This window comes from Caloenas nicobarica, chromosome 18, assembly GCF_036013445.1.
Source record: "Caloenas nicobarica isolate bCalNic1 chromosome 18, bCalNic1.hap1, whole genome shotgun sequence".
In the NCBI taxonomy this organism is placed as follows: domain Eukaryota; kingdom Metazoa; phylum Chordata; class Aves; order Columbiformes; family Columbidae; genus Caloenas; species Caloenas nicobarica.
Genome location: NC_088262.1, coordinates 4378784 through 4450872, shown reverse-complemented (window position 1 = coordinate 4450872; position 72089 = coordinate 4378784). Strand labels below are relative to the sequence as shown.

General features: G+C 39.0%; 1 protein-coding gene across 1 annotated transcript; it reads left to right on the top strand.

Annotated features, from left to right (window-relative positions):
* Positions 1–12309: 12309 nt before the first annotated feature.
* Positions 12310–68977, top strand: ANKFN1 (ankyrin repeat and fibronectin type III domain containing 1). The gene is made up of 19 exons (XM_065648015.1): positions 12310–12416; positions 14586–14591; positions 15579–15770; positions 20941–21151; positions 23783–23977; positions 25459–25572; positions 37388–37485; positions 38505–38595; positions 42283–42390; positions 48882–48981; positions 50140–50272; positions 50876–50992; positions 54684–54899; positions 57034–57200; positions 58622–58772; positions 60513–60681; positions 64106–64272; positions 67610–67829; positions 68184–68977. The coding sequence occupies exons 3-19, from the start codon at positions 15585–15587 to the stop codon at positions 68975–68977; spliced, it is 3237 nt and encodes a 1078-aa protein (XP_065504087.1). The 5' UTR covers positions 12310–12416; positions 14586–14591; positions 15579–15584.
* Positions 68978–72089: the final 3112 nt, after the last annotated feature.

Here is a 72089-nt window from a genome sequence, read left to right as displayed (position 1 = left end):
TACTTCAGCCATACGACTGAGATTTTGGAGGTTTTCCAGAAGACAAAACGCTTGAGATATATATTTACATAGTCTAGCAGAGATCCTATGTTGTTTGTTTATACTGTCAAGATCCAACAATTTAGAGTTGTTTTGCTTGTTACATAAAGTCTGTGTAATTGTGTTTCATTTAGCTTCAGGAAAAGCCAATTCCTCTTTCTATCTTTCTGTCGCAAAACATACCTAATGGGGAGGGTGTCCTATTTTTTCAGCTGTTTACGAACTACTGTTCTAATTGAAGAACCATAATCAGAAATTGCTCTTAGTCCCACGTATGTGTTCCTTTGCCAGAACCCGTCACAAATCCATTCTATAAAGATAAGCGTTAACTCCTCCTGGACCATTTCTTCTTTTAAAGTTTTCACATTGGCTGATTCAGATACACATCAATTGGGACTTTCAAAATGATCTACCAAAAATAGTGTCTTGCTTTCTTCTACTGACTGAAATTGTATCAGTTTAAACTGGTGAGAATTCTTTACCTATGAGTATAGCTACTCATAAAACAAGGGATTATTCTGTCACTGAAGTTACAGTTTTGTCTCTTTTAGTTTCACTATAATTATTCTTTTTCTATCTTTTAGTGCTGAATTAATTTTCAGCAGGTTTTCCTGCCTTGGTCTTTATCATGGAAGAATGCTGTGGATGCAATAGTAATTTCCTATGAGACTTCTAAGCATCTGCAATTTTTAAAGAAAATGTGTTTCAGGATTAAAAAAAAAAAAATCCATCTCCAAAACAGTAATAAGTGGGTGCTGCACATTTTCATTCCCTGACAACTGCTTATTGTTGCTACTATGATATCAGTGGAAGTTAAGCTTTCAGCTTGGGTTTTCAGATTCCATAAAAGGTGCTAATAAAAGAACACAGGCAGGTGAGTTGTGGGCAATAGGAACAGGTCACAAAATGTTCAACCTGTATCTAAGAAAAGCCTTGCACATCTTCTGTGCTGTCCAGCAAAAGAATTAAACCAACCAAAACTGACTCTTGGAGCAACTCATTGGACCAAATCCTGTTGCAGTTCATATTGGTCTCGGGGGTTTTGGATGATAAATTCTGATCAATGATTCGTTGTCTTCATTTGTAATTTGTTGAGGTTTTTTGAAGATATGTTTTGCATAAATCATTCTTAATATAGTAGTATTTTCAGAGCAGCACAGATAATGCAAGTGCCACTTTTTGACCTTTTTTAATCAGAACCTGTTACTTGTAAAGAAAGGCGATTTTTCTTTTTTTCCTTTTCCATTTGTTCGTGGATTAATAACAGTGTAAAATCTGGTGTTATTGGAAAAAGGTGAAATTGTATCTCAGTGTGCTGCCTTATCTTATTAGAGACAGAGGTGAAAATGAGTTAATACCTCTTTGAATAGAACTCATGGAATAAAATTCCACTGAACTACTTTCAGACTTGACTGACTTGCATATTTCACTCACAAGCTTAATTTTCTCACCCACCTGTGTATGCTCTTCAGTGGTATTAATTATTCTGTATTGAAAGACATTACTTGATAATTAGTTGGTTGTGTAATTCGAAGCAAATGCTGAAGTGAATTTTGCCTTTCTTTTAATTCAGAAATCATTTGCAAGCAGTGTTCTCAAAAGTACTATTTACAGAAAAATCATTTACCTGGTAGTTATACTTGAGGAACTACAGCTGCTCTTGAATCATGTCTAAAAAGCTCATTGTGTGTATCTATTTTTTTTTTTAATATATACTAACTCTCTTGGTTGCTTTTCATTAGAGGGACACATATGATATACCATTTTTCAGTACAGTAATTTCTTCACCTGGACAGAATGTATGGATCTAAAGATCAATTGCTTTCTGCATTGCTTTCCAAGGAAAGGAAAAGTTCTTGAGTTATCTCTGAGAAGTTATCTAGTTTTATTGTTCACTTGGAAATACAGTTCAGATGCTTCTTTAGATGGACAAAATACGTCAAAAGGAGTTGACTCTCTGCCTTGGAGCGTGTCTTCTCCAAACCACATCTTGCAGGCAGACACCTCTTACTGCAAACTCAAAACTGACTCCTGCAATCCTAACTAGTTTATTTTCTTGTGTATTTCTGATCACTCATTTATTTCCTACTTCACATTTCAAACATATCTCTGGTATGCAAGTGGCATTTCATTCGTACCCTGTAAGCACCATGTGCACAATTGGAAATATTGTCTGAACTTAGAAACAACTTTGTACATTTTGACATCATCGAACAGCAGTAGCTCAGTACTGCCAAAGTTTGTTAGGATCGGTGCTTCTGTTGTGATTATCTGGTTTAAATAGTTGAATCTAGGGCTAAAGAAAGTAGATATTTCTCATACGCAGTGAGGTTTCATCTCTATAAGCTATTGAGAGATTCTGCCAACCTAAACCTAAGATGAGGGGGCTACAAAATCGTACAAACCATCAGATCTTCAGCAGATATATGAAAGGCGGTAACTTAGAGGGTACTTCTTATTTGCTAACAAAACAGGAGCCTCCATTTTAGAATAAAAATCATATTGCACAAAGCTGTGGAACTGCACTTAAAATTAGAGAAGATTCGTTTCACTTTGAAGCCTGAAGCCCCTGTTTTTCATGAAGGCTGTATAAATGATTCTGGCTATTCTGTATTATTCTCCTTACTGTTCTTAAAAGCCTACTGAACAAGATGCTGCACACTGAAATCCCATTCAGTTGTTCAGAGAGAACTTGTTGGAAAAATGCACCCACATTTCTATTTTTAATGTTGTGTAACTGCGACTGCATTATTTATTTAAACACATACTAGAAATATTTGGAATTCTATGAATCATATTTTTTTTCTATTACTTCCTTATGTTAAAAAGTTAAGTTCTGGTGTAAAAAGAGGAAAATCTCAGCAGTGAGTCAGATGAGCCAAGCTCGGGCAAAATTCCAGCATTTCTGTTAAGCTGTATGCTGAGGTATGAATAGGCATAGGAGCAAGATTAACGTCCAGTTCTAGCTCTGCCACAGGTACGCCGAGTAACCATTGCCCAAATCGCTATCCCTACACCCCTTTCCTGTCCTGTCTATCTGCAATCCATTGAAATTTCAAGTATTGGTACTTAAAACGATAATTCCAGTACAAAACGTACATTTCTGTACTGCAGTCAGTGTCAAAGTGTACCTGAGCTTTCTGCTAGAATATTGTAAAAAGGATTACTGCATCATTGAATGCTCCTTTTTTAATTAATAAAATGGAATTTTTAGATGTTTTTTTCATGGTTGCCCTTTACCTATGATTCAAGGTTGAAGTAGTTCTTATCAGCTTGTTGTGTTTTTTGGATTTTTTTTTTCCCGCTCTGTAGTTCAATATTTTTCCCAAGAATATTCTCTTTATTTATACTGAACAGTAGGCAACAGAGCCATCTGCACCAGCAATTCTAAGAAAGAATCTAATACGATTCATGTTTAACACTGCTGCTTACAAAGTGCAGCTGGAATAATCGATTTGACCTTCTGTTTTCAGTACAGTTTTATTCTGGTTTTTTGTTTGGTTAGGGTTTGGGGGTTTTTTGTTTGGTTGCTTTGGGGTTTTTTAGAGAAGGCAGCAAATTCATCCTGCTTACTGATAGTGGGTAATTCTCAAGTTCTTTTTAATTGAGGCCATTAATTAAAACCAAAATACATAGTTTTATTGTGAAGTGCAGGCAACAGAAAAGATCAGATGCTTCCAGAGTATTAGAGCACATTATTTTCTGGCAGAGGGCTGCATCTAATAAAATGTTGTCCATCTGAGAATCTCTAAATATTTGACAAATATTGGTGATTTAAGCTTCTCAATTACCTACCAGCTGTATATTTAATGTATCAGAAGCTGAGGAAAGGTAATCATGATGTACCTGGGACACAGTGATGTGTCTATATTCAGATTGCTTTGAGCAACTTGCTCTAGTGGAAGGTGCCCATGGCAGGGGGTTGGAACTACATGATCTTTAAGGTCTCTTCCAACCCTAACCATTCAACAACTATGATCTGCCCTGAGTGAAACAGTGCAGAATACAATCTAAAGCATATTATTTACCAATAAAAAAAAATTACCAAAAAAAATTACCAAAAAAAATTACCAAAAAAAAATCATTGGTGTGATGGAAGTGCATGTTTTGGGGTTTTTGTGAGTGTTTTTTAACGTTACAGTCAAGAAGAGCACCTGAATTAAAACCTGTGGGCATTTTTCTGTACAAGGGCTCAGGTGTCATATTGGTCAGTGATATTCAAAGAGTAATTCTCTTGTCTAGCACTTAATATCTGTAAGATTTCAGTTGGGCTCCATGTTGCCTACAGGAGAGACTGACTGCATTACCATATAAAATACTTCTGTGCAGGTTTGTAGGTTACTTGAATGAAAGTTATCTATGAAATACATGTGTACAGATCATATCCTCTTAAAAAAAAAAAAAAAAAAGAGGCAGAGAAAATGTACTCAAGAGTTTTCACATTGTGTGAATTCAGTTAATTTTTTCTTATAGCACCTCATAATTTTTCTGAACAGAGATCATTAATCATTCCAAATTGTGTGCAAGTTTGTGCGATAGCTGTAAGACCACCAAACTCTGACCCTGGAGGAAATGAATTCCTAAAGGTGAAAAACAAGTGTTTTCTTAATTAAGCCACATAAGCTGCCTGGTTTTGCAAATATTTATTAACTCAATTCAGATGAAGCCAGATTAGCACTTCTAGCTGCAGAGAATGTTGTTTCACTGGACCATGAGTCCTTGTTTTCAAATCCATATTCAATCTTTTAACACAACAGCAAATTATTTTCCCCATCTGTCTCTTGTGACAACTCTAATGAACATTAATATCTGGGTGGTGATGGACAAACACTTTCTAAGCACTTCATTTATAAAAATACAGGTAGTAGTTATTTATAATAGGCTCTTGGGCATTCATTTTTTTACATTTTTTGAAGTTAGTTTCTAATATTCTTTTCCATTTGTTGCACGCAACTGAAACGTAAGTGAATATGTAGGTAACAAAATATTCTGGATATAGTAAACCTGTCGGGTATGCGAGGTTGGTATCACACAGGCTTTCCCAGCCAGTGTCTCTGTACTTTAGGACTAACAAGTGTTTTAGGATGAGCTGGAGAACTAAAGGTCCAAGTGAAACTTGGCCCAGCTGGAGACTGAGCCAGCTCAGAGCTTGACTTGGAGCTGGCGATGCCGGTGGTACCACTCGTGTGGATCTGGGAACTTGCCACAGCGCTGTCATGTGTTGGAAGCACCTTCTGCCCCAAGATTAACCAGGACTGTTCTCTCTGATTTAAGGATGAGTAAAGTATGTCACAGATGGCCTGTCAACAAAATGGAAGTTCAGAGACTTTTGCTAACATATCAGGATTTGGCTATACCACAATCCCTCATGAATGGGGACTGGGGTTTTTTTGAGTCCTGAAAGGAATAAGTGGCTTGAAGGCTGCGTGCCAAGTCCTTGCTAAGTCAGAATTTGAATGGGGGAAATAAAACCGAGAATCTCATGGTCTGAATCAGATTCTCTTTGACCTGCTGGAAAACTAATGCTTGCTGCAATCTACCATGAAAAGTAGGAATTTATTTCACATCCATTTCTCATCTTTGGTTTTCATTGATGCATTAGTTCAGACATGAGGAGGATGGAGGGATCGAAAGGGAAGCTGTGAACTAAATCCATCCAAAAAGTACATGCTCATCAGAGAGCGATGATCGCTTTCTATTCTGTTGTCATTTGTGGTGATGGAGATGGGACTCGTGGCAACAAAGTGAGGACTAGTAATAATGTTTATTGCTTACCCAAGGGGCTGGCGTAACCCATTGAAACAGATTCATCAGTTTTAGGGCTTAAGGAAAGTGATGAGAGGATGTTTTTGTGAACTGCTGTTCTAACTGCCATATATTTTAAAAGCCTCTACTGCAATAAAAAAGTAATGATTTTTGGCAAAGTACGTTACAGATCTCCCATACTCTAGACAGGAAAGATTTGGTTGCATTTCCTGCATTTTAATTTTGCTTTTATTGAAATGTTGGACTTCAGGAAAGAACAATCACATATTTTGAGTTTTGCCACTGATTTTGCTGTGCCTTGTACCTCTTGTAAAGTATTCATAATCATACATCCTTGTCTGTGTAAATTATAAAAAGGCTTTAACAGAAACTCTTCTATGTCCATGTACATTTATTTCCTCTGTAGTAAACCTTGGATCTTCATGATTTGAAAGCTATCATAAGTGCTCAGTAAAAATGGATACTTAAATGTGCTTTTAACTCAATGTGAAATAGAATGGCACTCGCAAGCGGGGAGTTACTTCATGGCAATCACTTCTATTCTGTTTAGGTTTCTGGTTTTGTATTGCTCCTGTGAGACACTGGTTTGGAACCCCTCAGAGTTATTTTCGTTTTAACTAAAATGTAAGTGAAGAGTCACATCAGACCTAATAATTGCAGTATGAATTCCAGCCTGGATAGAACTATCACAGCCAGGAAATGTGATGTTTCTCTGTTACAGACATGACCCCTGGGGCTATTCACAAAAGCCGGTCTATTGAGACAGATCTCCTTGTGCTTCGTTATCTGATAATGCAGACAAATAGGCTCTTGGTTTTAATTGCTGTGATCTAGAATAGTCTATCTCTATCAGGATCTGGAAAAATTCTTCTCCTCAGGTAAATGTTGGCCTTTGAAAATAGTCTCTCTCCTCCTACCCCTTGTCCTCAGTGACAAAGTTTTTCTGAAATCATACTGTATTCTTGTTTTTAATAACTATAAAATATTTTTAAAGAGAAATCATTGCCATTAAAGATATTTCTGCTTTTATCAGGGTAAACAAGCTGATTTTTAAGGAATATCTGTTTAGTGAAGTAAACACTGCTTGGGATTTGCAGACTAGTAGGAAGTTGTTCTTCCGTTATCTAAGTCGTTTCATTACTCGGTATGAAAAATGACACTTATTTAGTGCTTTATAATAGATGCTTTTATGCGTCGAGTTTTGAAGAAAAAGGAGATTCACCTTAGAAATAGGCATTGTATTAGTAAGTACATTGCTAATTACTGTAATCATACAAAAGTTGCAATGACACCTATCTGTATACTTATCGGTTCCTTTTGGTCTTTTTAATTACCATGTCACAACCCTAAAAAATGTTCTAATCTGTGAAGACAGCATCACTTTCTAGCTATAGTTTAATTGAGCTTTGTTCCATGCTCAGTTTTGGTAAATCCTATTTTTTCTTTATTCTTTCCTAATCTAGAAATTGCCAGCTATGAAAAGCCTGTTAATTTCTGTTTGTAAAATGTTCTGCTGAAGCTTGGACTAAATGCAGTGCAGCTGGGACTAGTCATGGCCAAACAATACACGGCATAAATTATCTCTATATGGAGTGGCTGACTAGATAGCATAATCAACAGGAGACTGACAAAACAACACAGTTGCACTGTTGTTGCTGACAACTTCATTATTTCTATGATGTTCAGCTGCATAATTTGTTTCTGAGGAACAGCAATATCTTCAGATATGTCTAATGCCCTGTATGTACTTTTATAAGCTTTCTGAAGATGGATGTGTTTGCACAAGTTTAGGTTTTTTCCTAATATGGAGAACAGTTGCAGGAACCATTAGCAAAGAGCATCTGCTCTACGTCCTTTTTGCAATAGGGCAGTTATTTAGTCAAGCAGCGCTGGTGAGCACTTCTTGATATGTATGTGGATGACTTGGGTTAACCGCAGGTGCTCTTTGATTCCTTGTTTCAAACGGAATGGCTTCAAGGATCTGACAAACTTCTTACACTAAGGTATTTCTGTTTACCTTGATTTGCACTCCAGGTGAACCCAAATGACTAAGTAAGTGTTCTGCAGCTTAGACACTCCAGCTCTGATTCTATTCCACTGCAGCCAGGGATTATTATTCTCAAGAAATTTCTGATTTAAAAGACTATGGGGGGAAAAAAAAGCCATTTTGTCAAAAGCAAACTGCAAAAAACATGTCTAAAGAATTCTGATCAAACAGTTCTAGTTTCACTGCCACGTCCTCCGGCTTCAGCCCTGCAACAGAGCCGGGTGTGGAGAAACCCAGGCTGGGCTGAGAGACCTGTAGAACCAGGCCTAAGGCAGGAAGCCTGGAGGGGCCGGGGCTGCCAAGCTCGGTTTCTTTTAGTCGCTTACATCACGGTCGTCTCAACTATTTCCAAACACTCGGGAAAATTATTTCATTGGGAAATTTTCTAAACTTAATCCAAACGCAATTATTTTTTCTTCACTCACAATTTCAGAATTTCTTGAGTTTGATCACGTCCATGACTGATGAACTGGGAAATATTTGTCTTTTTTATGAAAATACTGAATACTTCTGTGTGTCTGTGGATAATAGGTTATTTGCTATGGATTTGGATCAAGAACACTGGCTAAAGAAACTAGTGAAACAGTAAGACTCAGATCAATGTCCTTGAGGAAACACAAGAAACCAAGGAATAGGACAGAGAATTAACAAATTGGCAAACGGGTATGTGTGAAAGATGATAGGTAAACAAGGAGCCAGAGAGGCAGAAATTGCCAAAACCAGAGCTAGAATTTACTACAGTAGCTTATATGTATAAAAGTTTGGAAGAAAGAAGTGTGGAGACAAAGATACACTTTTATAAGCCTCTTTTGGGTTTTTTGGTTTTGGGGTTCCCACTGTGTACATTTGGCTGTATGAAAAAACCACCCTAATATCTTGTTTCAAGGAGCAGAGTCACCTTAACCACCTCTCTAGTCATGTATTTCCAAACTGAGAGAGCGCGCAGACACCAGGCAGAGCTGACCTGATCATGCCACTCTGGGAGAGAGGCTGGAGATCCCATTCCCAGGTATCCGATCAACCTGGCTACGTTGCCCGACCCCGGCCACGACAGTGTCCGGGACATTGGATCTGATGTTTGAGCAGCATTTGTCACTTTATGGGGATTATGAACAGTCTAAAATACAGCTTCAATGGTGACAGTTTTGCCATTGACTCATTAGGAAGTAAAGTCAGGGTCCACATGAGGTTTTCAAATTTCAAATATTTGAGTGAGTTTCTTTGCTCCAAACTTGCCATCCGGTTTCCAGATTACTGGTCTACTGAGTGTTTTTCACAAACTCAGTGCATGCTAAAATACAAGGCGATCTAAACCACAGGAAGGTTGGTTTCTGCACACAGAGGACGTGCTCGTTGCTGAAATACCATCTGCAATCCAGCGTTGGACATTGTGGAACAGTGAGCGTGGCTTGTGCAGCGCTGGGTGAGCAGTGCCACCTATTGATTGACGGGATGAAGGGGAGCGAGTGGTTTCTTGCTACCCCAGATCTGCAGAACAGCTTTGTCAGCTCCATCCTTCTCATCCCAGAAATGTTACCGGTGTCCAGAAGAAACAAAGACAATTTGCTAAATGGAATTAACGGCCAATCCAGTGTGCTGCTTGGCTGCTAAAAATATCTGCTGTATAAATCTGAGAACAATACAGGGTAAACATTTTGGTAAATGTATCAGTCAGGCAACCTGGGTGGCCAGTTTAAAAGAAATGTATTGCTAAATGTGCATCCTCATAAAAATGTGCAGTTATTAGCAGCAGTAACAATAACAGCAGCTTGTGGAATCAGCTCAGGTACCGTGGGTTGGGAAACTTGTAGAGTGATCAAACATGGAATGAAAATCTGCTGCAATAGGTTGAGTAAGTAGTGTAAGTACACCAAACAAAATATTCTGTTTAATAAGTATAAACTATAGGCAAGTGAAATAATACATGGCTGACATCTCTGAGCCTCCTAATGGAATTATCAAAGGCTCAGAACATGCAGGTTGCGGGACAAGGTCATACTAATGGATTTGCTTGCATGTGTTTTATCATAAACCTGGGGGGTTGTTTTCTGTAGGCTTTTTAGTCTTCTCCATTTATAGAACTTGATGCAGGTGCCTCTAGCACTTTTTTACACACATTCTTTCATTATTTTTAGTAACTAATTTTATGTTTTTATCATTTGGTAAATTTATGATTACTTCTGTTACCTTACTGAGAGTTGTTTCCTGCTTTCTGGCTTTTGAACAGTTTAATAATGAACTTACATTCATATGACAGGAAGATTAGAAATATGTTTACTTGATATAAACAAGCTAATTGTCTTGCATATAATTAGCTTGGGAAAAAAAAATCTTTTACTATTCTACTAAATAGTGTTTGGGTAGCAGTAGAGAAGTACTAAGCATTAGAAAAACTGAAATGGCAGCTGTCAAAGGTCTGATTTCCACCAAGCTGAAGGGAGAAGGCAACAGAGAGGAGAGAGAGTACTGACTCACAGTGAGAAATCGCTAGAAAATCTTAAAGAATAGACTAATTTCAGTAAACTCATTCTAGACTTTTCCCCTGAAAACAGCTGGAAATTGAGAATTCCCTCCCAAGTGAGTTCCCTAGATCGGGTCTTTACAGACCAAAAAGATCTTAAATCGGGGAATTTGACTCAAGAATCAAACCTGTTCAGCACAGCACTGAAAATGGGATTTTTTTATGCTTACATTTCATTTTAACTAATTTAGACATTTTGAATTTTCGGCATGCTTTTTTTCCAGATAGTATTTCAGTGTTAGAGAGGTATTTGGTGGTTTTTGAAAGATTTCCAATCTTGCTCCTGTTGGCAAGGAGCAGTAGCCTGGGTCGGCTGTCCTGCAGCCTTCTGCCTCACCATCCTCCCAAGCAGCGGAACAAAACAGGGAATCCTATATGTGTACAGCCTGCGATTTTCACTATATGGGAGAAGGAATGTTGTGCATAGCATATTGTCATAGCCCTTTGTCTTTCTCTGCTGCAGAAAAACACGCAGATAGTTGCATTTGAGAGTCTTGTTATGTCTTTGAAATATGTACAAATGCATGTTTACATACACATATACTTATACATAGAAAATCGCTCAAGAAATGGTTTGGTTCATATCCAGATTGATTTTAAAAGTACAGGCTAAGTTCAAGTCCCGTGACATCCAAATGTCAGGCCCAGGACTAGATTTCAGCTGCTTTGGCAAAAGGACACTGTTTGGTATGAGGTTCAGTGTCCTTGACTGAGTTTTGAAGGGTGGACGAATCAGATTGGTCACCAGCTTTTGGGAGGTTTCCAACATTTTCCAAAAATCAAGCATCTTGTTTGAATAAAGCCAGTGTGGTTGGTTAGTTTGTTTGTTGTTGTTTTTTTAAGGAGATTGTAACTGTAGCTCTGGTATCCCTTTAAAAACAAATAAAAATACATTTTCTGTAGATACTAATGATCATTGACTACAACAGACCCGGGAATTGGTGTGTCTTAATTTTTTTCTATTGCCAGATGGTATACAGAAGTGTTCTGGTTACATTAATTTAACCCAGTGGACTGTCCAGGAAGGATAATGATTTTTCTAGATTGTTGTTTATCTTTGTTTATCACCTACACTGTTTTCAAAATTCTAAGGCTGTTATGGTTATTCCATATTCTGACTTTGTAACATCTCTGTGGTGTTCTGTGGGATCCAGCATTTGCAATTTTTGCCGTATAGTAAGAAAGACTATATTTTAAAATATCACTGTACTACTATTTTGGAAGCTCTTAATGCAGATATTACAGGATCTGGTTTAGCTGAAGCACAGGCATCAATAAAATATGTTTTTCTTCTTCATTTAATAATATTTTTTTAGGCATAACCTGTTCAGGCTGCGAGCTTTCAAATGATCCTGCAGATGTCCCGTAGCTTTGGATATGGTTGCTGCTTTTGTTGCTATGATTGCAGACAGCTGTAGTGATAGCTTGCTCAAAGAAAGAAGAAACAATAAATCATATGCAACATGCATTACTGGACTGAGTGTAGGACTGTGATTCTTTTTTCCCATTGTATTGATTTAGCATAAAATTAACTGTTTAAAGATGGCTGCATTAATGTCTTTTTGCTCACACTTCATGGCAAATTAATTACAATCACAGTTTTGTTTACTCTGGCAGTAATTATTTTTTCTACTTGCACACTGTGCTGCTGATCATTTTGAAGGGATACGGGCAGCTAAAAGCACACACAAGTCATGGCATCTCTGACTACGGAGGCAAGAGCTTTATATATTAGTCATTATTATAGCTGCCCAGGTAACTAGTATAGAGTTAAGGCACCAACCTTTTCACCTGTGATACAACGCTAGTTGCTTTAAATACTGTTTTGCTCTGAGATCTTATCAGTGATCTTGGACTTCAGTAACTGCCAGTAACAAGCTTTTCCATATCTGATCATTCATGCAGTGTAAGGACAAGGTTTATTCGTTGTGCCCAGAGGCTGAACCAGCAGAGACAGCAAAGCCAATGTGATCCAGTGAATGAAGACAGTGACAATTACCAGCAACTTCTGCACATTTTGCCTTGGATAGCTTAAGCTGGTAAGTCTAATTTAACTCTTTAATTCATATATTCTTAATTATTAATTTCAACTATTGAATTGTTTCATAAACATATTTATGTACATGTTGAGTGGTTGAGTGGTTTCTTGTCTGTTATGTTTTCCTGAAATCTGAATTTAATGCTTTTACAGCTATGCTGTGTCCTGTTAGTGCACCTGTCTATACAGTGCAGTGTATATGTGCCACATACAATGGACAGTGATCTATCTCTCTCTGCAATGTGACTTTAAAAGGACATGAATATTAGGTCGGTATTTGCCAATTAAAAAAAAAAAAAGCTTTTATAAGGGTTACTAATTTATATTCATTTGTATTTGAATTTGACTTTTAAAGCACCCTGTTTTGTGGACTAAAATGGTTACTTCAGTGCTTAGAAGCACCAGTAGGAATCCTGTCACAAAGATTAAGCTCCAGCATGTGCAGCATGAAATGTGTGTTAGAAGAGTCCGATCACTGGTTCGGTACACACTGTATAGCAGGGTGAGAGTCTGCTTTAGTGGTTATTTCCAGGGTAGTGCAGTAACTGTTTCCCCAGAGATTCAAGTTATTTGTTATTGGAATCATTGTCATAAGACTTTCCTTTTGTGTTTTTAATTCTTACAAATGCAGACTGCAGTTAATTATGACTATTTATAAGGGGAGCTGCTGTTGCTATTCTGTCTAGTTCTGCCTTTTGCTGAGGAACCTTGAAACATGCTGCGTGTTGTAGCTCCTGACGTGCTGTGGGAACTCTGGTTCGTCAGATCACACGGAGCTGCCCCAGCCACATTGGGGTGTCCTTATCAACTCATTCTGACCTATGCCACGTATATTCAGAGGCTTCCATAGGTGAAAATCTCAAATGGGTCAGTCACGGACATCTCCTGTTTCTAAATTATTAGTCTTTGATACACTGTAACAATTTCAGTTGTGGCAATGAAATATCCTCAGGCTAAGTGCACTTCGGTTGGGGGATTTATTTCAGTCAAGACAATGCACACTTTGGGGTTTCACCCGGTCAGTGAGATGAGGACATGGTTGTAAAAAACCCAAAATGAATGACTTCAAATGAAGCATTTTATTCTCCTTTTTTTAAGAGACAGTGATTTCAGTTAGTCCTTGTAGGTACTGCTGAAATGCATGTAGCAGAGCTCCTTCCTTACAATTTCCACTCTTGCACATTACTTTCAGGGATGCAGGTCACATAATTCCCTTCTTCTGATTACACACACTGTTGTCCTAATTTAACAAAGTCTTCTCATCACATATGACAATTATGTTGACTCTGTCTCTCTTCATTCAGAGACTTGACCTCTCTTCAGTACCCCATGAGCCTGGAGAATATGCGAGATTACTTGTAAACAGATACTTCTGTGTTCAGGATGTCTGCTTCAGGACAGTTCACAAAGGAGAAAGGAAGATATAAACAGCTTATGAGACCTGGGTGGTGTCTTTAATCTTAGAGACCAATTCATGCCAACAAGCAGCCTCAACAGCAGGGCAAGTGTTTAATAAATAATGCTTTTATGATTGTAAATAGTTACTAGAGTCTGGTCCTGCAGTCTGATTTGCTTAGATGCAGGCTGAGACCACAAGAACAGAAAGTTACAGGATTTGTATCACGGCACAAAAAGTCTAAAGTTTATTTCCAGGAAAAGATAGTCTGAAAGGGTAGTCAGATTTACTATTACAACTGTGAGATCTTCTAGAGGATGTTCTGTCATATAAAGGTGTACTCTTGGCAGGAAAAAAGGAAATGTGAAGAAATTGCGCATTTTTGTCACCTTTTCACTTGGATTCCTGGGGACAGTTTTCTGTGCTTGCACTTGGGTCAAACCTGATTCTTGGTTTCCCTTCAGAAAGGCAAAAGTATTTCCAGATAGTTAAATTAATTCAATTTTTCCTAATATGGAAAAATTACTATTGTCATAAACCATAGAAGGTATTGTTTAATTACGAAATAATATGGAAATCCTATTAGGCTAAGCAGTACTGAAGAGGAGGCAGTCCCTCTTGGAAGAGTTTGTAGTCTAAATGGACAGGGCAAACACAGAACAGGATAAAGTTATGCAATATAGAGACAAAACCAGTGCTGAGGGAAGAAACTCCTCATTTCAAAACTGTAAACAGCAACAGTTAGAATCACAGATTATTTTAAATGTAAAACATGGAGTGTAAGGTCTTTGTTTGCAATAACCTGGGCAGTAGTTGGTCATAGATAGTTTAAAATAAAAATGCACATATGCCTCGTTACGCCTACAACAGAACCTAAATACATTTTGTGTGTTTCAGCTGTTGTTTGCTAAAACATAATGCCTTAGGAGTCTTGGTCACAGGGCAGGTTCCTTCCCTGGCAAATGCTCCTCAAAACTCTAACAAAAACCCATTCTCTGTAGCACTGGACTACTATTTGGATGATAACATGTCAGCATTTGATGCAAATTAAATTTACTTTCATGCATTATTTCTGTAGTATCTTGTGATGGGTTCAGAGATGAAAAAGTATTTTGAATGCAGCCATGCTTCTTGAGAAACACCACTTTGAGTCTCTAGAGAAACAGAATCCACCCACCCAGCTGAAAATGTCACATGCTTTTGGAGCACGCAGTTTGCTAGCAGATAGTAATGTGGGAAATAAAGCACGTCTTACCACGGTTGTGATTGTATCAAATTTAAGTCACTTGAGCGGTTAAAAAATTCAGTCCTGCACTGTGTTCTGTAATCAGTTAGATTTTTTTCATTCTCGATTACTTCAGTTTTGTTTTAGGAAACCATTGTACTGACAAATCGCAGGTTATGTATGTTATCCAAATTGTATAGTAACATGTGACACTTTTTCTCACACCTGTATTACCAGAACTGATTTTGTCAAAAGGTTATTTCCCTCATTAAATGAACTCCCTTCTCCTTATACAAATTAGTAAATAGTTCTGAAGTGATACGTTTAATTTTTTCATACTTATTTCTCCCTTCCCATAGATATCAATGGGGCCAATCCCATAAAGAGCAATTTGCCATTGAAAAAGCCCCAAAACCTGCTTCCAAGTGTTCAAAAACTGTCATAGGAATCTCGCAATGTGCATTTCAATGATACAGTTCTGATTAATGATGTTAGTGTAGCAGAACATTGATAAACAGCTGTTGTTTGTCTTCTAGAAACTACTAGCTGAAAATGACACAGCAAATGCAGAACTTAAGTCTCCTCCAAACTAAGAAGAACAGCATGCCATCCTCTCCAAACGCTGCAAAACGCTTATATCGGAACCTGTCAGAGAAGCTTAAGGGGAGTCACACATCCTTTGACGAAGCATATTTCAGAGCTCGATCTGACCGGCTCAGTATCCGTAAGACCTCAATGGTAATTACTTGATATTTATCAAATTGCCATTTTACTGTCCTATCAATCTCCTTAATCAATATGATTTTAATCTGTACCATTTTCACCATCTCACGTTGTCTGTTCCTGACCAATGCTGCACGGTCTCCCCAGACTTACCATTTATGATCCTGTGTAGAAATAAAGTCTGACCTTCTTGAAGGCAGAAGAAAAGCTACCTTACTCAAGTAATGACGTTTTGGTTTAGGATTTAGGTCTTAAACTGCCACTAATGTGTCAAAATGTGGATTAAATACATACACACAAGTGTTTTTCTTACAAGAAATGAAGAAAAAGCATTTTGAGAAAACTGGAGATGACATCAACAGAAGTTTCCATTTTTCAAAAAACCAGAGGAGGTGGAACTTATGTGCTGTGAAAGATCAATGCAAGGTTGTTCAGACTGTGATGATGGTCACTAGATAAGACCGTGGAAAAAGGAGATCCCACATGAAGCAGCCTGCCCTGGGTACCCCACCCTGCTCGCAGAACACAGCCCAGTGCTCTGGGGCCAGTACAGAAAAGCACATCAGCACCTGCTGGACTTAACACAAGGGCTCCTCTTTATGCCAGTGCTGGTGAAGTTACACAACCTCCAACACGTACCTTTTGAAGAATGGACCATGTCCCTGAAATAACAGCACAGTGTAAGTTCAGCACACAACAGAACCTTTTGTATTTGCTGGAGGAAGATGAACCTGCTGTTGATATTGCACAAACAAAATAAATTTCCTTTTTCCATAAGTAGGAAGAACAGACGCATCCTTCAACTTCCCTGGATTATTTTGAGTGAAAGAGCTCCTCTCCAATTCTGAAGAGCAATGACTTATGACATAGTCTGTGAATGTGCCAGGAGGCACCTCTTGGAACCATTACTGTGCTGCACTGAAGCAGACACTTAGAGCGGTGCAAGGCTGAACTCTGGATATGTTGGGCCAGATAATAAAAATATTACATTTTGTCAGAAGAAAAAGCACACTCTAGATTCCTTGAACATTCACAAATCTTTGTGACACATTCATGACTAGACAAATTACAAGAATCAATGCAAGAACTGAAAATAATTTAAAAATCAATTCAATGATCCTATCTATCCCCTAGGATCCCTCTTTTCTTGAAGTCAGAGGACCCACGCATGCCCCATCAAATGATTAAGCTGAAATGTAGCTCTAGTGCATTGGAAAGTCAAGAGATTGTTGTCTCTCCTGTGAAGAAAGCCTATGACCTGCAGGAAGCAGGAGATCACGCCTCCTTCCTCTCAGCTCTGCCAGAGCCAATAGATTTTATTTTGCAGAAGGAGAAGCCTGAAACTCAATCAGGGCTTGATGGCTGGAGAGCAGGCTTTGCACAGTAGCCAACAGCTGTGCTTTTGGGGCTGTGGGTTTCCAGATGCTTCCAGTTTGTAGGGATTGTTTGAATTTGGGCCTCTATGAACTGTGGGAAAAGATTCTTTAGGTGAATTTTTTAGGCCCTATCTTTTATTGCATTTTCCTTTTCAGTTGCAAGCTTGTGTGTGACTAAATGAGTGAAAGAGAGGAGGATAAACTAGTGCTGGGGACTGTGCCAGAGCAGACTGGCATGTAGACGGAATGAATGCCGGTCTGTTAGCATATCTTCTGAACAGTGTTTTTCTAAGTATGCACTTCAAATTACATATTCCTTCATATATGGGGTCTTCTGTCATACTTAACTGAGAAGAGAAATGGCAAATGAGCATAGCCCAAAGTTTGAGGAGCAGTGTTCTGGTTCTGAGGCTCTGCTGTCCACAGAGCCAACTACTTACAATCTGCTTCTCTCCCTTTTCAGTCCAGATCTGCTAGGCAGTGGGAGTGCCTATTCCATCAGTAATCGTAATTCACAGAATCAAGTGTAGTGTAGTAATTAGGAGACTTGATTTTACATTGTGATGCAGACAGTGGTTTAATGTGATATAGACTTACCTGTGCAAACTCTATTTACCACAACCCACTACACTGTCATGGGAGTGACAGCGCTTTTGTCACTGCTGACCCACCCTGAGCACAAGTACCAGTACCGCTGGGTGTTGCCAGTCTGGGGTCTGAGCCAGGGTCCACAACAGCTGGTGAACATACTCTCGCTGAGCTCCAAAGGCTTTAGATCCCATTCTGTCCATTCTGTCTGTTGTTTTCAGTTTCCCCTAGAAATAAATAGCAAGGAAACTGTCAGTGAAGGGGTGGCAATATTCCAGGTCAAGTTGCTAGCTGATGTATTTTCTAATCATTGAGTTTCTATGCTACAAAGCTAAGTCAATGACTAAAATCATGTCTCCAGACAAGTGAACAACATTTGTTAGAATTTGTTCTCTTTCAGCCTTGGCTAGTGAAGAGTTTTCTTTCCATTCTCTCTTGCTGTGCAACACTTTCCATTCAGTAAACTGTTGTCTTGCTGCAGACATAGGAATCTCCCAAAATAGCTTTATTCTTGAACTCATGTTTATCAGAACAAGTCTTTGCAGAAACTACTTTAATGTTTTTTCCAACTCCAGTAGCACATAGTGGACTTTTTCAGTCAAACCTAGAGCAAATATCTTGAAAGGGGCACTTCATTTTAATTAAGCTACATAAGATTGCATTTCTAAACACTCCAGCACTGAATCACTTACTGGAACATGGTTATTACTTACTGCAAAGCAATACTGTAGTGCTTTTCAGTATATACATTTGTGCATCAGAGTAACACCTAAATAAATTAATCACATAGCACAGCTGTCTAGCTAATGGTTAGAGGCTGAACGAGTGAGTCAAGGAAAAAGCAATGTGAAAACTGCCCCTAAACTTTACCTGATCACTTAAATACGATCCAGTTTCTCTTTGAATTCAATAGTTTTGTCTTTTCAGAGCAGAAGAAAGTGATCTAGGAAATGCAAATGAAGGCAGAAATCAGAAGGCTCTTGTTAGTATTTGTGACTATACCAGCTGGACTAAAACTGAGCACACGGCTCAACAGATCCAATGTCTGACCCGTTTGATTTTCTTACCCCTGAGCTGCAGATGTCTGAATAACGCTGCAAGACCTGAGAGTCTTTTACATTGAATATGATCACCTTTTTGCAGAAAACCATACAGTCTTCAAATATGGTTCTGTTTTCTGTGTGAAACCAAATAGTTGGGAAGATCTGGTCAGGTGTGCAGAGTGTTTTTCTGGACTTGGAGAGCTGGGCTCAATGCAGGCTTACAAACGGGGCAGCTCACTGGCCTGGCTAAAAATATGGTAGATATTTTGCTGTCTCACCAGGGTATTTTTGACTGAAATAGATACAACTTGGTTAGAAGCACACTGCGATGTGGATGAAGGATACATAGGTGCCCAGTTAGGCCATATCACAGTTTCCCATGTTTTTACACTCTTTGAAGTTACAGGACTTGCCAACGTATTTCAGCCTATTGTTTGTGTCTGAATTGTTCATTTGGAAAACCTGATATTTGCAATTTGGTCTCCTAATTGTTTGGATTGGATGAAGTAGCTTATAAAATTCATGCTCTGTTTCTTGCTGAAATCGGTGCAGCTTTTTCAATCAGATTTCTAATGACATGAAGAAATAGAAATTTGGTTTTAATTTTTTCCTTTTTGGTGAAGCGTTCTTGCCAACAGATTAGCAGACAAGAGCGTGTATGAGGAATTAACTTAAGCATATGCTTAGATTCCGTTCAGCAATTTAGGTCCAAAATTTCACAAATACTTTAGGTATTTCATTTGCCAACCAAAACTCCAAAGATGTATTTTTCAAAGGAATCTAGGCAGGTCTAATCTTGATAACTGAATCCAAAAATAACTATTCAAATCAAAGTTTTTAGAATAATTTTACAATAATCATTCAGATAGGTAAAATCTGTTGTTAAAGTGTATGTATATTTGAAAAGGGCCAAATGCTTTTGTCAGCCATATAGTTGGGTTAATTTCAGCTATAATACTGAAGTTAACAATTTTTTAATTATGTTCCCAGGATTTTTTGGTTTTATATCTCAAGAAATTCCTGAGGTATAGTACAAGATTTATTGAGTTTCACACAAGATTGGAATTAGAGCCAAATAATGGTATTGAGCACTTAGGGCTGCACCCCACAAATGCTAACTCATTTAACTTTTATGCACATGCATAAATTCAATTCTAAGAGAATGACTATTTTGATTTCAAAAAAGGGGAAAACCGTGTGTGTGCCCAGTGCCATGGAAGTAGAAGTGTGAACCAAGAAATACCTGGTTTCCTGTCTTAAGTGGGCACCACGAGCCTGTCATTGAGTGATATCATCATCTGTACCTTTTCGTTCTACTCTCATGGAAATCTACAGAAAAAAAATTTCTCCAGCATGAGCAACCTGTTGTACTTAAGTGTCTAAAATGTAGATTCTTAAGTGGGCACTGCTCTCCTAGATTTGCTTTATTGCTGTGTAGTTCATCTCATCTCTAGATAGTCATCTAATATAAGTATCTCATTTCTCTATATTAACAATTTTGGGTAAAGATCATACAATTTATGTCTTCTTGTTCTGCTAATCCCTGATATTCAGCATAGGTGGGATCCATATTAAAACTTTAACATAGCAGCATCTTTGCAATTTCTTAGTGTGGTACCAATGCTTCACATGCAAAACAACAGACCAGAAGATCTCTGTCAGGCCTGAGAATTTCTGAAGACAGTTTTAACTTCAAGCACAACTGAAAAAAAACCTGATCAAATTGCAAGGTGTAGCCGTGGACTGTAGTTTTCAGAACTGCCATTAGTCTGTGAGTTTTAGGAGGAGACAAAACGTGTCTCAGCAGATCTGTGCTCTTCCTGAAGGTGGTGTTTCACCGAGAGCAAAACTTCATCCAGTTTCACATAGAAAACATAGAACATTGCTCCTATAGTTTGATTACAGGACAGATGTCAAACAAGTACGGGTTTGTTTTGTATGGGTTTGAATCTCACCTGAATCTTCCCACAAGCCTCGAGCACGTTCAAGCACACAGGTCCAGGGGCACGCCAAGCTCAGCTTTGCTCAAACAATTTCCCTGTTTCTAGCTGAACCTAAGCTGGGGCTGGAGGATCAATGTTTTATAGCAATCTCACAAACCACAAATCTTCACAATTTATTTTTAAAACACTGATGTTTGGAAAGTTTGACTGAATTTCTGCTTTTACTGATACACAGAATTTCCAGTGCAATGAAGCTATGTTTGAGGCTGTGGAACAGCAAGATCTGGACGCTGTTCAGATTCTTCTTTATCAATACACACTGGAGGAACTGGACCTGAACACACCGAACAGTGAGGGACTAACTCCTTTGGATATTGCCATTTTGACAAACAACGTCCCTATTGCTAGGACACTTCTACATGTTGGGGCAAAGGAAAGCCCACACTGTAAGTAAAACACATACATTGAATTGACTTAGATAATTGCATGTAGATGAGATTTGCTGCTGTTTTGAGAAATTAATTACATTACACACACAAAGTGACTATTTTTATCATAAAGACGATTATACCAGCAATTGTGCCAGAGTGCTGGAGGACATTTGCAGCAATATCTGCTTGCTCAATGCCCGCTCTGTAGATCTTTTTTGTTCTCTATGTCAGATACACCAACTGATGAATCAGGTTGAGCTTCTAATGTGATTAACACTGGGGCAGCTGAGTTAATATCAATACTGAGAAAATATCTTCACAAATATGGAAATAGGAATTGAGTGAGTGATTCAAAGATCATGGTCTGAAATGTGGAGTTCGTCATCAAAAAATGAAAGGGCAATGGGTTGTCTAGACTTTAGTTTATTTTTATTATGCTTTTGATTTTGGCTATGCTGCCTTCAGGAGACAGGTTTTGTTGAAATCTATCATTTCCATTACCACGGGCTCCTCACTCCTAGTCTTTGAATGGCCTAAAATCCCACTTAAATGAGAATTTCAAAGTTCTACAGAACCAGCGAAAATTGAAGCACAAACCAAACCTTCTCACTTTTATGGAATACCAATATTGCTTATAACTACATATTGTACTTATAAAACTATCCTTTGTATTCCTTCATGGGCATTTTTATGCACAATTTGTGGGTTAGAGGGTGACTTACCAACCCAATTAATCAACCATATACCATGACACAAACTCTGACGCCTTCTTGTGTCTAAAAATACACCAATGTATGCGAATTTGTTTTAAACCGTCAATGCCTATATTTAGGACATTCCCAGCAAGGCTATAATGAGACTGTGTTTGAGGGGTTCGGCCACTGCAGACTCTGCCATTAATTTGAAGTTAGTTAAATTAACAACATTTAGTGCTGGCATGTCAATCTCGGTGCTCCAGGAAATTGCACCTTGAGGCTACGAACATTGCCAGTTTTTTCACTGGAGAGTGTGTGTGCAAGTGCGTGTGTGTGTTGAGTTTTTTTGCCAGACCCTCAGTGTTGGTACACCTTTATTGCTTTTCTATGTCCACAGCACTTATATTATCATTTATTCTGGCCTCCTTTAACCTTCCCTGGAGATTTTTGCATAGTGTAGCTGCTCAGTGAAAAGAGTTTTTTAGTTTTATATTTATTTGTTTATTTTTCTGTCATGGTTCATGACTGAGGCTTTAAAAAAAAGTGTGACAGCATTTAGAGTACATGATTGACTGCTGAAGCAACATTCATTAACCATGACAAATCTAGAGGAAAACACAGTCTTGAGTGTTCTAAACAGCAGTAAAAAAGACTAAACTAATTTTTCATTGACCTCATCTGTAAATAAATGCAGTCTGATGGCGAGCAGGGGCAATCATAAATTAGTATTCATTTCCTGTAATTAATGCAAACATGCCTATGAACACAGGGAATATGAATATATAACCACCTAATTTCCATTTCAAAATATACCCACCAAATTTCCACTTCACTTATCTTGATTTTTAGTTTTTTTGATTGAAATAATGGGTGAAGCATTCTCAATAAAAAGCAAATGATTGTTTTGGTTTTACCTTAAGGGTTTACAGTTGCTACTTGAGAGCAAAATGCAGAAAGTTATTTTCAGCACTGAAAACAAAGGTTCACAGCATCTTTGTATCTGGCTTCATTCTTGTGGAATTGATAGCAGTCACTTTCTGTTCTCTCTAGTCTTTCTGCTTTGCTTTCTGTACTTGACTAACCCTGTTAGAATGAAATCCATTCTGTTCGGATGGTCTCAGGGCTGCAAGACCCTGATGCAGCACCCAGTGGGACCATTTTCATTTCTCTGTGCTGGGCAGTTGAGCAAGACTTCCCCAGGCTGAGCAGGAGGGGAGGGGATTTCCAGGTAAAATTCTGACTCGCCCCAATTTAGGGACAGGACAGAAGCATCTCTTAATCTGATTGGAAGTGTATAGGACAGATGCACAGATCTGGGAGACTGCAAGGCAGAGGAATTCCCCATTCCGAATGCGCACAGAAAGCTTCCTACAGAGAAAACTCTTGCTCTTCCGCTATATTAGCTGTACTCATCCAGCTGGAATCTCATAGCCCCTATCATAATGCTGTAGAAAAGAGGATCTGGAGGACAGACAGCTTCCATCTGCATCACCTGGGTTGCTGCGTGGAGTGGGAAGACCGGCAGATAAAGCAACAGAAAGTAAAGCTATGATCTTCATTTCCACATGGAGCTCAGGCTTCATAAATCTTAACAGGAAACAAACATGTCTTAAACACAAAGTAAGAAAGACCAGAGACTATTTTAGTTTGTTTTTAATATTCCACCAACTTAAAGTATATATTCAATTTCAGTCTAATTAAGACATTTTTAAGCATATGAGAAACATTGGAAGATAACATTTGCTCCATTTATTCATGTCGTTAATCCCATTTAAGTGACCAGATCCTTAAGTGGTATAAATTGGCATGCTCTAATCCACTTGATGACAAGATAACCACTGGAAGGCAAAGTGTTCAAGGATTTGACCTTACATGTGTTATACCAGAATGCGTAAGGTTTTTGCCACATAAGTCCACCAGGCAATTACTTACTTTTCCCTTTTCTTGGCAGTTGTTAACATGGAAAGCAGGTCAGTGCATCTGAGTACATTGGTCCAGGAAGCACAGCAGCGAGTTACTGAATTATCGGCACAAGTGATGAACGAAGGCCTCGGTACAGACACCACGGAAAAAGAGAAGCAGCTAAAAGCCTGGGAATGGCGATCCAGGCTGTACAAGCGCATGAAGGCAGGCTACGAGCATGCGAGTAAGTAGAAGAAAGTAGTAAAATTTGAGGCAAGAACTCTACAAGTGAGAACACTCTGCGTTTGGTGAGCAAAGATGCTCCTGCTAACCGATCCTCACAGCACTGCCGTGAAGCAGAGGAATGTTGGAGGGGGGAAACTGAGGCATACGGCTAAATGCCCGTCCCAAGAATGGGAAGGAAATGGATGTTAGAACAGCACAGGACCAAATACCTGAGAGCGGCAAGCACAGAGCTCCTTCAAGAGAGGGCTGCATAAAATGGATGAGACCTCCAAGCAATTGGTTCAGGATCTAATGATTCTGTCCTGCTTATTTATCTTTTCATCTACTCCTGGATCTCAGAGTTTAAAATAAGATGGTTAGAAAAGCATATATGAATAAGGAGAAAGGGGGATGGGGACATTGGCCATTTTTCTGTTGTAATTTGATTATTTTTTAAAATAATGTATTCTGGTTTAAAAGAATGGAGTTCTTCTAAACATTTGATCAAACAATGGAATTTCATTTTACATATAAAAATAGTGAAAACTTAACTTTGGCATCCACATATTACGTTTCATCAGTGTAGTAACAGACTAGTTCACGTTAAACTGTTGTACAATGGAGTCTGTACCCAAAGTAAATGTGCATTTGGGCCCATGGGAAGGAGTAAACAAGGCTGAATTGTTTCACATGTAGATCTTTTAGTTGTATCCTATTCAATGAAATACAATCACTTCCATTAAAATTTTTACAACCATCTTTATATAAATGTACTTACAAATAATTTTCTCAAATTTATTGTATTCTAACACTACTTCTTCAAGACAGATGTAGTGCCCCTTGTACTAGATACCAAATACAGGAAATACAGCAGTAGTGTAAGTTAATATAATGATTTTTTTAAATCAATCCCAGCAGTGAGTCATGACATTTTTGTATTTGATTTCTGAATTGAGTCTGATTGATATTCTGTGACTGAAGCTTTTATTTAAAAAAAAAAAAAAAAAAGAAAGGCCTCAACTGATAACTATATTTTGGAATTACTACAATGAAATATTTGTGGAATTTGCAATTTCTGAATCACAATAATGTAAAAATGTTTTCTGTTATTTGATAAATTTGAGTTTGTTAGTGAAACCATAAAGGTTTAATTAGCTCTTTGTGGTTTTGTCCTTTCTTTCTCCTCCTATCCACCCCGCGAGATTTATAGGAGCTTTTCATTGACATAATTAGCATGAATCTGTTTTATTGGGTTACATATATGCAGGAAGATATTTTTAACTGAAAGGAGCCAAAAACCACGATAGAAACAAATGGTGTCCGAAGGATACTGTTAGCAGGGGCACTAATTAAAATGCTCAAAAGGCAGAGAACACAAACACCTACAACCCAAACCTCACAATTGCAGGGTGATTTTCAGTGGGTTCTTTGAAGACTCAGAAACATTGTTTGAATAGGATTTGTTGTGCTGAAGAGCTGATGTTTTCTCTTCTCTCCCAGGAGCCCCTGAGGCGCCAACCAATGTCTGTCTCATGGTAACGAGCAGTACATCACTCACTGTCACCTTCCAAGAACCTCTGAGTGTCAACTCAGCTGTGGTGACCAAGTATAAAGGTACTGGATTTTTCATTTACCTTAACAATGTATGAAAATGTGGTGCCTAATGACAAAGATATTTACAAGATATTATAATGCTAGTAATGTGAATTCATTTTCCCAGTCAATAGTTGTAGAAGTGGAATTTTCTAAAAGATTCTCCAAAGACAAAATTTTTATTTAAAAAGAAAAATAAATTAACCAAAAGCTTTCTCCATGAGTGCTTTGAAGAAGTTTGCTTGACTCACTGTGGTTAGGACATGGGCTCAATGACTGGGTTGAGATGAGCAGTTATAAAACACAAGCTAACTTTTGGTGCCTGTGGGCTCCTGAAACCATGTGTATCCTTGTTAACGCCAAACCCACACCACCATTCCTTAAAGGAATGTCTCTGGAAGCTGAAACTTTTGGCAGAGGCATCACACAGCTCAACTAATTAACTATTCCAGGGCTGCCACATCATTCTTGGAAGGCTAATACATTTGGGGTGGCACCAGTTAGTTGCAAAGTGGAATGAATAGGAAAATGCTTCCATCTGAATAGCGCTGTTGAATAGAAACAGTTTCAAAACAGAATTTCTGTTCCACAGGAAATTCCAACATTAAAAAAAAAAGTTTTATTTAACATTAGAAAAAAATGAGAAATTTTAAAATTTCTTGTGTAAAGGAACTTCCAGGTTTTCTTAAATGTTTGGAACAGTAAGTTCTTCAGTGTTAAGTTCAGCAATCCACAGCCTCCATCTTCCAGTTGGAAACCGTGTCCTTCCACAGGTCAAGGGACTGAAAAGCACTGTTCTCAACACTGTTCTCAACACCTGAAACTTTCTTTGCCCAGTGCAAGGGCATCAAGGAGCACGGAGCCTTAAGGTCCTCTTAGTTATTTCCCACTGTGTCTCTCTTAATGTCTTGTGTTGCGTTTGTTTCTTTGTTTCAATAATTAAAAATTCCTTTGAGAGGTACTTGAACCTTGCATTTCCATACACATAGCAAAACCAGAAAGGCTGTGTTGTGGGGCAGTCTCACGTTTCCATGTGTGGGTGTCACAGGGGTTGCTTCAACAGGAGAGATTCAGAAAGCCCCAGTCCCTTGCAGATCCAACAGCTCATGGAGCTCTTCTGAAGGTGGGACATGCAGGTGCACAAGCTCCACTGGCATCAAGCACAAGCACCCAAAGGACTGCATGAGTTTGTTTCGGAAAAGGCAGATTCTTTCTTTCCTCACCCTGTTTCTGGTCAGAGATTCCAGTCATCACTGGCTATGCCCAGTAAAAAAATTTTTAAGAATTCTTTTTTTCTTAAGAAAAAACCCCAACCTCCCAGACCTCACTAAAACCATCAAAGTGATTCCTTTCCTGATTGCCTCAGTAGAAGGATAAACTACTGTATTACACCTTGTCAGCTGTGCAGTGCTGCAGGAAGTGTGATTTTCAAAAACATCAAAGCCCTTGAGAACCCTAAATCTAATTTTCAGCAATGGGTTGTGTTGCCAGGAAACTAAATTTCATTTAAGGGCTTCCTACTGCCTGGTTTACTTGTGAAAAAGATACTTGGGCTCCTAAAACACTCAAGTTCTCTTGAAAATATCAGCCTGCTCTTTGTAAGATGTGTATTTTAAACAATACTGAAATATTTTCCACAATCTACTTATAATGATTTTTGATGTTTTTACAGTAAAGCAAATTCCCAAATAGAATTTATTTTTAAAAATAATTTTCTAAAGGTTGTAGTATTTCTCTCTTGTGTGTTCATTTGTGTTAAGTCTGTTTTGCACCATGTCAATTCTGTTCTCTTTTTGGTAAGCACGAGAGTCAGAGAAATTTAATCCAACTTGACCTAACTTTCTAATCAGACCAGGTAGCACTGCCATCACATTTTGAATTACCCTCTCTGGTGATCATTTTTTGCTTTATCAAGTTGACAGTTAGTTTTTCCAGAATGTTCTTTTTAAATCCTTTATCCCAGGAGACTTGCATATTTATGGTTAGATAAAAAGAAAGATCATTAATAGCTCCTTTTGGTGACTTTCGGGAATTAATTAAGCACTGTTTGCAGAATTGTTTATTACATTATGGAGTGAGATTCTTGGTGCTACTTTGAGGGGTCATAAAATGAATCTTTCAAATGATCACTTGCAAGAATGATTAGAACCAGCTAGCAATTACTAGCCCTGAAAGGAGAGCTTGAGAACACCATGTGAGGATCTTTTTTGTGACATACATAAACCTCCTATCCAGAAAACTGTCTAAGCATTTTGCTAATTCAGGAACAAAAATAAGCTGTTAGGATTTTTTTTTCCCCTCGATACTCTACCATTTCTTTTCCTAAGCAAATTAAAATTCAGGAGCATTTGCAGCAGTGTTTAGGGAATACCTGCTCATTAACAGAAGCTAATAATGTTCTTTTCTCTGGACCTGAGTTAGAGGGGATAAAAACTGACATCACGTCTATTCAGTTTAGTTTAGTTCCCTGAAAACATTGAGAAACTGCCAATTCCTTTTTTCTGTGTCATCTTTTTTCTTTTTCTTTTTTTTTTTTTTTACATTTTTTTTCCAAAGCTTTATTTGCCCAAATGCCATTTAGAAGCAGGGCTTGGAACATTATCTGTCTGCTGTTTTCCTGTGTGTGATCTTTTCCCTTGTTAGCTGTATAGCTTACAAATAATAATACAGTAGAATAATACTTTGCGCTCACTCTCTAACCACTAAAACCATCTCACTTCATTAGGAGATTTAATGTTAACCACACACGGTGAATGGGTATTGACTTTGGTGTCCCAGCTGGATGGCAGCTCAGTGCCTGCGTTCTGGTGAGCCACTGCTTTCAGGAGCCAGAGTATTCTTTACTTCCTCTCCTGGATTGTTGTTTAATGTTGCAGGCACCATCCTAATGGGTCCCTTCTGTTCCCCTCCAGAGAAGGCTACAGCACGGTGGTAGCTGACGTGAAATGATTCCTATGTATATTGTAACTTAGTAAAGTGTTTTGAGGCTGGAAGCAGACAGGCATGACATAAATCAATAATAATAGTATATAATCTGCTCTGTGGCAGAGGAAGATTCAAAGCCAGAGACACCTCACCTCAGTCAGTTTTAGGAAGGATGTGAAACATCACTGTAGTCTTGAGAAGCAAAACTCTTGCCCATGGCTATTCATACCCTAAAGCCAAACTTCACATCCCATCGTGGAAGTATTTAAGACCTGCTTCAGTTTTACATCTTTGAAAATGGTATCAAAACATTGCACACCAATTTACTCAGCCTTGTTGAACTTCTTATCATTTTGCATGGGCTTCTGCTTGTCCCTGTGAGCATGTAGAAACAGCATTTACTGTATGTTTTGCAATTATATATTTAATCTGTCTATCAATAATTGACTTGCCATGTTTGATCAAGTTTGGATTTCTTCCATAACAGGCTTCCTGCAGTGATCCTTCTAGTATTGTACAGTAGGTTTCATTCCAGACAGTTTTGGCTAATGTAATAGGTAGAGCTTACACAAAGACCTATGTACATATATATGTATATATATGATGTCTCCAGCTTGCTTTCCCACTTTTGTGGCAACCAGCTGTTCACACAGCAGTGTCGGAGTAGGAAAAAGCAAGCCTTGCTTTCTTTGATTTCTAGAAGAGCCCTTGTTATGGAAATGAATGCTTGTAGAAGTGAAACTTAGGTATGAAAATGTGGTGCTTTAATATTAATATCTATGCATCTTACTAAAGTAGGTGCTATGTCACTGCTTGATCATGTTCCAGTTTATAGTGGAATTAAGTAGCGTTCTGCATTCAACTTGATCTTGAAACCCTTTTCACTTATTATTCAAAGTTTCTTTGTATATTTTGAAACTCATTCTTTCCTTCCCCAAAACAGTTCTTACTCCATAAAAAGGAAAGAGAATACATTTCTTTGTAAAACATTTGAATTTATCCTGCTGAATAGGTGTGGTCTGATATTTTTTACAGTAGCTCATTTATGGCATTTTATTAGGTCTCCTGGGCACTTTATTTGCACATTACATTTTGGTAGCTAACAGGACTGTGCAATTTGACTTCTATTTTTATGCCTTGCAAGTACAGAAATGTATAAACATTGAAACAAACCTTTCTATTTCTAGCTCCTGTCAATGTCTCTAGTATGTGTAGGACTTAATATAAAATTTAAGCACTTCTATTTTTTTAAGTTTTCTATGTATTTAAAACCACCTTTGAACAGGGATCACATGTTAAGTGATGGTGTAATTAACTAATGTAGTTGATCAGACACCAGTTACTCAATTCAATCATTCTTTCCTCCTGCTTTGTGTTTGATAAAGATTTTGAACAGCAGTTCAAGATGAATGGCTATGAGAAAACCCCGATGTATAGGCTCTGCTTTTGTCTGTCTTTGGTGTCTAAAAAAAAGGCTCATATCATGACGTTGCTGAATTTCAGGCATTGCTTCACCTTTTACTTTTGCTTTGGCTTACTAAAATTAATGAGTATTTTAAAAAATTATTTGCATGTGGCTAAGTGTTCTAGCTTCCAGTTCAGAGGTATTGCATAGAAGAGTGAATTTCTTACAGTCGGTGGCAAGACTGGAACTCAAGACCTTCAGCTTCTGCCTTGAAGGAGGTTCCTGATGCAGCAGATCTGTTTGTCCATGGGTTTGGGAATCCTTCCTCACTGGAGACTTAACAGAATGTCTTCATAGGGGTTGTGGCAAGGTTTCCCCACTCACCACTTTGTCTGAAGTCTTCTCTGGTCATCATGGACTTTTTCTGGTCCATTTACAAGCATAAAGGGTCTAGAACTTAGTCAGTTTGCCTCTCCAACCAGAACCAGAACCTGATACTGTTCTAGTAATTAGATCCAACCCACAGAACTGATAAATGACAGTAAATTTGGAATCGGACCTTTGGATCTGCTTCAAGCTCTTACCTTGCATATTGAGCATAAATTGCAGGGTTTACTATTTTCATGCAGGAGTACCCAATTAGTTCACGCATGAACACTCAATCAATTTATGCATGAGCACCCAGTCAGGTCATGCATGAGCACCCACTTAATTTAGTAATGAATGCCCAGCTGGTTCACACATGAGCACTCAATGGTCATTGGTCATGTCTGAGCACCCAATGAGCTCATGCACCAGCACCCACGGAGCTCACGCCTGAGTGCCGTGTCGGGCACATACACCAGGTTCCAGAGGCCAGGGACCACAGGTGTGGGAGGAGCTCAGGACATGCCGGGTGCTGCTCACAGCTCTAAACGTGATGGAAAAACCCATCGCTGAGCAGAACCCTGTGGGGGGGACCAGGGAAGTTGACAGTAGGAAATGGAAGGACAGGTGTTTGGTTTAAGTTGAGCCTGGGAGAAGTGGCGGCAAGACGTTCACTTAAATGTTGGTTTGTTTATGTTTTCTTCTCACTCTGAATAAGTGATTAGAAGTTTTTGTTAACTGGCAATAAACTAAGTAAAAATTCCCCAAATCCAGACCATTTTGCCTGCAACACCTGGCTCCAGTGCTAGGGAAAGGTAAAAGCTCTTTAAGTTACTGTAGGGATTAGTTTATAAAGAAATAAAAGTCTTAAATAGAATTAACATCTATGCAGCTAAGTTTCTCTTTAAAACAATATTACAGGAGAACCAGAGGTAAAACAGTGGAATCCCATTAAACAGGTTACTTGAAGTAGGGTTTGTGTATTTACTTTCTTTGTTAACAGTGCTGTGCAGTGATCTGGTTTGTCTAGTACATTGTGATAGTTTACTTTTTTGTTTGCATTTTCCCAGATGCTCATTATTAATTATATTTTAATGCATTATGTTTTGGGCAGAAGCTGAGCCTAACCCATGCATGCTTCACACAAATAAGTAGACCTTACATTCATAAGCTTCCTCACCAGCTTTGGTTACACAGATTACATGAGGAAAATGTCCCCACTGGGAGTGGAAATTCGCAGAATAAGAGCCAAGCCTGTTATACCTTTCTAGGATGTGAAGCCTTTGCATAAGAACCCCATTTATTCTCCAATCCCTTTTCACACTTCTAACATGGATTTTCTCCCACATTTCTTTCCACAGCCAGCGTGGGATGTTTGTCATTGCAGGGCTGAGACACAGATCTTGGCTGTTATTATAATCCATTGTGGCTTTTTAACCACTGGCCCACGTTGGAAGGCACTATGCACTCACATGGCATGTATTCTTAGTTATTTATAAAATGTTAGTAAGAAATGTCATTTTCATTAACAGAAAGAAGTTTCTTCTTGTACTGGAATAGCTGACCTTATTACAAGCAGATAAAGAATTGTTAGTAGGTAGAAAACTAATTAAATACTTGAGAGAAAACAGTTTTTAAATTTTCAATATTTTTAAAATTTTCATACATTTTAATTTTCTCTTGGTGATAATTTCATTACAATGCAATTAAAATAATATCTTATAAATCATTTATACAATGTAGATTGGCTAGAAGATGAACTAGTGAAACCTTGATCAAGGAAAGATGTGTCTTTGGCATCCAGCCTGTCATAATGCTCCCCATAAATATCAAGTAATAAAATAGAGTATTCTGGCCTGAGTCATCCAGACAGGGCCACAAGAGAGGTTATTTAACATCACTGGTCATTATTAGCAGGTGTAAAAGGTAAAGGAGCTCACAGGTGTTTGGGAAGAAGCTTTATTGCAAATAAACTATTTGAGTATATAAAAAAATATCTGAAACAAGTATTGTGAAGCTTTATAGCCAAGGAAGTTTGAAATGCTCTCTAGGAACAGCCTAGGATGCTGCTCCTGGGACCCTTCTTACCGCTGTCCTGACTGTTGTTGTGGTGAGAGACCCTTACACCCACCCACAGCTCTTGCACACGGAAACACAGCACTGCTGTATTTACTTCAGGTGGACACAGAACTCTCTTTGTTTGCATCTTTTTCATTCCTCTTCAGCCTTCTTGATGTTTCTACTGACCCAGTGCAAAGAGCCTTGAATAAGTTTACAGAAAAAACTGAAACAATAAGTTCCAAAATAATGAATGCTAGTACTTAGAGCAGTGAGGAGCTCGGGTTTTAATTTAAGTAGTACCTAGAAATCTTAGTCCCAGGCCATGGTTACGCTATTTTAACTTCTGTGTTCGGACAGCAATATGCCTAAATCCCTTATGCGTTGTAGTAAATCCCAGTTAGAATCCCTAAAGAAACAAATAGAAGTTCACCTGTCCGTTTTGTAAACGTTGTGGCTCGTATCATATTGTCCCTGTCTACACTCTCACCAAGCAGAATGCTGCCAATTCCAGACTTTCTAAGTTAGTGTGCATTTCGGGATGGATTATATCCTTGGGGAAAAAAAAAATCTGTGGGAACAAATACAAACTTCTCAGTGCCAAACATTTGTTTTTTCCTAATGGAAGCACTGTGCTGGGATCTCTGTCAGTACTCCCTCCAGCTGGTATGACTTGTCTTTCTCCCATCATTCTTTGGAGAATTTCCAAACATGAGAGAGGCATGAACAGAGCCTGAACCAAAATCTGCCAAAAAATTGGTTCCTTTCTTAATTCAGGCTGGAAAGAACAGTTCAAGGCAGGTAGGAGGAGCTGACCCAATACAGCAAATAATATTCTCAATCTGAGCTGGTGATGCTGGCTGCACCAACAAACTGATTCCTACTTTCACTAGTATTCAATTCTCTTCAACTGTGTTATGCTTCTAAATATTTGTTTAGTTAGTTTCATCCTGATTTTATTCACATCACCAGCAGTGTTCAATGTCTTTAAATCAAGTTGCTAAGACATTATGAGTGTAAATTATGAAAATTATTTCATAAAGATCAGCCGGCAGGAAAAGATGGTGTGAAGTGGTTTCTGGGGTTGGTGCTCTCTTTCAGCTTTACATTTCAAAGGAAGCTATTGAACAATGCAATTATTTGTTTGGAGGCCCTTGGAAACACATGCCAAGGTCACAGTGTCCTTCATCCCAGGCCCTGGGTGTGCGGAGGAAGGGAAGAGAATCTTTGCTGCTTAAGTCCGGGTTAAAAGCCATAGCTGTACAATGCTTTGCACAAGGTCACACAGCAAGTCAGTAGCAAAGGCAAGATTAAAACCCAGAATCCCAGCCCAGTACACGGTTCTGTAGACCCCATCAACTTAGCAACAGAACTCACGTCCCTCGGTCTAATTAATCTACTCAGCAATTCAGTGAGTAACTTAAGTGCAAGCAAAAACAAATGCCAAGAGAAGTGACAAAGTCTACTGTGGTTTGGGCTATTTACTTCACTTAGGACAAGGTGCTTTCCTGAGGGAATCTACAACAGGAGATGTTTTGTGCCTTTGCTTTATCTCCTCTGTCTGTCAATCTCTTTGATGAGCTGTTTAAGGTGTGCCTGGTATAACAGAAAGATAGCAAGTGGAAAAGAAACAGGTGAAAATAAATTTCTACCTTTATTTTAAACTGCATGAATTGAGTATTAAAAAAAAAACCAACTTGGCCACAAGTAGGTTACATAACTTAAGCCAGTCTAAAATTATGTGCCAGCAATTTACATGAGTTTTATGTAACTGTTTATACTGCTGTTTATTTAAAAATTACTACTTATCTTGGCGACCGCAGCAACACATCGTGCATTCGCTAGCTCTGGAATACAGGGCACCTTCATTAAAACACATAGTCACCAATATATTAAGCACACAAAAACCCCCTGCTCTGACATAACGTGAAGTGTCAGATGGAAAGCCACAACAGCGAAGACATTCAGCGTTCACGACAAAGCCGGCTTTGGGGTGTTCAGAACAGGACTGGAACATGCTCCATCCTTAATTCACCCAACAGCTTTCAGGTCCTTTACAGCACATTTGGTGCAGGCTACAAGACCAGCTCTTGTTCCTGGGCTCTTATAAAGGACCCTCTTCATCTTCAGATTTTTCTACTTAAGCATTTTTATGCCTGACTTTTAAAGCGCTGGGGTTAGCTAGCCTTTTGTTCTGTCTTAAAGTCCCAAGTACTTTAGAGTTACACAGATGGTTGATATTTTTTGGTTACTACCAGAACAGTCTCTCCTAGAGCTCCCTCTCAGAAAGTAGGTAAAAACCTAGAAAAACCTTCATGATACATTGCTCATGCACAAAGTTACATAATTTTTAGATCCAGGTTAATCACAAGGGTAAGAAAAGGGATGTCTAGCTTTGTATTGGTACCAGAAAGAGCTCCAAATGTTCCACATAGCCAGAAAGTGTGAGTAATGCTGCCCTAATAAATGTAATATAGGTCACAGGAATTTGTTCCTTGTTGGTTTGGGGCCTGCTGAGTGAACAAGGTGCTCTACCTCTCCTTGCCTTCATTTTCCCACCTATAAAATAGGGGCACTGGTATTCACATCCTTCTAAAAGGTTTAAAACCTGATGAATTAGTATAGTCGAGTATTATGTATTATTTTTAGACAACCACGATGGTAGAAAGCTGAAATCTGGCAATGTATGACAGGAGATCTAAACTTAATAAATTATAAATGACTTAGGTTGATTTGCATTTCTTCAAAATGATATCATGTCATCCTCTTCTGACTTGTAGCAGTAAAATGATGGGGAAAAAAGTTTGTTAAAATCAGAAGCAAAAAATTCCAAAATTTGTTGTGAGTTTCTTCATGACAGATATCATGAGTCAGAGAATGACATTTTGTCAAAAATAGCAAAGCTTCAGTGTATCCTGTTGATATGTTTTCAGGAGTACTTTGAAACATGGGGGGAAAGAAGGCACTATTCCAACACAGCTGTTCAAAAAATATTTATTTTTCAGTCATGGAAATTTTAATCAAAACTGGGGGGCAGGGTTTTTTTGCTAAATGTGAGGTTTTAAAATACACATATTTTTGTTTTGTGCTGCCTAAAGTGCGACCTCACCGCTGCCCCTCCTGCTGGGCAGCACCCTCGCTCACGCCTGGGGGCTTCTACGAAGACAGGATTTGTTGGCAGAATCTGTCTTGAGTGACACAATCTTGCTTTACACGAACCTTTGAAAACAAAATGGTATCTGAAGTGACTGCAAACATGGTGATAACATGTTCAGCAGTTAGAACAGGGTTTCTCCAATTCATCCTTCTGGAAAACAGACAACATGTCTTAAGTTTGCTGCATGTATACTCAACGATTTAATACAGTGTCGTTACAAACCTTGAAACTCTGACAGTTCAATGGTAGATATAAGCATTCTTATAATTAAGTTGTCAATAAAAACCTACAACACGGTACCATAACAGTCTCTATTTTCATACTGATGTACATAGATAGCTTCCAAAAAAGGTGGCAGTAATTAGGTATTTAGAACCCATGGCAAAATACGCTGGAAAAGTTCAAAGATAATAGACAAAAACAATATCCTTTTCATTTCAGCAAACACAAAAACGTTGCAGAACACGCTGTGCATTCACAAACTGCAATCAGAGAAAAGGAGCGATTAGGAGAGAAAGGAAAAATGAGTTGTGCTATTGATACTTGGCTATTTTAGAAAAATGTGTTGGCAGTTAAATGTTCTATATACTGAACGAGAAATTCTGTGAAGCCTTTTTCTTTTAATGTGAAAATACCAGTATAGCACAGCCAAAAGATGAAAATTCCACATGCTGAAATTAAAATATCTATACCCTCTGATATCTTCTAAATTGTTGACTCCAATACTATATGCAAACAAAGTATCTACAAACTATTTTGTGAATCTAAAAGGGAAAGTTTTGGGTTGAATTCTTTACTTTGGTGTAAATCCAGAAAATTGATGGGATTTTCCCATGTCTACAGTGGAGTAATTTAAGAGATTCATTTGACTACGATTTTCATAGGTTTTCATGCAAGTTCGAGTCTGAAGGTACAAGTTATTAAGTTCCAGAGGTATGACCCTGGGATTAACCTTAACTATAATCATGGTACCTGTCATTACTAAAGTATAATTTAAGGAAAAGAGGCTGTTTTCCTACCCGCAGCTGTCAGTTACCCACTTACATATATCCTTTTTTTTCATGGTTTTTCATGGTCTGCTGGATACTACTGTAGATGGATGTTAATTTTTGCAAGTACTGAGGAAGAGCAGTGACAGCAGGACTTGTAATTTCATAACCTTTTAAGCAGGAATATGAGGCACCGGTACAAGATGATGGGAGGACTTGGGCAAAGGTACCATTGTAACCGAGGCTGCAGGACAGGTTGGGAAGGACGTGTCAGCCCAGCACCACTTAATTCGCTTCAAAAGGGGACATGACTTAATAGGTCCTTGTGGAACTCTGTAATTTCAGTGACCACAGCAGAATCAGGGTCAGACAAGGGAGCCAGAACCCATTGAAACCAATTAGGAGACTCTAGTGAGTGCCAGAGCTCATCCAAGAAGGATATTTCTACACAAATCAGCCAGGGCGATGAGAGTTTTGTGGACCAGCAGAGCCAAAAGGACACTCTGCCCATGCCTACCCATGCAGATCCCTTTGTAAACCAGTGCTTTTTGGTGGTTTGGATGCACCAACTGCCAAATTGCATTAGCAGGTCCAAATCTTCTACCGACTCTTTTGCACTACTTCTCTTCCTTTAAAAGGAATTTGTTTAAATGAGGGCAAATGTTGACTGAATGTCATTTGTATTGCAGTGTATTTTTAAGCATTCCTCCCTGAAAAGATTTTCAGCAATATTTTGCTTTTCTCTTTCATACACCGAGATACAATTTAAATATTGTGTGAAATTTTGCTAAACATTATTGTTAAACATGACTTTTAGTATTCACATGGAATGTGAAACTTCTAGAAGAAAACTTAACCTGTGAGTGATTCGAGTACTTCGATTTCTTTGCTTGGACTGGTATCTGATTCGATTTTCTCCTGCTATTTGTTTCCTAGTGGAATGGAGCTCTTCAGAAGACTTTTCTCCTTTGCTTGGTGAAATAATTATGGATAATCTTCAGTCTTTGAGGTGCACCATCACAGGTCTCAGAACAGTAAGTGCCAAATGACTCGTTTAGATCTTGATGTTCTGTGCCGCCGCAGTGATAGACAGACACTGATAGTTTGCATCCATGACTATTGGGAATAGCTGTAGAGTGCCTTTCTTCTAGCAACAGGTTCCAGTCATTGAGCATAATACGTCTGGTATCCATAATCCAAATGTCACAAAGGAATAGACAGACAGCGTGACTTGTTTCAGAAGTTGTCATGCTGAGGGGAGATCAGGAAATATGGGAGTGAAAGCTACTGTTTTCTGGATCACAGGCTAAAATAACAGTTCTTTGTCTTCTACTTCTTCCAGGAATACACACGTTGGCAGTCATTTTCATTTTTGTTATTTATTTTTGTATAAATATTTTACACTGGTAAGAACCGGGTCAGCAATGGAGAAAATTGATGAATATTCATATGGATTCTTAAGCAGAATAATTTTGACCACGTGTCTGAAAGTCTTTTCTCTACATGCTGTTCAGGGCCATTTGTGCAAACAAATTTTGATTCACAAAATATTCGATGAAAATAAAGCTTGCTCAAAATACTTCTGTTTCCGCTGGAAACATCATTAGAGGGGCCCAATCCAGCATCCGTGGAGCTGGAGCCTCCCCAGTGAATTCACTGGATCAGACCTACAGAGTTAGAGCAGGGGGAGCTCTGCATGTGACCATTGGCCAGTGCCCCAAAGCACAGGCTCTCAAAATGAGAGAATTAACTTTAAAGAACAAGCAATGGGCACAATATAAAACCCTCTACATAGAACAGAAAAAAAAAATTGTTTTTTCTAGCATTTATCTGAAGAAATCTTTGAGTTGAAGCACACTGTCTTCCAGGGAGCTGAGCCACAATCTGCATTTACTGTTTCTCATTTTCTAACAGCAAAACAGAGTCACTATTCCCAAGTTAAAACCAAGCAAGCTTGCACAGTTGCTTCCATAGGCACATGTTGAGAACAGTGCTTACTGTGTGTTTGTCTATACTCTCCAAAGACCATAACTCCAGTTGTTTCCATTTGCAGGGCCAGAGGTATTATGTCCACGTTTCAGCATACAACATGAGAGGATGGGGGCCTCCACGCAAATCTACTCCTGCATATGCTTCTCCTTCAAGTAGGTTGAATTTGTCTACCTTCCTAGTCTGATTAGTGATGTTGCTTTGTAAGAATTTCTCCACCTTCAAAGAACAGAAAAAGACAAACGTCCTGGAGCTCATGATTTAATTGCCATGTCATCTAGGAGCGAAATAAATAAATAAAACTCAGATATCCTTCCAATCCCCCAAAATAAGCAGAATAATCATATATGTTTGTTTGTCTAAGCTTTTATTCTTCTCTAGTCCTTTGACAGAATGTTGTCATCTAGTCACTAACACTTAAGAAAAAAGAGAAGTATTTTGACCTTCATTTCTCTTAATAGAGTTCTGCTATATGGAACCTCATTTGTTAGTATCTGAATGGATCAAAACCTAAATCTGTACTGCTGGAACCAAAACACATGTATCATATGTAATTTTGTATTCTGCCTTGTAGCATTATAGATCCCATTCACCAGACCATTCTTACAGTGTCCTGTAAGTAAAATACTCCAGTGTGGACACGCATGTTGACAGCATCTAGCCCATAAGCAGTACAATATCCCAAACATGTCCAAAAGCCTTCCTTCCTTTTCAAATCTGTGACAGGTTTTCTCATACTCCATTAGGACAATGATTTTTCACTTGTAATTTTTAATCTATTATAATCACTTTGTATTGTTACTTGCTTTTGCAGACTTGGTGCTCAATGCCAAACTGGCTCAGCATATTACAGTTTCCCTTGTATTGATTAATGCAATAAAGTGGGACTTTCCATTCTATTGCATTAGCACTTATTTTTATCAGGCTAATGTAACAATTTAATAATCTTGCATGCTAATGTGAGAAAATAAAGCAAGCTGTACCTATTCTCAGTAGTCATAATAGAGAGGGTTGGATAAATGAGGCTCTTGCAGTACCATTGTCCTGTTTCGCTTCAGTTTTGCTCTTGTTTACCCCAGAATAAAGCCAGAAATAGCCTAAAGAAATATTCTGTCTGAGAACAAAAAAGTGCTACAATCGTGGGTCAAAATTCTGCTCTTGACTATGTGGATAACTCACTACTATGGAGTTGTTTTGAATAATTTAGTGACATGCAATTACCTTGACTATACCCAGGTACAACTGCAAGGGATTTGGCTCCACAAACCAAAAATTGACATCAGCTAAGAAACAGACTCTTTCACAGTAGCTGCTAGTTATTCAGCCCACATATCTCCACAGACCAGGGCACCCCTAGCAGGACAGTTGGCATTTAAGACTGTAGCTTTGTACGATACGACCTTCTGCTTTGAGCATATTGCATTGTCTTCCCTGTCTATTCCTTCTCCACTGTCATTAACCTTCTGAAATCTGACAGTATGTTCCAGTTCCAAGGTTTTCATATACAAGGGAAGTTTTTCTGCAGATTTCAGTGTATCTACACAAAAACTATGAAGAGAATTAAGTTCATTTCCCATGTTTAGTGTCTCGGGGATCCTGGGCTTTAGAGCAGCAGAAAGTCCCTGACTTGCTGGCGTTAGGGCCATGTTGTCACGTGCAGCTGCTCAGAGCTGCTGAAGTGCCTGCCACAGCCATGGTGGGTGTTTCTCTGAAAGCAGCCGAGGTAACAAGGTCTTTTGGGTTTCTGTGTAGGAGAGCAGGAGCATCACTTGATGTACATGGGATTTTTTGTGAGTTTATGGCAAAGAGAAATGTTTCTTCATGGCTATATATGTATGTTTTCTTTGTTAGTGGACACAGAGGCTTTAGGATGACTCAGCTCACTGTATTTGGATAGCTGGCAAGGATGTGGTGTTTTCATTAAGTATCCTTAGTGACACGTGCTTAAGCTTTACAGCGAGACCATCAGGGCCTAAATGTAAATTCTTTCAATAAAAAAAATTAGCTTGAGAGACAAGATGCTATTTACTGCTGCAGTTACTGGGTGCAGAGCTTCCTCATCCACGTGACTCTCTTCACCTCTGGTTTTGAAAACTGGCAGATTTGTGCTTGGCAAGAAGGCAGCAACCTGAAATTACACCCGTGTTGCATAACAAAATATGGCCCTAAGCTAAAAATTAAATGTGAATACATTAATACTCTACAAAGTTGTCTGTAACGGCAGCCAGAAAAATATGCAAGGGAAATGAAAGCTTCAAGGCTTCACCCTGATCCATTCCAAACCCAGAGCATCAAAAGTTAGAGACAACCTTGGAGATGTATCCGTGTAGCATGACAGTGAGTACTTGCCACTGTCCTCCTGTTTCCCCTGCACACAGCAGCAGCCTGGAAAGTGGTGGCCAGTGTTGTGCAGCTGATCTGTGAAATCATAGTAGGTAGGAGCATTTCTGGGCTTATTCATTTGCATGTGAGTGATGAACAATGAGGGAAGCTGGTCTGGTTTCCATGTCATTTTTAAGGTAGTCAGCAATCTGGAGGCTCAAAAAGTTTGGAAACCACTGGGACAGAGAAATCAGGTTGTTCCAAACACTGCCAGTTTGATGCCATCAAAGCACTTTGGGATTGGTGAGTTCCAGTTGATTCCTCTTGGCTGCTCACAGGAGATGGAGGAACTGGCCTCCCCACACAGAGCTATAAATGCAGCTGGTCCTTGATGTCCACAGTAACACACAACATGCAGCACAGCCACTCCGCAGCTGTTACCACTGCCCACGGGCTATCAGGATAGCAAATGTCTTCTCTTTCATGGGGCTTACTGTAGCCGCTATACTAAATGGCAACAAATGCACATTTCTATCCCTGGCATAATGAGCCCCTTGGAAGGAATCCCTGACTCCAAACTTGCACTAGAAACCAGATCTGTATATGTAATGAGTGAACAAACTGTTTGCTGGTGACTGTGAACATGTACATGGCCTATATGCCAGAAAGATGGAGGCAGACAGATCTCTTAATACCTTGATCCATCATTAGAATCAGGAAATTGGTGCAATACTTTTTTCTCGTCATAATGAAAGTAGCCAAGTCTGGAATTAAAAAGCTCCTCTCTGATACACACACTTTCATCCTCCTGTTTGTGATGAGATTGTCTGGTTTTTTAAAACCAAGACTGAGATTGTAGCTAGCAGCAAATGAGTGAAACAGTCTTTTGAAGGTTGAAGGGACACAAATCGCAGCTTCTTGCCTCACGAGTGCAGTGCTGAGCAGACCGGAGGCTCCAGGGCAGGAATTGCCCGCAGTTGTTGGGCCTCTGCTGGGAGTAGATTTTCAAAAGCAGTTTTACTCTGAGTGTGTTTCTGTGACTACAGAGCTAGCTGTGGTTGTAGGAAGATGTTCATTCTCTGCTTTGCATTCGGTTTCCTGCATGACCATAGGAGAGTCATTCAGGCTTCTGATGTCTCAACAAAACGCAGAAGGAGCAGGAGTGTGATCTCAGTGCGGTACCGAGAGTGTCAACACGATGCCAGCTGAGCACAGCTCTGACACTGCAGTAACAGAGACCGTTTATGTACGGAAGAGAAATAGCCATTGTCTAGTCAATCACTACAGGAGCTGATTGTGAGTGCTTTGTTAATAATCATTATGATTAATTACCTAGCTGGCAGAAGGCAAAGGAAACTTATTGTACAACAACAGCAGACTTTAAAAAACCTGCCATTTTTCCCTGCATGCCCAGATGTAAAATTCCTCTAAAGCCAAGAAATATCAGAGGCAAGAAAATATTTTAAAACCTTCTCCTGCTCCTTTGTGTTTCATTTCTGTTTATTTCCTTTGTTCAATAGACTGGAAAGACTGCAGCGGAAGAGAAGCTCGGCACAGGGGACACACTGAGGCCCTGGAACGTCTCCTTCAGCAGGTTAGAGCAGCTCATCAGCATTATAATTGCAGAGGTAAGGATAAATATCTCTGTGGTAGGGCACCAGCTGAAGCCTCTGTGGCGCCTGTAATTTTAGCAGTTTTTTAACTAGGTCATACCTTCTCATTCATCAGGAAAAGAAAGATATTAATATTGGTCCATCTGGAATCACTTTAGTGCGCTATCTTGTGCTTAACCCTTGAAATTAGTTGGATGAAAACATCTGCAAGCTAGAATGCACACAAGCACAGACACACCCTTTCTCCCTCTGTGCCCTACACACCTATCAATTTGTTTTTTCCTGCAAATTGGATTGCACTAAAATGTTTCAGGGACCTCTCTTTTATTTTTTCATATAAAGAAATGCTTTAGAGAGTTAACAACTGTTTTGCGTCAAAAGAGGGGACTTGGCTGCCTCCAAATGGAAGACACTAAGTGCTCTAGGGGATGTGATGCCAATCTATAATGAAAAATACTTGCGCAATGCAATGGGATGATAAGATTGCTACATTTTCAAATAGAATGGATCAAAACTAGGAGAGAGTTCAAATCTCAGGCAGCTCTTTGCTCTTCATTCATGAGAAACAGACTGTGTCTTTAATAGCTCAAGAGCCAGGGCAACAGCTTGGCATTCTTTTTAAAGCTTATATAAAAACTCGTGTTCTATATGGGTTGTTGAAAAGTACTATTTATTTTCTTAAAATAAACTTCTAACTGGAATAATGCTTCACTGCAAAGGAACTTATTTTAAACTGAAAAGTTAAACCATGAAGTTTTCATTTTTCTTCACCTGCTATGACTGTTACTTTGAGCTGCATCAGTTGATTCAAAATCATAGAAATACTTGGGGCTAAAGTCATCTGGGTGAAATTGAAAGATGCAGCCTTTGTTCTTTAGGTGCAAATATGTCACTATCATGATGATCTGGAGTCTGCCACAACCCATTGTAACCATAGCAACTTAAACTATTCAGCTATGTTGCTTGGAAAGGGAAAGGAGATATCGCAAGAAAATGTTGTTTCTCTAAAATTCATACAAGCATTATCACTTGCAGGTGGTCTTGGTACTGAAAATACAGATGATGTATCTATTGCTTATGCAGCTTTTTCATGCTATTAAAGTCTTTCTTCCATGGTACAGTTTTTCCTTTCTGAAGTTAGTGCATATCTCAGGTCTTTCAGGCCATCTTCCTCATCAGCAGGGAATAAGTGATGGAATATCTGAGAACATTCTTAGTATACATTGTTTTACTGACATGCCAGCCCAGTACAGAAGCTGTTACAAACATGCAGAAAATCCCTCCTTTTGAGAATCTGACACCACTGTTTGCTTCTTATAAAATTCCACTGCTCCAGAAATTAACCCTAGTCTCAAAGCAAAGCACAGACAACTCTGTTGATTTCCTAACTCCTTTTCCTTAAATAATAAATAAAAACAATCTAGTAAATCTGTTTAGCTCAGAACATTTTCTTGCATGTCTGAAAGAGGATGTAGTAGCTTACATGTGGCAGTACTACACTGTGGAGTCAGCCGTAGCAACACCCTTGCCTCCAACCAAATAAAAAGCTCATAATTGCTTGTAATACTAGCATTACACAGTAGTATATTTTGGATAAATTGGGATTGTAACATAATAGGAGAGCCTTTGGAAGTTGCCTTAAATATGTGACTGATGTTAATCCCTTGTATTTCAGTAATTTGGTAAAGAAGGAAGACAGAGAGTTTTCAGAAAGAGTAAGAATCATGACATCACTTTGAGTCTGAAACTTGATTCTGTATTTATCAGCCTTAGTGAAATCTGAGCAGTTTGATCAAGGATGTGAGCTAAGGGACTATATATGACTGAAAAGCCCAAATAATGGCTTTCACTTCATATAACACAGAGGTCTGAGCTAGATTCTTAATGAATGTAAATGAGCATGATTCAACTGCCATGGACTGCAATCAGCATGGATATGCTGTTATGCACCAGCTGAGGACCTGCCGGGCATTTATCCATTCTTTACCATGCTTCTCTTTACCACACTTTTTGACATTTAATATTGTAACCTCTGTTTTCCTCATTGGTTTTAGAGATGTAGTAAATAGCTGGACATTGTTTGTAGAGTGTCCTTGAATCTACTTACAACAACCGATTTGCTGTGGTGTATAAATGAGAATCGAGCTCTATGTGAATTAAAGCCATGTGAGCACAGTCAGGACCCAAAGCTGGGCTCTTGGCACCCTGGCTTTTCACCAAGGGATACCCCACTCATGCCGCTCAGGCTGGCTGAAGGAGAGCAGAGGAGGAGTGCAGGAAGGTGGAAAAAACTGAGCAAAATCAATTGAAAAAGTCTGAGATTACTTGGATGACACAGGTGAAAGCCTAAGAATACAGAGGAGCTGGAAGAGCACGGCCGTGCACTAGTGCTACGTGATCCAGGAGGGTGAAATTGCCCGGATTCCACCCAGAACTCCTGCCCAAGTCTGTTCATTCAGACTCCATGCCTGCCTTTTGCCCTATGCTTTGCATTTCGGGGGCTGGAGAAAACAAGCTTACAAAAATACCAGGAAGAATACATTGGAATGTACAGTGAGTTTAAGAGCTTTTGGAATTAGATCAGCTGTTGCTTTTGAACCTGCTCTGTGATATGATGAAATCTCCTAGGGAATTACTTAGGAAGCTTTGCTTTCATATGTTTAATCTTCTGGAAAACCCTGATGATTACAAACAACAGTCACCCATTTGTCTTCATAATACCATGCTACAGACTATCATAACTGAGTTACTACAATTGTATGTCCTGGCAATACTTCAAATGTATTTTCTAACTATTTTTTTCTCGTAGATCATTCTTTCTAAACAATTCTGAGTGGATTAAGTAATTGTGTGATGCTTCATTAAGAAAGGAACCCAACTCTTCAGTGAAATGCTTACCAGATATTTTCTTTCTGAAATTGGGTTGAACTGTGTTTTACTAGACAAGTCAGAGGTAAAATAAAAATGTTCTAATTGTAATTTGATTCACAAGCAGAGAGCATAGTTTTATTGCATTTAACAAAGAGAAGGATCTCTGATTCCATAGGGCGTCTAAAATGTTTAGATTGTAATTATTAGTGAGAATATACAAAAGCAGGCTTGAGAACCAAGTCATAAACAGAAGTTCAGGTAGGTTTCTGTTACAGTTTCAGCTGCTGAGCTTGGCCTTGTAACCCAAAATATACCACTCAATAATACGGCTGTCATACCAATAGCTTCTTCATGAGACACAGAATTTTCTTTTGAAAGACATGGCACCTTGAGATGAGGTAATACAGAACCTATCATGGTCTCAAGATATTAAGGTGTCCGGCCACTACTTATTGCTTTAATTTCTGGCTGGAATTATGTCTCCACTATCCCAGTGTCAGCTGTCTGCAGTGCTAAAAATGTGCAGCTTTAAACTGAGTTTGAATTTGCCTGGAAGTTTCCAGCTATCTGATGTGTTTCCACAAGTTCGTGAAAGCTCTAATCCCCATTTTGTGTCCTCCGCTAGGATTTCAGGCAGATCTAGCTCATCTTGTGCTAATTTGCTTCCTTACGCAGGGTCACCCTAAATGATATTTAGCTGTTCCACGGGCTGTCTGATTTGCGGGGCTAGGATTTCAGATAATTTTACACTGAGGTAATTCCATTTGCATCACATCTGCCCCACTTGAGGAGAGGCACCCGCTTGTCTAGTGATAGGACAAAGAATTCCAGATGATCTTCCTCCTCAGAGCAATAGCCCAGCATAGCAGGCATTCCTGCAGAGCAGAGACCCCAGATGCACACTGGCAGCCTGAATATGCAACTTGGTTCTTCTTCTTTTACAACTGACTTATGTTGCTTGTAAGTATCTGTTGCATTTCAGTAAACTGGGGGAAAAACAAAACAAAACAAACCCAAACAACAACATACATCCTACCTGAGAAGAGAAAAACTGATAATGTAAATATACATTTGTAGTTAATTGCGTATTTCAGTCCAGGTCTCAATGCTTCTTATTGAAGTCTAATCACTGGAAACTCTCTAATCTTGGCCACTAGTTGTTCACAGCTCTATTGCTATATCATTTATTAATATAAAGTTCTTTTGTCGTTACTGATGCTTTTCTATAAAGGTTACTCTACGATATTTATTAGTTAATTAAATAACAGACAAAGTTCCATTTCCTGTAGATCCAAATTATCCTCTAATATCAGCTCTGTGTTTTTTGGCTTCTAGACACACTATACTGTAAAACAAAAGCAAATAGCAATGTAGGAGAGTTTACAGTCTCCATCGAGTTTTACGTTATTTCTTTTGCAGTTGGCTTCTGCAAAGCTGTGGACTAAACCCAAACCACTGAATAGCCCAATAACATACATTTCACTCTTAATGTGTCCTCTTATTTTAATGCTGCAGTCTCTGGGTGTTTTATACAGAATTACATTGCTTTGCCTCCAGCAATTTCCTCTTCCATTCGCTCCATCCTTAATATAGAAGAAAATAAAAGTTGCGTAATTAGAATGAAATTTGTATTCCTAAATTGGTCTTAACCTTGGAAGAAAGAAAGAGTAAGACAGGAGTTTTCATGTAGCATTTGGTTTACATTACTGTGATATACTGAAAGAAGTTCGTAGTAAAACAAAAATTATCTGAGGAGATACGGATAGAAAAACAAACCCATTTTTTGAAAGGAAAACAAAGATCAGTTGCATCAAAGGAGCAGTGCTGGATTTGGGTGAGTCTGTTAAAACTAAACTGAACAGCACATTGGAGAATATGCCATGGAGAAGAAGTTTGCACTGGAAAGACAATGGATTTGATGATCTAATAAGTCTCATACATCTGAATTGTATAATTTCACCCGCAGTAGAATCTTGTTCTCTTTGTACTTGCTGTTCAGCAGAGTGGTAATTACTGCTAACAATGTGTCTTCCTTCCATGGTTTTCAATGTGCAAATTATGGTGCAAATTTATTCATCATTTAAAAATATGTTGAGCACTTCTACAGATGGGGTTTTGACAAGAGCAAATTTAGATGTTCTTCAAATGTTCAAACTTAGAACTCACTAGGGAGACACAGATAGACACCTCCTATTTTGCATTGGAGGTAAGCGTAAAATATGTTACTCTGGAAACACCTAAGCAGGCTGATTAGCAGCTTTCAGCAAATAGTTCTTCATGAGTCATTTTTCCCCTCTGGAGAAGGGTGTCCCTCAAACTGTTTCACACTTCAGTCTGGGTATCACACTTCAGCATGGGTATCCATGCTTCATCTAAATAAACAGTGAGATCCTGGAAAACAGATCCTGAGATGTAGTTTCATAGTTACATTTTTCTTTATGTGTTTCTTTTCAGATCACAGTAAATATCTGAATTTTTTTTAATTAAATGTTTCTGCTGTTTCTCTTAACAACATAATTAAACAGGAGGAATGTTGCACAAGACAATGCAAAAAAAACCCCAAACCCAAGCAGTTTTAGCACCCATTCCTTTTAAATGCCATATGTGGACAACACCAACTGACAAAACTAAAATCATTTTACAATCCTGCACGTTCCCGACTGCCATCTGTTGGCATACGCTCTAAAATCTGCTCCCAGGTACGCGGTGGACACAGCTGTTTCACAGAGCTTTCAGTTCCTACTGGGAGATTTTTCTTTGGCTTACAAGGAAACTCAGGCCTCACATGAGAGAAGGAAAGACATTAAGTCTAATTCATGGAAGTGAAAAACAATACAATGTATAAAAATGTAACCACATTTTTTAGAATATTGGGCAAAATATTTGAATTTATACAATTCTTCTTGTGGGAGAGCTGGTCCAGAGATCCTTGCAGGCACACAGACCGTCTCAGGTTTGTCATGAAGTGAACAAATGAGTTAAACGCCTCTCCCTTGGATTCCAGATTACTAGGGAGCAAATGTAACTGTGAAAGCCCTGAAGTAGTACAGGTGAGTGGAAATTGTTGTGATGGGGAAAAAAAAATCCAAACAAAAGCAGATGCATTGGAAGTGATATAGAGAAAGACGAGGGTCAATCTAGTCATTGCCTTAAAGCGTTTACTTTGGTTAGACTGGTGATGCTGTGATGTTAGTAATGGCCAGGGCACCAATCATTCAGTTCTTAGAAGCTTAAGCTATATATGGACAGAAACTGAGGAATTACAACACCCTAAAATGTTGACTGATGGTTAAATTCTCTCCTTGGGTTTTTGAGACAATCTGCAAGATTCATATCCATTCTGAGCATTAAGAGTACACGGTGCTGGTTCAAGCTATGCTTTGCCTAGGAGCAAAACATTTTTACCAAGTCTGATTTTTCTGCAGGTAAGGAAATTGTTTGCTGTTGCGTATCGCTAAGATAAAGAAAATATAAGCAAAATGTTGCATTTGAGCATGTTTTTAAATGATGTCTTTTGGAAGGAATATATTGAGCACTGACTGAAATTTAGCATTGTGGTTCAAAAGTGGTTCTTTATGAGATACTAACTGAAATTTAACTGCTGGGTTTGGTTTGCTTTTTCTTTTCCATTTTAGAAAGTTCTAAATTACAGAATGCTGGTCGCAAGCAATCAGTTTCCAGAAGCTTGAAGCACCTTTTCCATTCATCGAACAAGTTTGTGAAGACTCTGAAACGGTTTGTCATCCATTTTATCTCCCAAACATTCTGAGTTTTAGCCAGCAGTTGTTGTCCTTTTGTAACAGCAAAAAGCACCTTAAAAATATATGAAGATTCCACAACCAATGAAACAGCAATCAACCAGAATAACCTGATAAAATCGCATACATGTAAGACTGGTGCAGCTGATAGGAAAAAAATGCTCTAGTTCCTACTGAAATCAATAGAATCTTTTCATTGTTACTGTTGGATATGGATTTGAATTGTAACAGTGAACATTCTGTGCAAACACAAAGTGCAGTTACTGAGGTACTTTGGAAGTACAGCCTCTGTTGCTGCTCAATAACGAAACCATGGTATTTATTTCATTCACAATATAAAATGCAGGGCTCATATAACATGTTTTAATAGTCCACTGGCAACGAGTAACACACCGAGAATTCTCTAACATCTTGAGCTACGTTTGCAACCCAGTGTGGTCCAAACAACCCTCAGCCTTGATAATTTGCTTTAGCAAATGGGAGTTGCTTATGCTGGATTGTTTCTTCTTTCATTGCCAGGAGTGTTCAGTTTGCTTTTTCTTCTTTGTATATTGATAAGAGTTTGATTCTTTCAGAAGAGCTCTCCAGAGTCTTTAAATTCCCTAAGGCAACTACTTAACGTATGTAACTAATTGCAAGGGTAAATATTGAAGGGAATGATCTCTATAAACAGTTGTGCAGATATGCTGGCCAAATTACACTCAATTACACTAATGTAAATCCATAACAACCCGCGTGATTTCAATTGAGTTACTTCAGATTTACTCTGAGGTAAAAGAGGGCAGAACTAAGCCCATTAATGATAAAAAGTTTCAGTAAAATTTCTGATTACTAAAGGGCATAAAGCCTCCATTGTGTACCCTTTACTCTGGCAACGTTCTTACTAAAACTGATGTCAGTGGCTTGCACAGATTCATAATTGCTTAGATTCCCGTAGTCTCACTTCATCTAAAGTGATGTTTCTCAAATGTTTTTCAGAATTCACTGTCTGAAGTTGTATGATCTATATAACACAGAATTCCAGATGATTTGATTTGTCTCCTCTGAACTTAACATCTATGATTCTTAAACTAAAATTTGGCCTGGATGTGAACAGACATGAAAGATGTTTGACAATGTTTCCTTCTTCCTTTAGGGGACTCTACTTATCTGTTATATTTTTTTACAAAGACAATTTACTAGTAACCAATGAAGATCAAATCCCAATTGTGGAAATTGATGACTCTCACAGTAGTTCAGTTATGCAGGATTTCCTGTGGTTCACAAAGGTAACGAGAGCCTAATTTCAGATATTACTTCTACTAATTTGTTGCTAGCAATGCATAGGCCTTAGCTCATTATTCTGAACATGTGAAATGACGTCATTAAATCTAAATGATGAAGGGCTTTACCTTGACTCATGCTAAAATGCAATTTTCACAAACCATTTCTATGGGTTAAATTCTGACTGGGTCACTAACAGTGTCACAATTAGGTCTTTTAAATATATGATCCTACATAGATGATTGCTACTTAGGTACATAGAGGTTTTATGAATGTTTAGAGGAAGAGCCTAAAGAAATAACTAGAAGTTTTAAAGTGGGTGTAATGGCTATGTCATCATTCAAGATATCTTCACACTATTTTTTATACCTTGAAGAAGAGTGAATCAATTTTACACAATAGTCCAAACAACAATTGAAATAGGTGCATGACGTTTACAGAACAACTTCTGTGTCTAATTCACTATCTGTTTCATGTTTATCTAGGCATCATTGCCTCAAAATTAGCAATATCTACTGATTTCTTCAAGTCCAAAATGTTTCTAGTTTCATTTCTGCTTTTGTAAATGCTGCAAATAAAACCTGATTGAACTAGATATATTTTTGCAGTTGTCTTGCATGTGGGATGATATCAGATGGCTGAGGCAGAATATGGCTGTATCTGTGTCCTCATCAACAGCGCTTCAAGCCAGGCAAAAGATGCTTTCAGCAGCAGCACAGCTCCAGGTTGGTTGCATTGCATATTTCTAGCTATTAATTTAGTGACTTTCTGATCCCTAAGGGACAGTGCTGCCAGCTGTCCTGGTGGTTCACTGCTCCCCACTGGCCTGTTCTTTGGAGTGGCGTTATCATCTACAATAAAATGAGCCACTGAGCCTCTCTTGCCAGCTGGAAGGAAGGAGTTACATTAAAAGTAAAGAGCAGGAAAAAGAAAAGAAAATAAAGGAAATATAGTGACAGACAAAGAAACAAACAGATGTGAGCCAGTAAATAATGACCACAGATAAGCCTGTGGGTTTGCAGATTGGGAATTCAAGAGTTATAAGCCTAATATTTGCTGCTCAAAAGCCTCTTAGAAGGTCCATTCATTATTAATTATTAATATATTAATGAAGCATTTAAACTCTCAGTAAGATTTATCACTCTCTTGCGTGATATGGGAACCTGCAGCAGTAGGTAGCTTCACAGACAAGGTCGAGTAGACCACTGAGGTTGCCAAAATGTTTCTCGTGGTTACCCCATGGCTTACAGACCGCTCAGGTACAGCTCCCAGGGCAGAACCACACTGACAGGTGGATCGTCAGAGGGGAAATAAAAATGAATCTTTCATTAAGTTCTTCATCAAGCTGCCAACATTTTTAAGGTGAAATGTACCTTTGTGCAGAGAACCAGTCAGAGACCTATTTAGACTCTTAAAAACAGAGACTAAGAGAGATTTAGTGATGCACAGACCTTGTGCTGATCCCTCAGCACAGCAGCACTACGGGCACCGTTCATACCCTGTTGATAAGGCACAGCAGAGACTCTCAGGATGGTTCTGTTCCAACCTGTGCTACAGATACAACCTGAGTGGTTCTGAACTGAATCCTTCTGTGTCTCGGTCCACTATTTGCTATGCAAATAGTAATTACACTTTCTCCAGTAGAACATTTTGACATTTACTGAAAAGCTTTTAAAGAATGGATTTCATGATAACATGAAACCTCTAGCTGGAAGGCACTTAAAAAATATATTTACTTTAATGGGAAAATATGTTTTTAAAAAATATGTGTGCAAAATTCTTACAGAAAAAGTATATCCAGGCCTCAGTTTCTCCTACCTTTTGTTTGAATGAAGTCACCAAATCTTCCCAGAAAAATCTATGGTACAGTAATGGAATTAATGAAGATCTTCATATTGCTTGGCTCATGTTTAGCCATACGGCCATCCCTCTTGTTATTGCCAGTCAATGCAATAAGCTGGGTTTTACAGCAGCTATGAGAGCCAGATACTTCGTCGCCATTATTAAGAACATCCATGTGGGGGTTGTTTTACATGTTTTGGCAAAGCACGCGGTACAGGAGAGTAGCCTTCCTGGACAACCACCTGTCTCGACTGTTTTCCCCAAAGTATCCCGAAATATACGGAATGCCAGCCTGCCGTACCTTTATTGGAGGACCACCTGTGCTTAGCAGCAGCTGCTCGTCAGTCCTTTGAGTTGTTTTAACTGTATCTGCTGAACGTTCTCTTGGGTGCGGTTGGCTCAGCTTAGGTAGCACGTATTCCTTTGGTTAGCCCAGTTTCATTCCCTCTGTGCAGATCACCTTTAGCAGAGCATTGCTAGCATGCACAGATTGCACTTCGAGATAACCAAGATTCCTAGTATATCGTGTTATTATTTGCTACCAGAGACGTTAAGAGCAGAGTTTGAAGCACAGAGACCTCACAAATGTGTCCATGTGGTATATTGCTCTGTTGAATTTCTGGCAAATTTGTTGTCATTAATGTTTGTTCTGTTGGCTTGGTCCCCTGATGAACACAGAGAGTGTCACCGATCTGCCAACCTCTAACGGTGTGTGGCCTAATGGGATCCACCAATGGAAGGATCTCAATAAAGTTTATACGGTTGAACACATTTTATTGAGGCAGTTAATAGACTGACTGTGCAGGAATTTAGGACAGAATGGAAAAGATCATTGACAACACAGCTGTTCAGGGATCGGTAGATTCAGAGACAATGGGGACTCTAATTTTGCTTGTTGTTACCACTAGACAACTCAAGCAAACAAAACACAAGTGATGGGGTGCCGAGCTAAGCAGATACAAAACTTTTTTAGTATATGAATTAGTCACATATTCATATTAGTAGGCACCCCTATTCTCTATGCTGGAATGCCGTTCAGAATATACGGTCAGTGACAGAACTGTTTGTTTTCATCCAGGCACATTCATATGTTGCAGTGATTAATATGACAACTAGATGGCTAACATCTACCTGCAATGATTTGTCCCACCTGTGAACACATGGATTAATACAAAATGTATACTCAGACACTCCGTGTTAATCAGTTATGGAGACCAATCTCAAAAGGCAGAACAGTTAAAAAAAGAAGGGAGGTGCTATATAGATACCAAGCGTGTGCCCTGCAGAGGGACACATAAAGCTAAAATAGCTCAGCTATGCCACATAAAGGGCAGGCACCGTGCTGACTGCTTAGAGTTTATAAACAATTTAATAATACAGTTTATAAGTAAATATTGCCTGCTAAGTACAGATAAATAATTTCAGGATAATCTATCCATTTATAATGTCATTAAGTTAATGTGCAGCACTTCCCTAAGCATACAATGTGCTACATTGTGAATTCAAGTTTTCATTTTAAACTACCCCCTTCTCTATCCAGCTTACTGTAGATCTCTTGAAAAGTCACGAAGTAATGAGCATATTTTAAATGTTAGGCATTTTTCTTTAAGACATCTGGGAATCTCTTCAGCGGCTGGTCACTGGACTGAGTGTGTTTGCACCTACAAGCAGATGCCTTGCTGTGTGAGGAAAGGGATTTTGACCAAAATATGTATTTTATGTGGAGCCTTTTAAAATTACTTTTCTTTAATCCTCACATATTTTCCTGGAGAGCTTTGCCCTGGTAGTTTGTTAGTTCCTGATGGTTTTCTCTAGCGCATTCTTGGTATCTGAAGTAAAAAGAAAAGGGTCCGCATCTCTTCAAATTCTTCTGGGTTCCTTCACAAGCACACTCCAGTTTAGCCCCAGAATTATTTACATTCAACATAGATATGAGGGCCTCTTGCTTTTGTTGCTGAAAATAATCTGAATAATTTTAAAACAGAGACCAGAAAATGGAGATTATAGTTAATGACCCTAACAGAAAACTTTTGAAGTGTCCATTATGAATCACTTGGGGATAGAGGAAGAATTTTGTATCGTCTCTGACATTTGGTTATGGGGAGGTTAAGATAAGTACCTGGCTCTTCAGTAAGTTCAAATCAGAAGGGTTTCACTGATGCCAGAGGAATCACCACTAGACCAATACTGAGTGCTTTTGAAAACTGCAACCTTTCCTTTACATGACAGGGCAAAGAAAGGAAGTTCTGTTCAGATAAGTGAATTACTTTGCAGTGTTTCCTTTTGCAAAGGCATTGGGTCATAGTAGTGTTTCTGATGTTCTCCATTAGACGTTGGACTGAACGCTGCTGGACCAAATACGTCAGAAGATCCACAACACAACCTAGGGAAAAACTTTTCTTTTTGCCACTAAATGATATGACTGTAGTGCAAAAGTTTGAGAAACACCATGTATTTAGTTTTTATTGCAGTCAATAGGACTGATGTCAGTGAGCACAAAGTTAAGTTTCAAAAAATACCACTCTCCTGATATGTGATAAATAACTTTCATTTTATAACTTGTTTATTTTCTAGAATTTGCTGGGAACTCACAACTTAGGCAGAGTTTTTTATGAGCCAATCAAGGATCGACACGGCAATATGCTGATAGTTACTATAAGAGAAGTGGAGAGTCTGTATTCATTTTTTAATGGCAAATGGATGCAGGTATCCAAACTACAAAGCCAGAGGAAATCCCTTTCAACTCCAGAGGAGCCAACGGCATTAGACATCTTGCTTATAACAATCCAGGTAGTGCTTTGCTTCTCTTACTGTATGTTATTTGCTTTTGTAAAGCCTGTGCCAGAGCCTGATTTTTGGAAGAGTCTCGTAGAATTTTAGGCCTTAATCCAGTGCCCAATAAAATTAATGGCAAGGCTCCCATTGAAAGCAAAGACTTATATTACTTCCAGTGGGTCTGGGATCAGACCCTTAATATGTAAAATATCCATGAGATTCTAAAGAAATTACTTCAAAGACCTAGCAGAGAATAGTAGTTTCTATCAGTTTTGGGAAACCATGCTATAGAATTCTGTAGCAAGGGATATAAAATCTTTAAGATTCTCTGGGATGTTCTTAAGCACCTATACAGACACTTACAATTTCTACACTCCTTAGGATTTTTCCATCCAACCTTGAACACTAAATCCAGGTTTAAAACCTTACCGTTTTACTTAATAAAATTGTTCTGTGGGGTTCAGAGTTCCTTTGAGCCTGGTATAGTTGCTGAAGAATTCTTTACTGACCATAACCCTCCTTTAATTTCTGCATAACATGCCCCTAGACTTCACGATTAGAAAAACAGCAAGGTAAGGATTGATCTTGGAAGTTGCTTTGCATAGTCAGTTCAGTTAACATCATTGAGAGCCACAGGTCTGCAGCCCTTCCAGAACCAGGGTAAACTCATTAAGCATAGAGAGTTCACATAAAGATTAACACGTTTTCTGTATATAAATAGCAACCTATTTCTCGCAAAATATCAGTTGCCAATCTGTCTAAAACTCAATAGCGTAGCTACCCAAAATGCAAGACAAATCATTGTCTTAGTCCTTCCTTTAGCACTCTCAACTAGACGATGACTGCTGTGGTTAATTTTTGAATTAGAGGCACTTTCTTGGGTTGAGACTGTGTTTTTTCGTACCGGAACCTGACAGGCAATCAAAATATACATTACGAGGATTTGGGAACATTAAAAAATTTCCAAAAGACAATAAAACTTACCTGATCTATGTTAGATTTAGTGCATTAAAATGTATTAAAGGTGTAGAAAAATGTCAATCTGGACAAAAGTTTTCTATTAGGAAACCCAAAATACAGGCCTGATCAGATTTCCACAGAGATCCTGGTGGAAAAAATGTTCCCCTAATGGTTTACACATTCCTATCTAATGCCCACCCTTTCTTGTATTACTTGTTTAATCATCGAATGGGTATTTTGTTCATGAAGTGCTTGTGAAAATGAGAGTCTAATTGCACTGGTCAGAGCCAAGCATAGCACTGGCAGATAATTTGATGGTTCCAAGAGTAAAGGCATAAGGCCAGGTGTCTTAATCCTCACTCATTGCAGAAGCACATATTTCTCAGGATGGCAGCAGACATCATTTTTAGGGTAGTTTCAGGGGGCTGCTATACATAGCCTTAAAAATGTCTCTTGGCTTCAGCAAATACACTATTATTATAAGTTCCTTCTAAGCTCTATTTGTTGATAAAGATATTTGTTCAGAAAACACAGCCGTTAATTAAATTTTGCACACCACTAACCCCCATGCTCATAGAGATCTTCCTGTTGACAGCAGGTGACACAGAACAGGTTTTCAAGAGCTGCAGGCTGGGACTCTACGGGGATTTCTTTGGTGACAGTCCTGGCTTATGCAGCCTCTCTCACCCCTTCCCCAGCTGAGAGCTTTATCCCAATGCTGCTCTGCTCCATCCGTATCCGTACGCACCAAACATTAACCAGGGGATTTCTCTGGCTGAAAAATGACTGCTCCTCTTCCTGAGCTGTTTTTCAGCTGAATCAGTTCCCTGACCCAGCTCACTGCTGAAATGATCAGACAGGAGTGCAGAGGTGGGTGTTATTTAAGCTAGTTTAAATGCTACCGTTGTAGAAGATTGAAACCTCAATTTTTTTAGAGCAAATTGCTGTGTGACGTGGAGAGCTTAGAGAACCTGTGTATGGCTTTAAGTAAAAAGTTGTCCAAGCGCATCCAAACTACCAGAGATTATTTATATGTTTAAGCATGTGCTTAAATGCTTTGCAAATTGGGAACACTGTTGAAACAAAAAGATGGCTGTAAAAACATTTGTTGCTTTTTGATCCCAAACTCTTCCGCTTATGTGGAAAAAAAAAAAGAGATTTTTATGTAGGACTGTTTCTCTTAAAACAGGACATACTTTCCTATCACAAACGAAGTCAGCAATGCCTCCCTCCCGGCTTGTATCTGGGTTACCTTAAACTCTGCAGTTCTGTGGATCAAATCAAAGTGCTTGTGTTGCAGAAGTTGCCTAATGTCCTGTGTCATGTTAAAATCCGAGATAACAGCAATGTCTCCAAGTAAGTGAATACATGCACATTTACACACACATATTAGACAGAGAACATTTGTTTTAAGTTTGAAACAACTGATCAAATTTAAAGGCTATGGCAATTTTGCCACTGCAAACTGTAGGTGCCAGCAAAGTTTGGCTCCAGCGTGTACGTCACCGAGATGGGCACTGAACTAAGAAGTGCACCTGGGTGTTTCCAGCCACCTGAAGGCCAATCTGGGACACACACAGCTGAGCCCCTTGGTTTCTAAGGATAGTATTCTGTGACCACTCAAATTCTGCACACAGATATATCTTCGATATATCTGTCAGGAAGATCACAGCCTGCAGCCCCGATTCAGCCTCCAGTGAATTCAATGCCACTCTTTCGATTGATTCCCCCTGACTATGGAGTGTCGGTGTTGGTGATTTTTCTATATATTCTCTTGTGTGATATCTGGTTTCTCAACTAATGCACAGCAAACATACAGGGACTGAAAACATATTCAGACAAATGCTTTCAGCCATTGAACTGTTGTGCTCTGGAAAAGTCGTTTTCCCCTTTGTCTGTTGCTTCCCTTATCTATTGGGCAAGTGCACAGATTTGTACTTCCCAGTCCTTGCTAACACATTTTATTGGCTTTTTTTCTGGAGCTTTTTAATCCCATATCATTTCAGCAACCAGCTGAAAATGTAGCACGAGGAAAAAGGAACTGAATATCTATATGGATAAAGAGGATATCCAGAATGTAGTAGTTAATACTAACAAAAATTTTGGAAGAAGTATAAAGCCTAGTGCTTCAGAGTTTATAACAGCCTCTGACTCTTGAAGTTTAAGATCAGATCTTTATTTAGAAGCAAATTGCACCACATCTATTACTCATCTTGTAGTGGGGCTTCCTGTACCTTTTTTTCTTGAATGTTTGATGCTGGCTGCTTTTCAAAACTCAATATTGGGCAGGGTGAATTAAGGATTTGATCCAGAAAGATGATTCCCATGTTTATCAGGTCTAGAATGGATATATGTCAAGGAAATCAGGAAGTTCTTTGGCTCCGTTGAGTACAAGACAGTCTGTCACAGAAATTAAACTTCCTGCTAATTGTCACTGTTGTCATTTCCAATGCATGCTTTTTAAAATATTGTGGTAGACAGAGAATGAAGTATGTGAAAAAGAAAACCTGGAGTGAGAAGCCTTAGAAAAATATTTTGAAGGCAGTTGGACTTTCAGAGGTTTGCAAGGAATCCTCAGCCTGATGTACATGTGTTAGAAAAATTAAACTTTTCAAAGTTAGATTTTTAACCACGAACAATCAAGATTGTACAACTTTAGAATGTTTTGCTATATGAGGATTAAACTATCAACAGATCCCAAATGCACATACACTGAATTCCTGCTTGTGCACTGAGCTTTTGTTATATTTCTAATTTTAACTTGACTCAACATACAGAGATGAGTGGGAATGGATCCAAACACTTTCTGGCTCAGAATCCGTGGAAAGTATGGATCATACTTCAGACTGCCCTACTCAATTGTTCTTGTATGAGCTCCAGATGGCAGTGAAAGCTCTCCTTAAACAGATCAATCTACCTCTGCATCAGGTATTTTCCTTTGTGGTTTTTATCACCTTTTTAAAAACTGAATCCTAAGAATACTAAAAGCTACAAACTGTGTAACTTGCAAGTAGGGACGAAATGTTACGGTTGCAAGAAAAGAAAAACTGAGAAGTTCTGTATTGCATTATTGTGTGTGTGTGGGGGAATATTTTCAACAAAAATTTTCCTGGATATTTGAACATATAGGGATTAAGAGACAAATTTCAATTAGCTCCTATTTTTGCATTTATTGGCATATTTGTGTGACTTCAGGCAGGTGCAAATAAGCACTTCTCCACAAAACTAGTAGTTGCGAGCACCTTTACCCAGCTGGCAAAGAAAAACAGGCATTTTTCCAGGCAAGCAGGGCAATTGACCATTTTTTGGAAGTAATAGTGAGGGTGTGCAAAAGGCCTGCAGGAGACATGGCATTTTGCTATTCTTTTCCACACAGATAAACGTAGCACTTCTAAACCACACAGTTCCAGACCTCCAGATTGCTGTGGGTGAGGAGAGGTATCTGGCTTCTAGCTTTACATTTAGGTACAAGAAATGCACATGTGAATAAATAAAGTCAGGGAGGATAATCTATGATGTGAAAGATCCATGAAAAAATAAGCTAAGGAGTTTGTTTCTTGTTTACATGAATTCCATTTTATTTTAGTCTACAAGGGTAAAGAGGCCTTAAAGTAGAAGTAAATCATCTTTATATTCACTTCAAGGTCTGTTTGTGCAGCTAGAAAGATGTGGCCTTAAAATAAATTAATCTGGTTCTACATTTCTTGATTTTGAAAGGTTTAGGCTTTGCTTTTAAAAAGGAATCCATCAGTGCTTCACCTTCTAGCCTGGGAAGAGCCAAGTAAGACTCAAGTAAACCCAAAATTAAGACAGATGGTGTGCTGCCTTGTGGTCAGTCACTCTAATTCAATAGGGCTCTGTATAGGTCTCTATGCTAGTGTATTTTCTTGGAGGTTATAGCTTTTGTGCTTTTTTTTTTTTGAGCTAGGGACTGAAATATTTAAATCAATGTGCAATATATTCCTTAGGCTGCAGTTCAGCCAAGCATTTAAGCTCATCCATTGTGCATGAGAGACAGACATAAACATGACCTTGCAGTTACACACAGTTGTAAATGTTTTGATGACTCAGGACCAAGCTTCTATGTTACTGAATTGAATTTTTAGATTTTGTTATGTATTTTTATTATTTTAGTGGTAAACAGACTCACGACAGTGACACTGGTGCATGCCCAGGGTGCAGCGCGGTCCTGCACTCAGCAGCTCTCAGCAGCCCCATTTTCTCTTGCTGCAGCACTTGTTAAACCTTTTCAGTGCTGTGTTGAGGGAGAGCTGCATACTTCTCTTAACCAACCCTAAATTGAATCTTAAAGGTTTTTAATTGAATCCATTTTCATGTTTTCACATAATTATGCAATCATAATCTTGAAAAGCACATGGCATGTGATCATTTTCTGCCTAATAAGAAACATAAATGTTGTTTTCAGGGGGGTTGTGCCTGTGTGTGTTGTTTTAATGTGGAACATTGCAGCTTTAAATCTTTATTTTATGTAGTGACACGAACCCACATTTAGTGCCCTCCCCCCCCCAAAATATTTGTTTTATGAAAATTCCGAGCTTGATGTTGTGCAAATTTTCTTTAATGTTTTATATCATTTGGGGTGTTGTTTATATAAGTGCCATGTTGTAATTCTCTCCTATTTCTTCCCCCGCGCGTGTCCCTCTACAGGCTAAGCACTTCCGTCTGTATACACAGGAGGTGTTGGAACTAGGTCACAATGTCTCCTTTCTTCTCCTGCTCCCCGCCTCAGACGACGTCTGCACTGCCCCAGGACAGAATAATCCTTACACCCCACACTCAGGATTTCTTAACCTCCCTCTTCAGATGTTTGAACTCGGTATAGTAGCTTGCTTCACCTAGAAATATTAACCCAGTCTCCTTATAATAAAATCACAAAGTTGTATCTGTTTTCCCCCTTGTCCCAGTGGAGAGTCAATAAATCACATGATGGCTTTGGCAACAACACTACCTATAACTGTGTACAAGTTATAGAGGGAGCAGAGCGGTTAAAGCATATACTGTAGCAATCGTTATTGAAATGCAAAGCATAGAGCAAAGCCCACAGTTATCCAATATGTGTCTCTAAGCCTCTTTGGAAGATGATGTTCTTTAAAAAACAGAACCAAAAAATGACACACAACATTGCAAGGTTAGAGTGTGAAAGAAGATGTAAAAAACAAAAATAAAATCCCTCTAAATTGTCACTAGAATAATCACCAGTTTTGTACAGGAGAATTTTTGCAGTTCCTGACTGCAGATACTGCTACTCAATGTCTGACTCCCTCACAACTTTGGGAAAGGTCTGAGTGGAGTTTCCCGCATGAGAGTCATCATTTTCCCTTCGATTCCTGGAAAAATGCGGGAAACTCAGTCCTACAGCTGTGGTGCAGGAAAAGCCTGCTACTGTGAAAAATGCCAAAGCACTGGACTTGAATCTGTTTCTTTAGGGAGCACATCTTGTGCTATAGCAGATTCAGCCCTCTTGTTCCATGGCATTGCTGACTGGGTAAGAATTCCCCAAAACAGAGTTTTCCAGCTGTCTCACAGAAGGCATAAGATGCTTTAGCTTCAAGGTCCTTTATTTCTCATTTCTTCTTCTTTGGTCCACAGGGAAAAGAAAGGTTCCACATAAAAGCAGCTCATAAAGACTTAATAGCTCTTTTAGAAATAATATTATAAGGACGGGGACTGCTGAGCCTTACACATCAGTCTCCTCTGTTTCCTTCTGGTCTGTAAAACTGGATATCTTTGTTTCCTCTGCCTCAGAAAAGAGAGAAAGATGTGAGCCAAAACTGAGAGAGTCAGTACACAAGGAGCCACTACAGAATAGGTCTCTCAGTGACATCTCAGGCATTTATGTGACACCTTTACCAGCACCATCCTATTTCCTATATATATATCATTGCTGAGTGCTGTTAGAGTCGCTAATGTAGGAGAACGGTGATTAGATGTTAATTCAGGTCCTACCAAGACTACATTTCTGCAGTCAAAACAGATCATCCAGCAACAACAATTTCATTTGGATCAGGCAGGAATATACGATTGTGTTTACTCCACATCAGCCAGAGGACACCAAGTGGTGCCTGTGACAACTTTAGGGGTTTTTTGCTGGTTTTGGGAGGACAAGTGACAGATGAGCTGCCATAAACCTTGGAATGGTACAGACAGACAATCCGTGAGCTGGCGTAGTCTGCCAAGGAAAAGTTACCCCTTCAAAGGCAAACTAACGTAATGGAACTAGAAGAGTTAGTTCGGTGCTTTGGGTAATATGGCCATGGCTGTAGTGCCCTTAAGTCAGACTTATTATCTTCTTGACATGCAATCCTGAAGTCTACAGTTAGACTCTGCGTATCACACATATCATTTCTCTATGAGAGGTGACTGCCGCGTTCACTGTGCAAATTAATGCATGAAGCAGATTCATCTCTGGCAAAATTAATCTCATCGCTAGAGGTTTTGCAGACTATTTAAGTCTCATTACGTGGCTCAGAGGGCAGGGGCAGGAATCATTCTCACTTCTGGGACATATTTTGCATCAGGCTGACAAAGCCGTAGACACTGAACAGCATGATGTGGTGCAGATAAACATGCAACAGGGTAATGTCTCAAAGGGCGTTCCGGGTGCAGACCTCTCTGTCAAGCGATGTTACTGCAGTGGGAAAACAGTTCATGGTGGAGAGAACAGTATGGAAAGCCAAATTTTACTTTTGAGTATTTTTTTATAAGTAAGCAATCATCTGGCCAAAGGCAGATGACATTTCTATATATCTTATTATATATGTACCCCTGATGTTCTATAAAGTGACTGTGATTCACATCTCAAATATTAGAAGCTTCCATTCCCCATTAGCTGGTGGCTACCAACTATATAATTGCATAACCACAAAAGACTACGTTGAAGTAACATTTGTTAAAGTAACATTAAAAGGTCTGAGTTAAAACCACAAAGGCTAGAAACTTCAGCACTGGAGCTGAAACCGCGACTGTAATTCAGTCAAGAGTCCACCACATATGGCATATATACTGTAAGACCACACACTGTTCAGAATAGATCCCTGCAATATCTAGGCATCGTTGGGAAACCAGAAGGTAGAATTCTTGCTTTCACTCTTTTTGTGGGATTTCTATGTTCAGATTAGGCCTTTACTGTTATGCTAATGACGTGTCCGTGATTGGATTTCTTAGTTTCAGAAATTCTCTGTTATTATTAACATGTTGTTTGCAAGAGATAAGTAGATATGTGACACCATTTTTATTTTTGCTTTAATATTTATGATAACAAGAATATATGCAATTTACACTTGAAACACCCTGAAAAATATCCTGCTACAATCCAGAAAAGTAGCAGCAGTCAGCCAGCTGGCATTCGCTGCTATAACAAGGTCGTGCTGTATGCTTGCATTTATTGAAGCACCAATGAATGGGGAAGTATTTCTTAAAACTTGTTCTCCCTCAGCAAGTTTCGTTCTGTCTGTACTGCAGTTCACAGAGATAACTGCTGAGTTTTGCCTGAGCAATTGCAGATTCTGGAAGAAGGTAGCTTTAAGCGGCTACGTACACTGTCATTTATGAAGCTCCATGGCACTTCAGCGTTTCTGTCTCTGTTACTAGTTACCTCTTTCAGAGGCAGCTCGAACCACCCTGTGCTACTCCAAAGCCAGATCACACATAGCAAGAGGTCACGTCTGAACCCTCTGTGTTACCCTTCTGCATGAGAGTTCAGAGGATGCTGTGTGATAACACCTAAAAATTTCGATTGTTTCACCCAAACCATGATATCACTGAAATACTTGTACTGCTGAGTCATTTACATTGAAGTTACTGAAGAGAAAGTTATCATTCTTTGAAATGATGCTTTCTTTCTGAAACACTCAATTAAAAAAAAAAAAGAGTTCCATTTTCCAGTCACGTCACTACTTTCTTGATAAAAGAAATTATGAGCTATAAAAGGCTCAGAAACAGCCTTTCTGATTAAAGCTATGAAGGGCATAATAGCCTCTGGAGTTGCATACTAAGGACCTGAGCATCCCTTCACTTAGATAAAAATTAGAAATTACTCTTTTGAAATCAGTGAAGTTACAATGTAAATCCAGTGTAAATGAGAGGAGAATTAGAGCCTGTATTATTTATTTCTAGCTTAAAGTTACCCATCCAGAGAGTTAGTAATTATATTTAATAAAATTTGTGTTCTGAAAGCTAAGGATTTCATATTTCATAACCAGAATATAACAATGTTTCCTTTGCATTTGGTCTTTTCACAGTTCATTTTTGCTGTTACAAGGAAAAATTTATAAGCCTGTATTGCCGCCTTTCTGCTGTCATAGAGCTGGACTCTCTGAAAACCCAGCAATCCCTAAGGGAAGCAATTTCAGACAGTGAAGTCGCTGCAGCCAAACAAAGACACCAGCAAGTTATAGACTACATACAGGTAAGAGTCTGTTTCTGACTATTCCAAGGAGATTTTTAAGGTGGCTTTTTAAAAAATTGCATAGGGCACTGTAATTTGAAATCTAAATGGAGAATTATTCACAGACATCATAAAAAGAGCAGTTGTATCAAAAATGCAGTTCTGGTTTTATGAAATTCAAACCCAGAACATGATTTCCTTAGTTGTTGCTTTTATACAAGGATTTTTATGGGTAAAATCAAATGACAGTTATACTAGACTTTTGTAAAGAAATGTGTCAGTCTGCTTGTAAAACTCCCTCCAATCTAATGTGAGGTAAGCTAGTCTCATGCTTGGGCATTCATTTGCGTATTAGTTTTTCTCTCTGTCTTTGTGAATTGAGGACATTTTTCACTATGATAAATTGCCATTTAGAAAAACTAAAATGAAAATTCAGGCTAGGTTGTGGAGACAATCTTTATCAACACTATCACAGTGAAGAAAGCAGCTCTGCGTTTAAAATGGCAAGCTAGCCCCAAAACCATCTGTAAGTCTGTCCAGCACGGTGCAGTGATACTGCTTCAGTGCTCCAATGCCGAAGGATCACAAGTGTTCTCATACTTCTATATCTTGCTTATTCTCTGCCTCTCACACTTATTTTCCTGTACTGTTCCCAGATCAGGACTTTACCTGCTCAGCTCAGGGGCCTTTGGACTACATCCCCTTGTGCAGCATAGCAAAGCCTGTCCTTTTGCAAACCGTTTTGGCAATTGGTTATTTATAGATAAAACTCATGGCCTTTGCAGAGTGTGTCTATGGACTGGGTTGTTCTGTCATTCTACAAGTGAGGTGCAGATAAGTTTGCAGCTCTATATTCTTGATGTTCAAGCAACCATCTTTTGGAATAGGAGTCAAGACAACCATTTATCACATTGATTATATGTTTGGCCCTCCATAATTTTGAACAAGATAATAATATTTCTGTTCCTCTTTGCTCTGAATTCAGATCCCCTTTGCCTTGTCCACTTTGGAGCTTTTGGCAACCTGTGGGAGGGCAGAGAGGAATGTTCCATTGTATTTTCATTGCTCAGCCACCTCCTTCCTTCTCATCTTCCCATTCTCACACTCAGAAAATCTAGCTTTTTCCCAGCATGCAGGAGAATTTGGAAAAAATTTTATCCTTCACATCAAAAATAAGTATATTTATATTAATATGTATACACTGTATAGACAGTGCTGTGTTCCTCTTCTCCAAACTGATTGACTCACATATACATGCTGGGAAAATATGGGAGAACATTTTAAACTTCAGTGTTTTGTGCTGAATTATTGTGACAGTGTATTAGCCTTGTCAGGTTTCCTCTCAGATGAAAACCAGCTGTATTCCACCTTTTGGCAAAAATATCTCAGCCCACCAGATACTGCAATCTTCAATGGTGACCACAAAACCGCAAGAGCATTTGTGTGATCATACATCTAAGGCAGTGCTGAAGTCACTACACAAACCAAACATTGTAATGAACAAGGGAGTCTATATAAATGCAGTTCTGAAAAGGAGTCACAGGGCAACTGAAAAGTAAAAATTAAAAAAACAAAACAAAACAAAACAGCAGAGTAGCAGATAAGGTACTTGGAGTCTTTACCACAGTGTTACACAGCAAGAAGAGAAACCTACAGACACTGAAATGAAAAGTGAAGTTAAATTTCAACTTACATAGCATAATGCTTCAAAGGTTCCTAAATTGTAAAAGAACCACAGTTTGTTAAAATGACTGGTCCATTATCCCAGGAGACACTGCAGAATGGCATCAGGGAGAAAACCAACGGGATTCGCATTTTATTAAACTGCACACGGTATAATTTTTGTTTGGGGTTGAGGGAGGGTCGCAGAAAGGAAATGTAAAATCTCCAAAATCAAATAGGTGAGACATTTGCTAACGGGCATTCTTTTCATGGAGCCACGCTGAAGTCTTGAAATGACGTAGGATTATGAATTAATCTCTGAACCATTTGCTATTCCTATCAGTGTATATTCTTAGTTCAAATTAACTCAGTGGCAAGGCTTGCACTGACATCATTGGAGTTGGGATTTCACCTTTACAGAAAAATGGCCATACTAGGTCAAAACAAAGATCCATCTATCCAGCTATCCTGTCTTGAACACAGCTCATCAAGAACTACCCTAGCTAATCTGGCATCTACAGTATCCTTTGGCAATAAATTTCACACTTTGAATGTGCATTTCGTGAAGTATCTCCAGCTAAGAGTAGGTGCTGCAGAACTCGTCCTAGAATATATGAGTCTGCAGTCTCCTTTTCATGGATCCTGCTGTTACTTCCCTGTTTGACAACACTCGCTGCGAAGTACCCACTCATTGTGCCTTCCCATTTTCCGACCCAGGGCTCTCACCCCACATTCTTGCAGAATGTACCTTGTGTAACTGCAAAGCAGTTTCCCGTAAGCACTGCAATATTAATATTAAGGATCACTTATTTAAATGCAGAATCTTCTGTAAGAAGAGAAGTAGAAGGGAAGTTCTAGAGAGGACACTGCAGCAGAAGGACATTATACTCACAGCTACTGCCATGTGCTGCTTGCTGCAACGTTTGCTCAGTCATCAAAGATCTTGAATTGCTTGAAGATGTTTAAAGTGTTCCATTATCAAAAGACTCTCAAGACCCGCGTTAAACAGCATCTTTCCTCTCTGCATAGACAACTAAAGCTCTATCCTGCTATTGATTTAGGCACTTGTCTCTTATTGGCATCAACGGGCATGTGTTAGAACTGTCTTAGTGTAGATTTATACTATTACAATGCATGCAGACCAAAACGATGATAAGTGAGAAAACCTGCAGTTTGGCTTGTAGCTGTACTTCAGCCCTCCATGTATGTATATTCTTCCACATGTATGTACATTCTTCTGTCAAAAACTACATTTGATCTGAGCAGTCTGCTTTTGAACATAATCCTGGGTTTGCAAGGATGCTCAAGAAGTCTTGCCTTCATTCCAGTTCAGCATGAAACCAGCTTTCAAGTGTGGTACAAAATTGATCTAATTTTTAACTCCATCAAAAGACAATTTTCATTTTCTTTCTGTGTCAGAGTTTAGGCCTGGATCCACCCCTCGTAACCACAGGTTCTTAATTGAGGTATCTAATTTGAGAGTCTGGTGGCCCCAAGCAGCCTCTGCAGTGGTGGAGGAGAACAAGCACCGGACGAAAGGCAGTTCAGACCACCTAAATCTGAAGTGTCCTGTCAGGGGATCCTGCTTCTCTCTGTTGGCAGTGACTACGCACCTACTTGAGCACTTGAAGAAAGTACACACGTAAAATTAATATACAGACTTAACTGTGCTTTTTCACCATTTTTTTCTCTACAGCAAATTGATGAGATCTGGAGGGAAATGCGATGGATCACAGAAGCACTGCAGTATGCAAGATACAAGCAGCCAGCAGCTGGCCTTCCCATAAAGAAGCTTGTGGATCTTTCAGAAGAGCACTCTCAAAAGAAAATCAGTTCGACCTCTTCCCATCTAGACTGTCTTCCTTCACCTCCCCCTTCACCTGAGGCTAGAATCCAGAGGACAAAAGCTGTGAGTGGTAAGAGAATTTTTCTTTGTTCATGAAGCAAAATCCTTGAACTCACTTTTAATTATAACAGTTCTTGTATGTCTTTTTATAAAATGTCTTTTCAGAACTTACTCCCAATTCAAATTCTTCCCTGTACTTAATATAATAAATTAATCCTTTTTGCTTTTCCTAATTCTACCACCACCTCTCTAACACACCTGTAAACCTTCCTACTTTCTTTGCTGTCACCTACGCCCATGGACAATTTCACAGAGGAAACACACAAACATTTACAGAATTGTAGATTTGATTCTAAATTAAGAAAAAAAACCCAACATACTCTGCTGTGCTTGTCTTCTGAGTGTTAATCAGTTCTCTTTGCAGATTCCCAGCCCTGCTCAGATGAAGAAGGCTGCTCTGAAGTATTCCTTCCAACTGACAGTGACTACGACTCCAGCGATGCATTAAGCCCCAGAGAATTAGACCTGATTTACTCCTCCTCACATGACATATCCCAACAGGCAGGCAGTGGCCTGGGTGGCAGCGCACCTGATGTTCTCCAAGTCCATGACATGAAGCCTTGCCTAACACTGAAAGAAGGCCTGACAGAGTGTAGTGCCTTTGATACTAATGCTGACTGTTGCACAGAGCATATAAGCAATCTAACAATGTCAAGGCTTACATCGAAAAGCATAGACAAGTCTCCTAGCTCCAAGCAACCATTGAGCTTTTTAGGGAAAAAAAAGCTAGGGAAACATCAACACTACAACTACTTCAGCCGGCATCATCGTTGGCTACGTGTGCACAGCGAGACGCAGTCTGGCTCTCTGTCTGAAGGCGTGTATACTCAGCATCTCATGAGATCTTCAGATTTATCTCAAGAACCTACCTCCAGTGAGCAGTTAAATATTCCCATCAATGGGTCTCGGAGCACTTTCTTACCTCATGCATCCAGCCTTCCAGAAGATGGGAAAGGCAAGTATGAGGAATCAAGGCAGAATGTCCATAGGATACATGTGGAGCCTTATAAAACATTTCTGGGTGAAGAGGGCAAGTCCTGGGCAATGAGCACACAGTCTGTAGAACACACGGACGTGCACAACGCTATGCAACAGATAAGAGGTTCAGATGACCAGTCGTGTTCTGCTGTCTCTGAAGTCTTCAGCAGCACGCTCTAACAGACTTCTGCATTGCTTCCCTTTGCTCCACAACGAGATAGTCAGCATTATGCACATAGGGCCGTACTTTCAAAACCTCCTGTAAAAATCCAGCTCCTGAAATGGCAACTCATGCCATTCAGAAGAATCCTGATCTTTTGACTTCATTGCCAGATTTCTGGTCTTACAGGAGCGCCTGTCATGATGCAAACATTATTATTGGCATCTGCAGTCTTGCAGGTTAAGTCGTAACAGTCACCACAGAACAGAACAATCTGTGGCTGCAAATCTAGTAATGAGGTTTTGCAGTTCTCTTGATTTCCATATATATATATATGAGCATGCAAAATTTTAAGCATGAGTGGTTCTGCCTGCAAGTTAGCAGAAACTGTAACATCTTTGGTGTCGTCATGTTAGGACTGTGTCCTAAACTTCTATTAACCTGTTTTCCACCATTTCCTATAATTTTTTCTACTTCTCAGCCTTCTTGAATGGATTTAGGTTGCAAACTAAAGTGGTAACTGGTCTAGTAAGGCAGTTAACCCAGAGTTTCTAGCCCCTTACAGAGAAACGAAAATTATTTCAATACCTAGAAAATGCAGTATGCACCATCTCTGAGTGCTGCCAGAGCCTGAGCCAATTATCACAATGTTCATGGGGGGTGGGGGGGTGGGGGGGTAATAGCTTAGATTTCAAATTATGTAAGTAGCAAGTTATTTTAAAAGCTTAGGGAGTGAACCTTTGAGGTCAAGAGCAGGCAGAATGAGGCCAAGTTCTGAGGAAATAATACGCAGGGTCTAAGTGAGATTGAAGCAAAGCTTGGTCTTTTCTTCTGCCCACCACACAGGAACACATTTGTCTATGTTGGCAGCACTCTCATACACGCATTGGAAAGAAATGCCCCTGCTTTTGTTCCTGAATATCCACTGTAAACTTTGGAGGTATTTGATCACCATGTCCAAAATTGGGATATTCTAGCAATTCAGATTAGGGAAATTTGGGGTGCAGTCTGAACCCAAGATTTTTTATTTGGGCCACCAATAAATAGTAATATCACATGGAGGGTGGGAGGTGGTGTTTTAGCATGTTGTATTTGTCTAAAGGCAGACCACAGTGAGTCATGATTACATCCTTTGCAAACAGAATAAGACTTCTAGTACTACAGAAGATGATCTCAAAAATTACATCTGTATTAATGAGAACCATAACATTTAAGTCACTAAGAAATGAAATAATGTGGAGAGAAACCACAGCTGTTGCACAAGCTTTAATTTTTCTTAAACAGTTCTTGAAGTTTAATTTTATGGGCCACATTCCTGCTGGTTAAATTCCCTCACTCCATGTTTGTGCAGCCTTCTACCTTTCAATTTTTCAGCCTCCAGGTGGATACATTCTAAGGCCTCCAATAAAGAGATTTGAGTTAAATAGTTGAGTTTACAAGTCCTTGAGGTAGAGGTAAGGATTTGGGCCCGTGATCTGTGGTCCTTATTAAAATAGCACTTCCATAACTCCACTGCTATTAAAATCCCTGTGAACTCAATCCATAAATTCAAAAATAAATGTTATTCACTATTTTATGCCTGGTCAGTATGTGGAAGCCAAGAAGAGTCTTTGCAGTGATACAAGGGCAAAAACTTTCTATAAGGGATTTACATTTGTAGCTTCTCTTTTGGGGAGAGGGAAGTTAACTTTTTGCACTTAAAATATTCATTCATTACCTGATCCAAAGCTCAGTGAGGATGGAAAGACTTCCATTCACTTCCACAGGCTCAGAATGAGACCCAGACTGAAAATTCCTGTGGGTGAGAAGATGCGGGAGGGAGCAGAAGTGTCAGTGCCAATTTGCAGCTAGAAGGACATACATTGTGTGTTTTATACCACATGGAACTGCATGGGGAAAACCTGACTCACACACCACAGCACCAAACAGTGATGTTCTACTGTCACTGAAGGCAGTAACAGTTTGTTACATTAGATTATGTTCATTAGCAGAAGTCTTGTCACCAGGGAGAGCCAGAACAACGTAATGCTCATATACAGAAGTCACAATAATTTACATTGTTTTCTATTATACAGCACCTAGTCCAGGCTCCTCTAATCTCTTTAGCCTCTAAGTAAAACTGCCATAAAACTGTCCATTAAAGAATAAAAATAACGATATGCTGAGGCCATATGTTTTTGCAGGAAGTGACGAGATAAAACAAGATGTTCCTAAATGAAACCCACCTTGCTTTGCTTTGGCTCTTCAGGAACAGCGAGGGCAAGAAGTAGCAAAATCTACAGCAGCACAGGTACACACTCCTGGTTAGATAAGGATGTAAAAATCTGTTATCTGCTCCTGCTGCTGGACTTTTCCAGAAGCACTTATGTATCTAATAAAGAGCTGGATTGCTGGATTCTTTACTGGTAGAAAGGGCTTGACTACATCGTAATCTTCTGTGCTAAGATGGAATTTGACTCTGGGAATGCAAATGCCAGCCACAATCTACCCCATCTTGATTTTGCCGTTGTTATATGGAAGCAGTGTTTATGTGATGGCCAGCATGCCTCCTTGATCCACTTACCTCTAGACTGAGGTTCTTCCACATACTATAGGAGTGAAACTAGTAATCGATAGTTCTGACTTTAAATACTTCTGGTTATAAAGCACTGATTTATCTTTCGGTAGAAATATGCGTTCGTTGTTCAAAACTGTTATCACTACCTATTCAGTGGGTGACAGAGTAAAGCGGCTCCTTAAAAGAGGAGTCATGAACACCCGAAGATAAATAAATAGTAGAAAGCAGTGCCTTTCAAGCACTGTCACAATACTTATCATAATTCTGCTGTTCTCTTAGGAAGATCACTCACACTTTTTAACAAGCAAATACAGCAATTCAGAAGAATCCTGCAAAATACAGCACAGTTATCCTCCTTCCATAATGGCACGAGTGACTCTTCTGAGCAGAGCTTAGAGTAAAGGCTCACAGTCAGGAATCAAATTAAAATTAGGAACTCAGACCTTTGCTTTAATTACCAGGAACACTTTCTCCAGGTTGAGCTAGAGTGCCCCTCCAAGGATTCTTGCACGGAAACGGGAAATGCTGTGGCTCAGAGCCCACGGCCACGAGAATTCCATCACCCAGCAGGCAGC

Bases quoted from the DNA above. Each gene is read 5' to 3' on its own strand.
- ANKFN1 (XM_065648015.1), top strand. From the start codon at position 15,585: ATGACACAGCAAATGCAGAACTTAAGTCTCCTCCAAACTAAGAAGAAC. The intron at 25,573-37,387 runs GTACTGGATTTT...TTTGTTTCCTAG, and splicing joins TGTGGTGACCAAGTATAAAG to TGGAATGGAGCTCTTCAGAA. The intron at 58,773-60,512 runs GTATTTTCCTTT...GTCCCTCTACAG, and splicing joins TCAATCTACCTCTGCATCAG to GCTAAGCACTTCCGTCTGTA.